The sequence below is a fragment of the Amblyomma mixtum genome, chromosome 1 (assembly GCF_055824585.1).
Source record: "Amblyomma mixtum isolate Tamu chromosome 1, ASM5582458v1, whole genome shotgun sequence".
Lineage (NCBI taxonomy): Eukaryota > Metazoa > Arthropoda > Arachnida > Ixodida > Ixodidae > Amblyomma > Amblyomma mixtum.
This window is the reverse complement of record NC_143012.1, coordinates 22,239,009-22,301,602: the sequence shown is the minus strand read 5'-3', so window position 1 is coordinate 22,301,602 and position 62,594 is coordinate 22,239,009. Positions and strand designations below refer to the sequence as shown.

At 45.8% G+C, this 62,594-nt stretch overlaps 1 protein-coding gene across 1 annotated transcript; it reads left to right on the top strand.

Moving 5' to 3' along the window:
- The first annotated feature begins 32,768 nt into the window (after positions 1–32,768).
- Positions 32,769–59,164, top strand: LOC149365700 (uncharacterized). Its single transcript, XM_089569077.1, has 6 exons — positions 32,769–32,879; positions 43,395–43,579; positions 49,219–49,290; positions 51,617–51,808; positions 56,587–56,780; positions 59,119–59,164. Exons 3-6 carry the CDS (start codon positions 49,288–49,290, stop codon positions 59,162–59,164), a joined length of 435 nt encoding a protein of 144 aa, XP_089425203.1. The 5' UTR covers positions 32,769–32,879; positions 43,395–43,579; positions 49,219–49,287.
- The last annotated feature ends 3,430 nt before the right edge of the window (positions 59,165–62,594 follow it).

The window sequence follows — 62,594 nt, the reverse complement described above, 5'->3', positions numbered from 1 at the left end:
GAGCGAGCCGCTATACAGCGTGTTAAATTTTTATTTTCACTTTGGTATAACTGCGAATCTACTAGTAGACGGCTGTGCATTGGCTCTTTGCTGCGCTGATATTTCGTTTTTTTTTTAATTCGCTTCAGTCCTGACTGTATATAGTATGCTTATTATGCTGTGCACACACGAAGTCTGCATATTATGCTACTGAATCAGAAAGAAATATTCCATATTCTTATTCGTCATTTTCTTGAATAGCCGAAAGAGAAAATATGGTTCCCAAACTGTCGAAGTTACAGCGGCACCGTATTGTCGGTTATACTTGAAATTTATTCAGCAGTGATTACGATAATTAATGGTAATATATTGCGGCACGTAAGATTAGAAGTACTGAACTGCAACCGCTAGCAGCAGCAGTGAATATATTTTCCCCTTTTTTTGTCTCTTTTGCCCGCAGAAGCAGTGCGATCTAGTGTTATCAGATTCCTTTCCAGGAGTATGTAAGCGCCCTTTTAAATCATTACTTAAATGCCTGAACGGAACAAAAATTGCGCACTGCTCTTCTCGAATGATTCTTATGGTTAGGGAAGTTAGAGAACTTTCAAAACATTCGCCGTTGGAGAAGCATCGACGGCGAGTGTGGAACGTTGTTTAACTCTCAAAGAAACAGAAGCTCTGCAACCCTGCGAAATACGGGTTTGTTTAACGAGAACTCAGACAGTAGCTTTGCTGCTTTCTCTAACCCATTAGAAAAGTTGGAACGCATTCTCCTATTTCAAAGCACTTCATCCGGCGAATAATGAGCAGCTTAAGATAAGCGATATTGCATGAACTAAAGAATCTTACAGCAACATGCGTTAGAGCCGCCTTTATTTTATACACAGAGTTTGATAGCAATACCGCCTCGGTATGTTCTGAAGCATTACCGCTGAGTAATGAAGCTGCTTTTATTAAAGATGGGCCGGCAGCTGAATGTTCATGAGGGCTTGCACCACAAAAAAAAAAAAAAATCTAATTCGGCCCACTTTGAATTCCCGCTGCGTCCGAAAGAAGGACTCAAAACCCGAGCTCAGGAAGAGCTTATTGCAGAACGCGATCGTGTCCGCATTCGTTTATAGTAGCTATGCTCGGACGTGGATTTTTATATGATATTGTCTGCCATACAACCGAGAAAACCTCACTTTTTGTTGCTCCTGACTGCGTACGGCACCAAGTTTAATGAAGGGGTTAGGTTAGTGCATTTTCATAGTAACGCTCTGGGCTGCGATGCAAGCCAGAACTGCAGAATGCGGGTTACTGACTTCTGTCATCCGAGTTTCTTTAAGACCGCTCGCAACTATCCCGCTAACGGGGTGTTTTCGCTTTTCGTCTCTTCGAACCGGAGTCGTTACCAAAGCTGCGCACTTCCTGCACGAGTCCTACCCGCCGCGATGGCTCTGTGGTTAGAGCGCTCGGTCACTGAGCCGGAGTTCCCGGGTTAGAACCCCACCGCGGCGGTCGCATCTCGGCAGAGGCGAAACGAAAAAGGCGCCCGTCTGCTGTGCGATTTCAGTGGACGTTAAAGATGCCTAATGTGGTCGAAATTATCCCAGAGCCCTCCACTTCTGCGCCTCTTTCTCTCTTTTCTTGTTTCACTGTCACCTTCTTTCTTTCCCTTACGGCGCGGTTCGGGTGTCCACAGAGATATGTGACAGTTAACTGCGTCATTTATTTCCTCAAGAACATTTTTCTTTTTCTCACCGTTTCTACCAGCCTAACATCGTTAAAAAAGACGTGCATTAAATCGCATCTCCTGGTCGCCTTTATTTCCAACTTTTTGTTCGCTGCAAAAATTATCACTAGTCCAGTGTGTGCTCCTTCGATCCGTTATTTGAAACCTGGACAGCCTAATCCGCTTACGTGCAAACAATGGATCTGCTCGACGATGGGGATGGCAGAAACAACCTTCTGTTTTGTTCTGAGAAGCCGCCGTGTTTTGATCTCTCCTCGAATGCACATCGGCATTGGCGTGGAAGTTTCCCCTTTCTTTGGAAGCTCCGCTAAGCTGCAAGATCTCTACGGTGCGAGTGAAGAACAGCGCACGATGCCAGAGTGCGGCTTTACTGAAAAGAAGGCTGAAAGCGTTACGTTGAGAACGTTGTAGACTCTGACGATTTTGAGGAAAGGAAACGTGCATAACTGGCTCCCTGGGTCAGTGGACACGTGACTCGCGCTTCGAGGGATGTGGACGCGTGGTGTCCACCTGCGAAAAACCAGGCTTTCACACAGTATTTTGTGCTTAACAATGCTAAACTACCAGCCAGTTTTTAAAGCGAAAGCTTTACTACTTGCACTTTCAGCCTTTGCCGTGGCGCGGCGGTGCCACCATTGAACTTTAGTTGACCTCTGTGTGACGTCATGTGTGACATCACGCCGAAAAGAAGGGCGACCGACTCGCGCCGTCGCAAGCCGCGGCGGTGCCACCACCGGCGCTCTCCGCTAGGAGCGCAACAGGTGCTTTGTGACGTCACGCCGAAGAGAACGGCGACCGACTCGCGCCGTCGCAAGCCGCGGCGGTGCGGGCGGTGCCACCCCCGGCGCCTAACCATTGCGCTCTCCGCTAGGAGCGCAATTGTGGCGTTACGCTGAAGAGATTAGGCTCGACTCACGTCGCTAGAAAGCAGTAGCTGTGCCAACCACCAGCGGCTTAACATTGCTTCGCGATCTCGCGCCGTCCGTGTGCGACGGCGGTGCACATGAACGGCGGCCTGACTGGACTGGATTGTACTGGACTGGATTGTACTGGACTGGATTGGATTGGATTAGATTAGATTAGATTAGATTAGATTAGATTAGATTAGATTAGATTAGATTAGGTTAGATTACATTGGATTGCATTGTATAACAGATGCATCGCCACAAGTCTAACCACAAGCACCACCACCAGCTACACTACCAGCTGAACCATGGCGTAGGTACGGATATTGCTTTCGCAATTACCGGGCTTAACGAAGCTAAGCCACAGCGAATTTTTTTCTCCCTTTTCCTACCCAATCATCGCGAAATCAGGACATTTCGCGAACCTCTTTTCCAAGGATAAGCAGTACTGGCTCTTTTTTTTATAATACTTTTTTGGTACCCACCGGTACCCAGCGGCACGGGGTACCCATCATTTTTTATAAATGTAGAGCTAGTGGTTGCAAAATTCTATCTTCTTAGCTTTAAGGCGTTAACGTCCATGGAGTGAACCCCACATTTATCACAGCCTGTGAGCGTTGCATGACCTGTTCCAGGAACTGTAAACTGCTTTCTCTGGATAGCATTTCATTATTTAACCATGTTCACGCATATTCACGTATGTATATTGCAAATTTACTAACTCAAGTTTCTTGAAACCGGACGTTTGTGTCACTCTAGTGTGACCCCAGCTGCATTCAACTACGTTTTACAGTTATAGACTAAAAAAGTACAGGCCGTTGTGATACTACGGTCTTCCTACGGACTAAATGACGTCATCACATAGCAAAGTCACCCGACAGATTGTGATTGGTCGCTTGGCATATTCTGACATGACACCTCACATTGGTTGGTTGGTTGCGACTGAAAGAAGGATGAAAAGGAAAGTGCACGGGCCTGCCAACTGGCTCAAGCCGAGCCACCACCGCTGCCACGTGCAGGTAGAGGAGAGTTGAGAGACAAGAGGAATGAGAAAAAGAGAGAGAAAAGACGCGCGTCGCAAGAGCCGCGTCCGCCGAAGCGGACGCTGGCTGAAAAAACAGATAAGCCAACTTGCATTAATTTCATGTATTTTGTATACATGAAAGTTTAATAGCTGACGCCGATACCTGCACCGCATTACGTGAACACCTCTGTAGCTTAGCGTATTTACCTTTTTCTGTGAATACTTTTTTTCCGGTCAGTCGCCCATTGCGGCGATGACATCGAATAGATTTTAGCTGCTTTGGAACATAAAAGATCCAATGTGATGCGGTTGCGCGCTAAAATCAGCACTCACGTTTAGTACTAAACTTCTGTAATAAATACTGCGACGAATTCATTACCCTACTTCCTAATTCCCTGAAATAATACGTACTTTTTTTGAGCTGTTCTTTAGAGAAGGTTTCTCTTCATTCAGCTTCAGGATACTAACACACCCCTGTGTAGTAGGGCAGCTACACAGGCGGGCACGATGCGGCGTGCCAAAATACGCTTTACCACGCATATCCGAAGCGCCGCTGCGACGAGAAGAGGCTCGTTCACGGTTCACGGAGCAAGCTGAAAGCTAGGGCTGAGGCAGCATCGTGGGTAGAGTGGGGATTAAGGGAACGGTCTGGGACAATCCAGGCAACCGGATAACAGTGATTAGTTCTCGAGTCGGGGGAAGAATTAATAGTCTCGGCATCGGACGGCTGCCGCATTATAGTAGAGTTGCGTCGCTTGTGCAATCAGTGCACGAGCCCCCCCCCCCCCCTCCCCCCCGCTGCCGTTGCCCTTTGGCCTTCAGTTAAAGCCGTCGTTGTCATGGAGACGGACGACGCCATGCAGTAAACTGCCGGTTGAACAGGATGCTCTTCTCCGTCCCGGTTGAGGTGCTGAGTTGTGGAGAAAGAAACGAGAAAACGAAACGGGTTTGGAGCAGGTGGAGTTCAAAGCTCTGCAAACAAAAAAACTCAGAAATGTAGGTGTGCTAGCGTTCAGTTTTCGTGAAGTGCGTTTCTAAATATAATTCCACGACAACTGCGCTAGTAGGCCTTCTGGGCAGAGTAGATAACTTCTATGCATAGTAGTCCTTATCTGCACAAGTATTGTTTTGTAAATAGTTATACAATTCAAGAACGAGGCGGTATATGGCCCCAAAAAGGAGGCCTTACAGCTTATCGTGTAAACCAATTGTAAGAAAGTCCTTCTTGATTCCCGTCCCCCTGCTTGCATGACCTACCCAGAAAATCTGATGTGTAACGGGAATGAGAGCGAATTAGCTTCATTAACTGTGGCGTCGTGAGAATATGCAGACGCCTTTGGCTTGAAGGCCTCCTTTGCAGGGCGTTTGCCGTTTCATTCCTGAGTTGTATCCAGCTATAGTTAATATAAGCCGGCTTCAAAGAGCGCCTTCCAAAATAACTTAGGCACGCCTATCATCTATCGCCTCTCATTTTTTCTGCTAGATAGCGAGATATCTTGACCAACGAACCTGATTCGAATTTTTATAAGTGCTGAAGTATGGACGCACGTAAGCTTAACTTACATTCAATGCTTTCATCACAACTAAGCCTATAGACTTATTCTCAGATCTTTTCTCAAAAATGGGCTTAGTAGTGAGAGCAGAATTGAAAGCAAAACAGGTTATTGAAGGAAAGAAGGAAGGGCAGCTTCGTATGCAGAAAGAACACTCGAACTCACCCTGCTTAAAACTGAGTTGTTTTATTGACCTTCGGACGTAATTTTCTTGGAGAGAGTCACCTTAAGAAATAAGTGAACTTCACAGAATGGCTTTTAAATATAATTAACGCTTGTCTATTGTCTTCTGAAAGATCTTTTTAATACTTTGCATGCCAACGCACGTCATAGCTATCTTGCGTGATCTGTAGTCCTCACGTGCTGAAATACCGATCTACCTCAGGTCAATACTAGGCTGCCAAAACTATTTCGGAACGTTCCGAAAGAATTTTCTGATGAACAAGAATCTAAGGTCATGCGCTGCATCTCGTTTCTATTTTCCAGAAATATTAACATCAGCAGATCGAGTTATCTTCAAGTTTTTTTCGTCTCCTCTCAAAGTTCCTTGAAACTAATTTAAGATGTCCTAGGTGCTCTTGATATTTGCGTAAAGTCTGTGCAGGCTGCACTGCTGTATCTTTTTCTCGTTTAATCACTTGTGCTATTTTCTATGGTACTTATCAGGAAACCCTGCCCAGTGCCCCATCGCATTATTTATTTATTTATTTATTTCAGTATACTGCAAGCCAGAGTTGGCCCAAGCAGGAGGGGCATACAACTAAAAAAAATTCTATAAGAGCATCAGCCACAACACCGCAAGTCAATAAACAGGACACACATCCAGAGTCATCAAACAAGATACTAGGAGCCATACAATAAGTTCTCTAGCTCCTTCTCAAAATTCCTAGACTTACAGAGACCCGAAGGAAGACCATTCCACTCCGCGACAGTATTCGGAAAAAAACTTCTTAAACCCACTAGTTCGTGCGAAAATTGGTGCTAATGACAGCTCATGTACATGTCGTGTTCTATATGCTTTTTAAAGAAAAAACAGCAAAAATAATAACGAGATTATCGACGTGTGGATCGAGAAGATGTAGGGAAGGCACTCGAAGAAAGCAGGGGTGAGCTGTAGGCTGACATCTCGCGCAGAATAGAAAGAAGAGCTAAGGATTCGTTTTAGTTAGCTCGGTATCATAAGCTCGTGTGATAAGCAAGCCAATCAATAACTAATATGACCCGCCGCGGTGGCTCAGTGGTTACGGCGCTCGGCTGCTGGCCCGAAAGACACGCGGGTTCGATCCCGGTCACGGCGGCCGAATTTCGATGAAGGCGAAATTCTAGAGGCCCGTGTACTGTGCGATGTCAGCGCACGTGAAAGAACCCCAGGTGGTCGAAATTATTCCGGAGCCCTTCACTAGGGCGTCCCTCATAGCCTGAGTCGCTTTGGGACGTTAAACCCCAATAAACCAATAACTAATATGAATTTCGCCATTTAAAACCTAGTGTTAACTTAAATGGTCTAAAGTTATCTAGTCTCGTAACACCTTTTCTTTGATCATTAAAAGTTTTCCTCCTCCCTCTCCTCCATCTGGTCCATATTAGCCGAAAAGCTTGTCTGGGCGCCTTGTCGTTGAAATTCCTTTTCTTCACAGTGCCTGCAAGTTTCGTAGCTTGATTTTCTTCATTCGAAGCGTGACTAAACTTGTTCGCGGTGGCCTAATGAGAGAGCGATCGTGCGATGTTCGTCAGACTCGTCGTCGTCTGGGGAATTATCATTTCGTTATTCTAGCTGCCGGAACGTGTGAGAGGTCGATACGGAATACTGCTCCCCGGTATACCAGCAGCCTAGGTCTCCTAAGGAAAGAACGTGTCCAACAGCGTAGCAAACCGATTTAAACTTCAAGGGTGAGCAATGTAGACAGGGTAAACATTCCATTTCGGTGCTTAGCGTGGTCATGCGTTTGTGTTTTCTACGTGCCCAAGGGCATGTGACTGGGATATAAAAATGGTGGATCGAACGATGCCCGTGGATGTTATCGCCTCCGTGGTTTTGAAACCTCCTCCTCCTTCACTACGTGCTACTAGGGAGGCATTGCGTTATAAACTTAAATTTCTCCCTTAACGTGAGCCGAACTATAAAAGTTGTATTTTATTGATACCAATGGAGAATCCTGTATACTCTTTGCAGACCTATGCGAAGGAGTAAAGAGGAAGGCACTTAGACATGTAATGCGGAAGCTTAAGAGGTGGAATGACAGTAGAGCAACGTACTGTGGTTGGTAGGTTGTTCAGTATACAGTAGCCCAGAATTTTCTCATGGAAGTGTTAATATGAGTATGCTAAAGGAGACAGTGGAACAAAACTGGAGTATTAGGTTCAATGGCTTGGCAGGAAAGCTCCGTTGTTCTACACGCTAACGACCCCAGTGTCAGTACATGTGTTTTTGTTTACAACCTGCTGCTTCATTTCGATTTTTTATGTCGACCTTTACACATAACAAGAAGCTGCTCGCTGCTATAAATCTGGCCCAAACACATTAGTTTGGCTTGCTTATAACGCTTTGGAGGAGCCTAAATTCGGCGCAGATTATAGCACCTGAACATAAAGTTTGTGTGCATGTGTGTGCGTGTGTTTGTGTGTGATAATAAGCAACCCTTTCTTGCTAAACTGATTACCAAACTGCGGCTAAAAACGGATCTCTGTGGCATCGATCATCGCTGTCCTGTTCTGTTCACTTTCATGCAGATTTTAGCGTATGCAGTTTAGAAGCCCTGCTGCTTTACACAGGAAGATATCAATCATATATTGTTCGGAATATGTGAAGGGGGTTTTAGCTCGTTATATTGCAGCCGCTTGCACTGATCGCCCGTGGTTTTATTTATCATGAAGGGTGTCCCGTTTCGCCGAGGTAAGGAGCACTGGAAAAACATTAAATATTAAAATAGACGTGCAAAATATTATTTGTTACTGGAAATGCACAACAAGAAATATAGCGGTTTCGTGAGATGCGATGTCGAAAATATTCGCTTTAGTAATTTTTACAAAAAAAAGTTTTTGGCTAGTAGAATAAGGCCATTTCTGCACGAAGGCATGAGTAAAGCAGAAGCTCAGTGTATACTAAGCAGGCGGCACCTGTGGAATAATAAATAAGCAGATTCAATGAGAAATTTAATCTGAGAACTTCTGAACCTCATTTATTGCCCTCACTTCACCCATTCGAGTTATCTATCGCGACGGTTTTTATGTCCTGCCCACATTGAGGCACTAATTTCACTTAATCTGGCAGTAAGGCATGCTTTTCCTTCAAACCTTGAGGCATAGTTCTGTTCTCTCTGGAGAGTGCAGAGATATTTCAGCATTCGGGACAAAATTTTCCATGTGAAAACAGAATAGAACTGATTACAACTCCTGCAGAACTTTTGAGGGAGTAATGAATTCAACAAAGCGAGTTTTCTATTCCCAGTCGGCGGAGCGATAAAAAAAATCTACGTACTGTAATTGTTTTGGTTTGTTTTATAATTAGAGTACGACGTTGCCAAAGCCATTACCGGCGTATCTGCGCTAACTTCATTCGCTCCCTCCGCCTCCCTCCCAATTAGTTCATAAGCAGTGCAAGAGAGCTAATTGAAAAATACACAGCAGTTGTCATCTGCAAGACTTCGCGCTATGCAAATGATGCATTTTAGGGGAGAGAGATTCCACAAAGTTTCGAGCCTACTCTTCATTGTCCGTAAGAAAAGAACAGTAGCGCAACCAAGACGAACACAAGAGAGGACCACACAGGACTAGCGCTAAACTTCATCTAACTTTATTCACTAACAGCGCAGCAAATATAAGGAAAACCAGGATACGTGCCGACAGATACCAGTTTCCACACCACACTATCTACAGAACCGTTCAAGATACGCCATCTCCTTACGCCTTAAGCCAGATACGCCATCTTTTCTTACAAACATGCACCATCTAGCCCAACAAAAAGTTCTTCTAAATCTTCATTGTCCCAGCCGCGAACGTAATGTCAGCTACCACCTTAAAAACATTTAATAAGCCTTCGTTATATGAGTGTGAAGAGATACCTGAGAAGTCGTGACGGCAGTCGAGCTGTAAGAATGACGGTGAGTTACAGTGTACAGGAAAAAATGGAAGCCACACAAAAAAGGACGTGTGTCATAGTACATGTCAGCGACAGTTTATGGTGCTGCATATTGGTAATCCGCATGTTTACGGCAGCTATCGCAGTTAGGTCAGTGCATTAAACTCATTAGACGGCTGCTGATCGCAGGCATTAGTAAAATATTCAGTTATCCGCAGTATTTTACAGCGCTGAAAAAAAAAAACGGTTCTTTGCTAACCTCTGTTCCCTGAACAGCAGTCTGTACCTATACAGCCACCTTGCCCGGCCTTTACTAGACTAATTTTGTGGGCAGATGGGGTAGGCATCTTCGCGTTGTTCCAGAGAGCATTAATTTACATCAGCCCTCGCGGTAGTATTTTCAAGCGGTGTCTCAGATTAACACACGACCGTGGGGAAGCCAGCAAGGCCTTTACAAGCGCTGGTCGCTGGCCCTAATTCTCAAGCCTAATAAACACTGGCCCGTCTAGAGCCGTGTTGTTTGAAGGTCACTTCGTCAATAAAGTGACCTGCGAAGAGTTTATAGGAACACAACTACTTCCTTAGGAAGAGGGGAGAAAGTTCTGTTGTTTTTCTTTTGTCTTTCTTTTGTCTTTCTTTTGTCTTTCAATGCAGCCGGGAATGAGTTATGTTTACAGCCAAACAGAAGGCGACGAAGCGGCCAGACGTGCGAGCGGGCGAGCTATTGCCAGGCCCGACAGCCATTAATACTTATGTCATCGCATCTGACAGGTCAAGGTTGGCGCCGCGCAGAAATGTAATGTATTTCAGACGCCAGCAAGAAAACCTTGTAAAGAGGGAGCTTTAGACTGGTGTACTCAAAAAGTAGCCATATTCTGGTCTACGCCAAAATTATGCAAATAATTGCAAATAATCTTCCTTATTGAAACAAACGAAGGTCATATAAAAAAGTTTTAAACTGTCACCTTAATGCTTCCATTTCTTGTATGGTTAATTTTTTCCCTCGCTGTATACCAAGTCTGGTTGCGTAGCTAGCTCACACAGCAGGTATGTAATTTTCAGTGACTATAGATAGCTAGCGGCGTCTTATGCTCTAGGAAGTTTGATACTGTAAAAACGTCACACTTATGGCACATTTATTCATCATCTTGGTATTGAGGAGTGCCGCTTGATCCCTCGCGAAATAAAAGTAACACTGTAGAGTGCTGGGAAAGAAATCGCATTACCTTACAATTTAGAAGCGGAGTTATCTCGCCTGGCGTGTTTCTGTCATTACATTATGATTTAAAAAATGACACTCGAGACTCTGTGCTAGAGTTCGTAGAGAAAAAGGGCGTGGTTAACCTCAGTTAAGTTGTCCGCTCATAGAAATGCCGATAGGAGCAGCTCAGAAACGCTGCAGGTGAAGTAATTTCTTAACTTAGCGAGTGCCCTTGCAAATATGGAACTCTTCTTGCGTGCTCGGCTGTTGACCCGAAAGACGCGGGTTCGATCCCGGCCGCGGCGGTTGAATTTCTTTGGAGGATAAATTCTAGAGGCCCGTGTACTGTGCGATGTAAGAGCACGTTAAAGAACCCCAGGTGGTCGAAATTTCCGGAGACCTCCACTACGGCGTCTCTCATAGCCTTAGTCGCTTTGGGACGTTAAACCCCATAAACCAAACCAAACCAAACCAAACCGGAACTCTTCTTGCCATAGAAGGAGAAACCGAGCGTGCGAGTGTCTGACCCGAACTCGTTCACAACTCGATCGTCTAGTTATCCGCGTCGTATCCTACGCGCAAATATGCTTGGTAACAGGAGCATTGTATTGTGATTGCACACGGCTTAATGAGCTCAGCTTTCTACATTTAAGCCAAGCGCCACCGCCATTTCATCAGCATTGCTCTGCGTTCACCGTAGGGGAAGACGTGTAGACACGGAGCTTCAAAAGCTCTTGGGAAAGGTGTTGTGGATGTTGATTTTAAACAATCCTTTACGTGAACAACACTCGAAAGAGAAACCTGTGCTGTGCTCATTGCATCTATGCTCTCCAGGTAGCTTCTTGTTTAGGAAAAAAGAAAGCTTCAAAAAAGACGCAATTACGCCACCTCGCTTGGAGTGTGGCTGGCTCCGATTACAGCAGATTCTCGACAAACTCCGAGCTCTCGGGTAAAGTCCAGTCGAAGAAGCCCTTGTGCAACCACCAAGGGCAAGAAAAAGACAAAAACGAATCTCGCAGTTCTTCGCACCTCTTCCTTTTTGTTGCTTCGAAGCTGGTGCAGCGCAAGAAAATAACAAAAGTTGTCCGTTGGCGTGCACAAGACAGAGGCAAAGAAAGGAGCTCATTACACAACGCAGCGTTGGAAGTCTGGCGGCAGTGTTTCAAGTAAAGGACAACTGCAGCCCGCAAACATCTGTTGTTGCTTGCGGCCTACTTCTTGGAAACAGTGGCTTCGACGTTTAGCAGCGTCGAGAAAAGTAGTCGCGCGCTGCCAGTGAGGATTTAAGCAAGGGGAGGAAACAAAAGAGCTTAGCGAGCCCGGCGGCTTGTTTTTCAAGGAACGATCGATGCATCGTATGTTTCAGAGACTGCAGAGTACCGCTGAACGCGGTATTTTTGTGTGTTTACGGTTTGTGCAGGTCAAAAGAAAGAAAGCGTCCAAAAGCAGAGGTCTAGAGATGCCACTTTTTGAAACTGCATCGACCAATTGCAATGAGCGAGCTTGCAGGCTTGGCGAAACAGGACAAACAGTGTGTGAAAAAAGCCTTCGTTTTGCATTCTTATTATTAACGTCCTTAGTGCTTGGAGACATCTTTACCGCATACACGCCCGGCGCAAAGACGCTGGCGCGGCTGCGGGCACAGAGACTGACGCGACGGCGGGCGCGCGCCGCTTCATCCCTGGCGTGACGTCACATATCACGTGATGCAGCGATGGTGGCGCCGCCGCCGCCGCGTCGCGCGCGACGGCGCGAACCGAAGCGTGGAGGCCTCCGCCGGGCGACGTCCGACGGCGCGATATGAGGCCCCATCTGCAGCCGGTGTGACGTCATCACGTGACGTCACATCATGTGATCTCACTTCAAGGTCAATGGTGGCCACCGGCGGGCGTCGCGCGAAGACCCGAAACCTACGTTAATATGCTTCGCATAAAAACAGGCTGAGGTAAACTACAGCCAGACATAAGTCTAAGTGAGAGCTACGACCCTACTGCATCCCTTTATCCTAGGTCTATATTATTTATCTAAAAAAGTGTGCTTATTTCGACGGAAAATATTAAGCAGGGGTTGTGTGCATGTCAGAGTGTGCCGAAAAAAAAAGGCAGTACGCACTACCTACAATGCAAGCTAACGTCTAACACAAAAATATCGAGAGCAAAAACTTGTAAATAACAAGTACACAAGTACGCTGACAAAGATGTAGCCTGTAATATATTTGCCGTCAGAGCGTTCCTTTCATGTGAGCTTCATAGAAAAAAGAACACATGTACTTTTCATTAATAATAACGCCATAATTTTTCATTCCTCTGAAACGTTTGCTATTCATATTGTATTTCATGGATGTTAGCTGTTTTTGTCTTATCCAAACGAGGGACAATACTGTTTGAGGTATTGATTGAGGAGCTTTATGTATGGACACTTCGGTCAATATCTAACTTACTGGGAGCAAGTAGGAAGAAATATTTCTGCCTTTCATGGTATCCCGTGATGTAAAGAACCTACTTTCGCTAAATTTACTAAGCAAGCTTCTGATCATTGCCACTCATAATCAGTGAATTTTTATTTGCTCCCAGTCCCGCTTTCATTAAAATGGCATGACTACAGATGGCAAATTTCTGTGAGCTCCCACTGTGCCTTAAACTTGGGTCACGCTCTAGTTGCCCCCCGGTCATAGCGGAGCTCTCGACTATGACCTACGATGACAAAGGGCTGCCCTATTTAACCGAAATGGAGTCACGTCAATTTTCTGGATAAACGAAATGATACCATGCCTGCTCCCATAAAAAGACTATGACGCTAAAACTAAACGCAGACAAATATCTCTTTCCTGCAAGCTGTGTTTTTCGCAAAGGTTTCGTATCAGAGAAAAAAAAATGAATGGTTTGCACTTCAGCGCTTACAGTTTAGTGGCCATAACGTAAACAAACATGTTTTTCTGTTTCTTTTTGCTTTTCTATCGTACCTTTTTGCCTCGAGATATTGCGAAGACCACTCGAAAAAAAATTCGCTGTGGCTTAACTTGGTTAAGCCCGCTAATTGCGAAAGCAATATCCGTACCTACGCCATGGTACAGCTGGTAGTGTAGCTGGTGGTGGTGCTTGTGGTTAGACTTGTGGTGATGCATCGGTTATACAATCCAATCCAATCCAATGTAATGTAATCGAATCTAATCTCATCGAATGTAATCTAATCAAATGTAATATAATCTAATGTAATCGAATGTAATCTAATTCAATCTAATCCAATATAATCCAATCTGATCTAATGTAATCTAATCTAATCCAATCTAATCCATTCTAATCTAAGGCCGCCGGTGGTGGCACCGCCACTACTCGCAGACGGCGCGAGATGGTCGCCCAGCTCTTCGGCGTGACGTCACACAGAGGTCATGCGAAAGGTCATTTCATGTGCACCGCCGTCGCACGGCAAAGGCTTGAAAGTGCAAGTAGTAAAGCTTTCGCTATAAAACTCACTCGTTTTTGTTACCCATCGAGCCGAGGAAAATATGGACTTGTTGAGAGAATCTACAATACCATCCGAGGATGGCAAGTTATTTAAACAACCAAAGCTAGTGCGAAGGTGTATAGTCTTTTTCAGAACAAAGCGATAGGCCGTGGCGAGCGCTCCGTTCGAGCGAATGCTCCTCGCCAATGGCTTGCGCCGAACCGATAGGAAAATTGATATCCGCGTGTCTTTTGTAAAATATCAATTTGATATGAATAATTTTATTTCTGGTCGCTTACTTTTCATGTATGTTTCTTTTCAAAGCATCGCGTCCCTATTCGATTTTTCCAGCTTACCCAGTGTAAAGATTTTACCTGGCAAAAGCGTGGTTTAGAACGCTGGCTGGAGTTTACCGAACCACAATTTCTTATTTTACCGCCAAGAGCAAGCGCAAAAGCACAGTGGCGTGTACCGTCACCCCAATGTATTTCTGTATGTCTTGCTTAAGAAGGGTAGCGGATCGGGCTAGTTGGTGCAGATTTGACATTTTCAGAAGCGCTAAAACAACAAGGACGCAGAGGGAACAGACAGCGCTCGTCCCTGTCTGTTCCCTCTGCGTCCTTGTTGTTTTAGCGCTTCTGAAAATGTCAAGTCTTGCTTGACAAATGGCTAGTTAACACTGTCCAGGTTAAACAGAAAATGTGTCTTTCGGATTTACTGGCAGCTTCAATGCGCAACTGCTAAGCGCTCATTCTTTGCTTGAGCTCGGTACGGTGCTAGTGTAACACATGAGGTGACCGCCTCTTGCTCATGTGACATCGCATGACCATGACGTCACCGTGAAGGAGAAGCCATCCGAACCCGTTTAACTTAAAGGTGCAGTGAAGAGAAATCTGAACTCGTCTTTTTGCCGCGGCAACTCAATTTGCACGTTCCGATCACCTAAGAAACTTAGATTTATTGCCCTGTGTAGTCGATTTCCCTAACTAAATCTAATTAACGTCCGGCTCCCTCCTTTTTTTTTTTTTTAATTCTCCCCCGTACGGTGGGCGGAGTCGACCAACGCGTGGAGTGCCTTTCACCCAGTCCCGTGGCGTCTTGCCACTCTGCCATCAGCGGAGTAATACGTAGTAATGCGTAAAAGCAAATAGTCCGCATTTGTTGCATTTGTTTGCGTCTAGTGTTGATACTGTCGAGGCCAACTTTACCGAAGTTTTGCATAAGTTCATTACTGTTACTACATTATTTTGGAGGGGGGGGGGGGGGGGGGGGTGCGCTCTTTCGCGCTTGGCTGTCGCTAAAAAATTTCTTGTTTATTTCTGGTGTGGTATGCTGGTACGGTACATGGGGTTTAACGTCCCGAAGCGAATGGGCTATGAGATATGCGGTGATGGCGGGCTCCGGAATAATTTCGACCACCTGGGGCTCTTTAACGCACACTGACATCGCACAGTACACGGTTGCCTTTTTCGTTCAGCCTCCATCGAAAAGCAGCCGCCGTGGCCGGTATCGAACCCACGTCCAAGGGCTCAGCAGTCGAGCGCCCTAACCACTGAGCTACCGCGAGGGCGGCTCGTTTATTGTCTTGTTTGCAGCGTAAACTTCATTCAGGCCCTCACCCCTACCTGGGCTGCCAAGAGGCAGTGCCGAATGAATGAATAAAGAAACCTGAAACGCCGTTTGAAAGGATGGAAAAATAGTAAGGTCAAATTCAAGGAAGTAAAAGAGAAAGAGAGAAATCAATTGCAAGAAAACAATTGAGAGACCCAAAGGGCCAGGACCCTGCGTAGCGCAGTCTGAGGCATTCGTAGTACCACAGAGGAAACACGTGCATGGCGCATAGGTTATTTATGTCACAGGCTATCAAAGCGGCGCAGTTCTTTCTGTCGTCGTCATTTCAGCCCTAGTAAACCGCTTACTTCGGTGGCCCGTTCCCTCCTTGTTTTTCTTTCGCGTACTTCTTTTTCTTTATTTCCTGAGCTCCATACGAGCACCATTTCATCTTTTGTCTTCTGCAACGTCGTAAGTTGTCCGTTTTCTTTCACTCCATGTCTTCGGCTGGTCTTCAAAGAGAGTTAAAGGACAAACAATGGTGCACTCTTCCGCACAAGTGCATCCACCCCCTTCTTTCCATATCAGATGGCGCCGTCGGGTTTTCGTAAAGAACACCGGCCTGCGGGCATTTAAATGTTTTCAGCCATCACTGATTGAGGAGCTCTTGTTCTTTATTCTCTTTTTAACGACGGAAGCAATGAGTGCGCTTCAGACAGAAGGAGTTCCAAGCGCAGGCTGCAGGAATGTAAACCCACTCTCGTCGATTCGAACGGTCCTCTTAGCTGATGAGCTCCTGGAGTATATTTGCGAGGCTGATAATATTTAAGAATTCCTTGAAAAAATGCTTGACAGTTTCTTCCGCTGTGCGTACTCCGGGAACTTGGCTGCCTAATTAGCGACGCCGAACATTCTTATAAGCGACCTTAACGAGGCATTTCATCTGCTGCAATTTTTCGTCTGAATGTCTGCTTGTATTTGCGCGTTTCATTTTTTCGGGTTTTTGGGATCGTGAAGCTTCTTCGCAATCGAAATTTGTTCAGTTTATTATAAGTGTGATGTTATTTTCTAACTGTTAATGAGGCCACTGCATTGCGCTTTACTTTATTAATACTACCACCACCTTTAAGGAGTAGCTAGCGCTGTACAGGTAATGCATGTAGAACACTCAAAATATGGGAGCGACGGTTCAGTGCTTCAGGTGTTGGTTTGGAATTTTGGGGTTTGACGGCCCGAATTAATTCAGGCTATGAGGGACGCCGTAGTGAAGGGCTCCAGAAATTTCGACCACCTTTAACCCCAGGTGGTCGAAATTTCCGGAGCCCTTCACCACGGCATTCCTCGTAGTGAAGGGCTCCGAAAATTTCGACACCCGTACTCTGCATGGGGAAAAAAGTGGGGCCGGCGAACAGTTCGTGATTTCGGAAGACACAGCTACGTTCACGCTTACGCTATTACAGTGAAAAGCAGCAACAATCACAGAACTAAAACTCGCCTGACAGGAGAAGGGGATAAGCGCATAATAAGCGGATTTTTGCCATGAAGATACGTGGCCCTAGTTCGTTACCTTCTGCATATATATGTGCATGCCGTCCGCGGAGAACACATTATATTCCTTTGCTCTTTTAACTGCCAACCTTTGTCTAGGGATGTGACTCTCCTCGGTAATTTGCGTGATTTTAAGTACTGACGACACCTTGTCGGTTCCTGCAGGTTTCTTTGCTGTCGAGCCCAGCTCTTAGTGAATGGCCGTCGTACCACAAAATAGCTCCCTATTTTTTCAGGGTTGCTGTGTTCGCACTGTGTAAAAATAGCGTACGCGAAAACAGACGCAAACAATGCTTTCGATGTCAGCGAAGATTTGTAACTTTACGCTCGTCATTTCGAAGAAAGCCATTAAAACCCGTCTCGTTACTCTCCCATGCTACCATTATAATTTGTTTAATTATAATGCGCCACAAACATTAGAACAGCGGTGCATTGCAGAGGGGGTGCAGGTTACAGTTATGTCCTTGATGGTGTCTTGGTATTTAATAGAGGAGTACCTAATGTAAGATTGCTATGGGAACTAGTGCTGGGGTCCTGGCATAGAATAAGGAAGACCTATTGTAACATTGCTATGGGAACAAATGAAATAACGTTTTAGGCCCTCTACACCACTGATGGTTTTTCACGTTTGTAAAATTCAGCAGAAAACAGTATTCCTACACCTTCAGCTTGGCGCATGTTAGCCGTAGGTGCTTATGAGCCTCTAAACCCAACACGACAACAACTTTTTTGTTCGCTTCTAACTTACTAATGATACGTCGTTCACAGTTGTTTTGCGAAGATGGGAACTTAAAAGAAAGCGCTGCAATTCGAACTTCCGCACTTTTCCCAGCACTGAAGAGGTACAACTCTACGCCTGTACACCTCGTCTTACTGGCGCGGATTCTAGTTCAGGCGTTATGGTAACAGCACTCGATGAATACATAAAGGTGCCCGGCAAGAGCATTGCAAACTAAGGAACTTACGGAGCCGCCTTAGTCACTTTCCTTCCAGTCTGCCGCATTTCACGTGTTTGTTAAGCATCCTCAGGACCCGGCACTCACCGACGATCAAGAATAAATATGCCGCCCGCGAAACTAGGACGTGAAGAGCAGAGGAGAAATTTGTTTGGGATGGCGGTGAGCGAGAAAGGATGGCTTCAGCCGGCAAAGCGTCTCCTCCTCCTTGTACTACATATCAGGGCGCAGCGTTTTTGATGCTGTGGAGTAATACGTGATGCCTTGAAGCAGAATGTATTCAATAGCGCGCTGATCACTATGAAACAAAATTGTCAGGGTTTTTAACTGTTAAACCGATTATAATGCGAAAGCATTGTATTTTTGGTACAATTCGGCCAAGTTGAATTTTAGGTGTTGCCAGATCCAACGTTTGGAAATGATCCGGGCCAAATTAGAGGTCCCCATCGCGTTGGGCGTGGTAAAATATGGTTGGGTATCGATTTTGGTGCAGATAGGCGAAGCTGAAATACGCTTGCCTTTATTTTGGAATGCACTCCGTTAGCCTTAAGGAGTATATAAGTGAATTGCGCAACAACTTAGACAGGACACAGAAAGAAACACATACAACAGTTCACGAGCGCTCGTGAACTGTTGTATGAGTTTCTTGCTGTGTCCTGTCTAAGTTGTTGCGCAATTCACTTATATGCTATGCAGAACCAACTAGCCCGAAAACACGCTAGCCTTAAGGACCAGCGGTTATCTTGCCTTCGCATTGCACGCCCTGCCCAAGCCCATTTCTTCCTCTTGATTTCGACTATTATGTCATTAACCCGCGTTTGTTCCCTCACCCGCTCCGCCCCCTTCCGATCTCTTAACGTTACACCTATATGTTTTTTTTCACAGCTCGCTGCGTTGTCCTTAAAGGTGCGCTGAAGAGGAATCTGAACTTGTCTTTTTGCCGCGGCAACTCGATCTACACGTTCCTAGCATTCTTAGAAACTGCGACTTATTGCCTTGTGTGGCCAACTTCCCTAATTAAATCGAATTAACGTCCGGCTCCCACCTTTTTTTTTTAATTCTCCCTCGTACGGTGGGCGGAGTCGACCAACGCGTGGAGTGCCCTTCAGCCAGCTCCGTGGAGGCTTTGCTTTCGCTTCATTTTGTTTTTTAGGTTTCCGTGAATAAATAGTTTCATTTGCAGATAATATAACCGCAAAATAAGCCCGCAGAAATAAAAATACGCGCGGACTGTTTGCTTCTGCGGACTACTACGTATTACTCCGCCGATGGCAGAGCGGCAAGCCGCCACGGGACTGGGTGGAAGGCACTCCACGCGTTGGTCGACTCCGCCCACCGTACGAGGGAGAATTAAAAAAAAAAAAGGCTGGAGCCGGACGTTAATTCGATTTAATTAGGGAAATTGGCCACACAGGGCAACAAATCGAAGTTTCTAAGAATGCTCGGAACGAGTACATTGAGTTTCCGCGGCAAAAAGACGAGTTCAGATTCCTCTTCAGTGCACCTTTAACTTAAGCTGAACTATCTTCGTTAGCCTCGCCGTTTCTGTCCCGTAGCCGAATGCCGGTTAGATGCAGCTGTAATATACAGCTGCCTCCAAACCCTCACGCATTGGCTGAGTTGTATCCTGCTCTCACGGCGTGATCCACGAGTCGACCGAGAGGGCGACAATTGCTAAGCCTTCACTTCTCTTTTAGAACACTTCAGTTTACATTTTACAGTGGAAGGGGCAGTGTCCGCCTTCCACTTTTTAACGCGGCAGCCATTAGCAACAGTGTATTATGTTCCAAAAAAAAAGAGAACAGCTACAATTGCAAGAAGTTAATGTAAAACAGTCTCGGTTTCCTGGAAGAGCCGTTTAATATGCTTGACTTGTTACAGTAAGCGACTGACATAGTTTGTGAATTGACACGAGTAGTTGTAACGCAGTATCGTGTCACAACAAGCAGAATTCACATCGGCGTAAAAGACCAACCTTCCCTTCATTTTAGTTCGTAACATAATATGCAGAGCTCAGTGTTGTACCCGAGTACATCGCTTATCCCATTAACTCCAGGAGAGAAAAAAAAATCAGGGAGTGATAGGTACGGAACAGCGAACCTCTTCAGCAGCTAGGCCGATCGAACATGCTCGGCTGTGGGACTCGGCAAACATGTCATCCCGAGGACAAACGAAGCATCAATGCAAAAACAGCATCCCAAAGCAATCAGCCGAAATTCAGAGGCCCCTACCGGCGACCTTGCGAGTGCAGCGGGGAGAAGCCGAGGCGAGTGAGGACAAACACTCCCACGTCAGAGGCACTCCATCATCGAGCGGCGAAAACAAGACGCGCCGGATGTGGAAATGATACGCTCCGAACGGAACGGGGGGAGCATCATAGTGGTGCGGCAGGACGACAAGAGCACATACGTTATCAGCTTCCTCTCGTTTTTTATTCTATTGATGTGAGAATAAACTGGGAATCGCATACACAGGCACAGGGATGCCTATAAGCAGATTCCCAGTCTGCGTATAGGCACAGGGGTGTCTATAAGCAGGACAGATTGCCCTCTGTGGTAGAGGACTTGCAGCCGTTTCAATCTGCCGTTTAGATTTCCTAAGGACTACATTTTTTCCGCTTGGAAATGAAACACCACAGAGACTGGCCAGCTCTTTACGCTAAACATTCCAGTCACAGTTTTTGAACCATAAACAATGATCTGGATAAGAAAAACTACTTGGCATGAAAACCTGTTTGGCTGAAATGCTAAGTCACATGATAAGCTGCTGTTGACACTTTTACGTTACCCAGACTCCGCTCTCACTTCTTAGAAGCTTTGGCTAATCTTTGACCAGCTCGAATTGACGTAGCTCGGGTCAGGTGTGGCAGCTCTAAGAAATTTTGAAAGCTTGTGTCCAGCGCTTTGAATAAAGCTTTCCTCTGTCTGTCATCGCAGCGAATTTGAAAATAAATTACTGTGAACTTTGTCAGGCCGTTATAAGTGCATCAGAATGAGCAGAAATAAATGAAAATATGTGGTGTGATGAGTACGAAATACAGCATCTATAGTTTACACGGCGAGCTGACACTTCCCAAATCTGCTACTGATATGCGGGTCGAAGAAATTGTGAGTTGTCAGCCTCGAGTTTAATTACTTTCTATTTAACTTACTGTTCTACTCCACTTCACCTAGCCTCATATATTGTTTGCTTTACTTGCTTTTTCTCTAGGCGTACTTTGGAAAAGTAAACCGTTCATATGCGCCCCTTTATGGCAGGAAAGGAAAGCATGCATTCTTGAGTGAAAATAAAAGCCAAGTAGATGTGCACTAATTTAAGTGACGACAAGTGGATCTGAATTTTTCTTCACGGTTGGGCCCAGCGCTATGGTCACAGCAGCTAAGCAGATGAAGCGTATGTGTGCTTACCATGTACCAAATTATTTACTATTATTACTAGTAGTTGCAGCAGCAGCAGTAGAAGTATGTTCAGTAATAGTAGTAGTTGCAGCAGCAGCAGTAGAAGTATTAATAGTAGTAGCAGTAGTAGAAGTAGGAAAGTAGTTGTAGAGTAGTAGTAGTAACAGTAGCAGCAATAGTAGTGGTATTAGTAGTATAATTAGTACCAGTAAAGCTGCCCATTCCAGAGCACAATAGCGGGCCAAGTGTGCGGATCTGAGCATCAATTCGGTGTGTTGGACTCGATAAAAACATTTCATTCTTGAAATTTATCACTGCGAGCACGCAGTTACTTCCTATGACATTACTTTCATTAATGAACTCTTAATAGCCATTACGGGCTAAATATTACAGAGCGAATGCGATTCATATTGTGCTCAAGTTTTCCACCTCATCGGTTTCATCCACATGACAGACGCATAACTTGAATGGCCCTGGAAGGCGTTTTTGCAGAGAAAGTGTGTCTTTCCTAATCTGAGTGTGCGCTTCAAATCGAAGCGCTACATTACACCTTTACGGAGTACCATTCTTTTCATTGCCTTCAACGATTGAAGTTCAGCGAAAGCTCAAGTCCGCGAATACCTATCAGGCACCATATTCCTAACATACGCTGAGCGCGCTCAACAAAACAGGATAACATTAGCGCGAGCTGATTCTTTAAGATTGACGAAGCTGATGAAAGCTAATCAGCACACCTTCGAGGTTTTCAGTAACTTGCAAATAACGGCCACGGATGCCACTGTTCATGCTGAGTTTCGCGAGTTTAGTAAAGTTCACGACTCCTTCGGTAAATATTTGTTACCAAGGGCCCCGGCCTTCGCGCTTGAAATCTCGAAAAATATGCCGGAGTTCCAAAGTGCCTCGCCTAGAGCGGTGCACAGAAGCGTGAGTTTAACCTTTAGAGCCGGAATAGGTCTTTGCATATGCGAAAGGTCCTACTTTGTTTATGTATTTGTATTTTTATCCAGGCAAATTCCTAAGATCCCCGTTGCATAACTGATGAGAGGAAGATAAAGCCAAGGTAACGCCATGTTGGAATTTAAGAGCGTTTTTTGCGTTTTCCTCAGTTCCAAGGACAAGCAGGGTTATGCAGGGAAGCGAGCGAGAGCTGGTGCATAAAAGTTGGCCCATCTCACCTCCAAAATTTTACGCGAAAGTTTGAGAGCTTACGCGAAACCATCCTGGAAGCTTGCGCTTTGCTTTTGATTCCCGGGTGCAGATGCGATGTGACGTTATGCAGACAGGTGCTAGTGATATTTTTCAGAAGGTGCGCACTGAAAATTGTACGGCGAACTACAAAAGCTGGAGTTCAATGCAGCCTTCGCAATCAGTATAATTATATGCTTTCGAAATTTACTTCAAAAATAAAAAGCCGATCTGGCTCATTGCCTGAAAAAATGGATTCAAATGTGGCGATACCCAGGTCTCAGAGTGCACCAACCGATTAGTGAGGTGACTAAGACGTAAAAAATAAATAGCCTGGACCAAATCACACGTGCGGCATACAAATAGCTCATAACGAACAACCAAAGCACAATGCGAAGGCTGCGTTTCCAGTCCGTCCCGAGAAGCCCGAAGAAGATTGAAAAAAAAAAAACAACGTCCCCGTATTTCGGCAAGGGTCCCAAGGAACGCTAGAGCTAGGCTGCGCAATCAACTAGCACGAACTTCATATCCCCATATACCCCCCCCCCCCCCCCTCCCTTCTCGAAACAATAAGCGAGTGGCGGCACCTTCTGAAGAGCGCCAAATACAGCCGGAGAGTTGTTAGCAAACAGTCGAATGCGCTTCGGGCAGTGTTCTCAGGTCGAGCTGATATCAGCGATTGTTTGCCTTTCTTCTTCTTTTCTTCATCTTGCCTTCCTTCTTTATTGCTTCGCCCAACGGGTCTTTCTAAGAGTGCTTTCTCAACAACTTTCGTCTGCACCGAAAATTCCGCACCAGGTTTCGTTTGAGCCCTTCATTCTGAGTTTCTGGTAGGTGGGAATTGGCCCCATCCAATTCAGTGTGGGAGTAAATTTATACAAAAAAAAACAGAACAAAATTTTCCAAAGCAAATCCCTTCTACTGAAAACTGGGACGCAATTTTTTTATAGTTACTTCAACGGACATCCAATTTCGGAGTCGACTTTCGTTATTCAGCGCTTCCAAAACACCGAAGACAGCAGGATGAATTTTCAACGCGACGCGCGAAAATATAGAAAACAGCACGGAATTCTACATCTTCTGCTCAGCTGGTTATTGAGAGGAGCGCCGTCCACTCCCGGTTATATATTTATTTTTATTCATTTTATGCATTCTGCTTCCTCACATGAAGCTAAGCCAAGAGGAGATGAAAATTCACGAGCAGTAGGTAACAATCGGCAGCACACGAATCACTATGGAAGCATAAGGAAACACACATTAAAGTAGTTATTGCAGACAGGCGGGTTAGTTGGTTACAATGAGCATTCCAGCACAGAACAAGCATCTCAGCTACAAGTAGCGAAATCCGAAAATGCTATCAAAGGTAAAGCACGAGAAGGACCTGGAAAGAGGTTCCAAATTTATATTCAGCGCTGGGAGCAAAACGGTAATTAAACGAGTAATTATGAGAACTGAAAGGTGAAATGTTTAGTTCGAAATATCTCCTTAAAGGTAATGATTTACAAAATTTTAAATAGGTGCCAAGTGACTCAAATCGTGGATATTTGATTTCAGTGCAAGAACTTTGATATCGGATTTCGCTATAAATCTTGATTTACTATTCTGTCTTAAGAATGTAAGCCAGGGACAGCGTCTGACTGCAAAGCAAAGTTTGTTCACAAAACAAGGAGTATCTAGTGCGTCAGAAGATTCTGAATATTGTTCTAAGAAATCACCCCAAACATAACCTTGTCGCTCTTAACACAAAGCAGCTTCATATACTGTTACTGTGTGTTGAAGGCGCCAACTACTCCTCCAGCTGCAGTTGGAAGAGAGCTAAGTACTTGCTACTGCCTACAAGAGTAGTTACAGAACAAAGAGGTGCTTAGACAGGAATTCAAAAAGGTGGGCGGTAGAAGCAGCCGCCGCTTTATCTCAGAAGCACGGCAGACTTAGCGAGATCTGTTTGTGCCAAGGTCATCTAGGTGATTGCTTTTTCGTATGCAAAGTTCTAATTTGACTGTACTGAGTTGGCATTTCTCACTTGGGACCAATGAAACACAAGAAGGGCAGAGTGACTATCTGGCAGGTCGGTATTAAATATTTCTTGAAATGCTGTCACTAGGGACAAGTACTCTTGTCAGCCTCGTCTTAACGAGAACCTAAAAACAATTTCGTGTTATATAGGAGTAGCTAGAACAAGGCGAAATAATTTGGAGGCTCGAACTATGCTGCACTAAGATTTACGCACCAGTTCGTCACCCTTCAAAGTTCTCTCCGGAATTGAAAGCTCAACGGTCAGAAGCGATTAGATACACCTCAGGACTCTCCGGCAGAGATATTGAGCTATGCCGCCCCGGCATACGAAAAAGAGGAGTACGCAAATGCTTCATTATGCACGAGCAGCGGAGATTCCAGGGCCCAGTTGCTTGTCGCCTTTGCGCCATTTTCTGATTGAGCTCTTTATTCGCTTGATCTAATTCTGTACTGCGCTGCTTACTCTAATGAGGCTGGTCGTGAGATAAGAAAGTAGCCCGGATACACTTGTGTCATGCAATGTAAAGTTTCTTTTGCGGCCGTCAATTGTAAGACGACCCCGAAGCTCTGCAACTTACGGTTCCTTATATGTAATTGCCAAAGGATCGAACTTCCTAAATGCCCGCGATTTTAGTTTGTAAATATGAAGCGGGCAAAACACTAATTACACATGAATGGCCTTGATTTGTAGTTAGGGCTCAGTAATTATCCCTAAGATTCGAGAACAAAATTATCTGGGTACGTACTTTGAGTCTCCCCAATAAATTATGAAAATGCTCTCAGGGAGTTGTAATTGGCATTTCCTAAAGTTAACTGTTATCAATAATGAAAAATGTAACATGTTAGCCACTACGTACACTTACATTGCTTTGCTGGATTATTAATAAACACTTGGTCGTGATGGAGGAGTCATTTTTAATGTTCTAAACAAGCATTTTTGTTTTTATCACCATCTCATCCATCGTCACCCATCATCGTCGTTACTTTCAAAATCGTCATCGATTTTCACCATTGTCATCGCTTTTGGCTCATCTGAAAGAAATTCATTCTGCAGCAGATAGGTTCAGTGGTCGTGAATACCGGTACAGCCCGCATTTTTTTTATTCTTGAGGGTGTTGGGGGACGCTTTTTCGAAGTTTAGATTCAATCATCATCGTCATCATCAGCCTGACCAAGATTCAATGCGGCTTTGTTATTCAGGCAAGAAAGCTTACTTGAAAACTTTGTACGCTTTGCTTTGTGCAATGCCTATGACGAGGTAAGCTTGTTATGGATGTGCTTACAGAAGGGATTAATCTGAAGGCTAACTTGATACGCAATTAAAATATGGAGCAATGCGCCAAAAGAGTGGAGTCTATGGAGGCCGATGAGACTCTGAAGGTTATATAAAATAAAAACAATATATAGTTAATTCTTTTGATGAAATCATGATTAGTTGCGTTCGTTCTCTCATTTCTGTTCTTGTTCATGTATAAACAATTCTCTAGCCCTCTTCCCTCTTCTTACACTTTTAAGGAAACGGTAACTGAAATTAAATTATGTCGACATAAATATGCCAACACAGCACCTTTAAAAAAAATGCTAACCAAGAAAGAAGCAAATATGGAATTACAAAAGCACATCTCCGTCATATCCAAGAGGTTGGAAAGGAAACATAAATGTACGAATGCACAATAATGCTAGCACCACTGAGGTAATGATAGAGGAACGCAGCCACATATCACGACGCATCTACTTATATTGAACAACGCGAGTGTCCTCAAACCACCAGGCTCTGTGGTAATTACTTCGTCCGCTACCTCAACTGGCACACAGCGGAACCTTCGATTTGAAACGGCGTAACAACTGTAGGAGAGGTATTGTTCACTGCACGTTGCATGCTGCCATGCCAGTTTCCCTTTTGGTTGCTAAGCAGCGGTAGCTTGACGTGGGAAACTAACGAAGGTATCTGCGACGCGGTGACAACTCTTCGAAAGACGGCTTTCAAGCTATATATGGAGTCGTTGTCGTCATGAGAGTTTGAAAAATGTGCGGTAATCAAGTGACGTGTCCATCATCTCAGGAGTGGACACGCGACCACCGATAAGAGTATGGACCCGTTGAAGCACACTGCAATATGGCTATATGGCACTCCATCTGCGCGAAGGCAAACAAGGGAGCGTGGTCTAGGGCGAGGCTTCTAATGCGCAAAAAACATAGATGGTCACTCGTGGTAAAGCATCATAATCTAAGAAGAAATTAAAAGGGGGGGGGGGGGGGATTGAAAACGCATTTTGAAGGTGTACATTGGTCGAGGATTGGTTTAAACAGGGGCAATTGCAACTGTATAGCTTTCCTCTGTACTCGTATGACTCCACTTCGGTGGGGGCTGATGAGTAGTTTCTGTCTTACTGCCTCGTGCCGCCTGAAATTGTCTGACATTGGAGATAACGTGTTTGTCCCGACACTGATTGCATAGCCAGACACGAAGACAATCCATGTATCGGCATCTCGGGCAACGCGCGCTCTCAGTAAACAAGAAGCTGTATCCAATGTTTCCATTCTCTGCGAGACAAAACTGACAATAACGTTGCCGCAATGTTTAATTTATTGTGTAAATGACTGTGCAAAAACATGTAGTTTGAAATGTCTTCTCCGCTGACTGCAAATTGCCGCTTTGTCATGGGAACAACAACTTCGTTGCATCAACTTTAAATCGAGTTGCTCATTCACAGGCATTTTCGGGTGTTTAAGCTTAGTTCTGATGTTGACAATCTCAGAAAGGAAAGGTCGCATATTGTGCGGGCCATCACAACCAATAAGCAATTCTCCGTAGATAGACTGGGAGCGGTCATTCGCAACGCTTGCACAGGGCAACAACATTTACTCTGGAAACACACGTGCAATCAAGATGGTAATGAAGCGTGCATCGGACCTCAAAGGAACACTAATAAAGCCGAAGACACCGGGTTTGCGTGCTCGGAGCAAGCAAAGGAGGGACGGTGCAGAGCGGATGTGCCAGTGCCGGAAGCGCCACGATTACCGTCTTCCGCTCGCGTCCTTCTTGAGGGGCCTCATGCTTCTCAAGACCCTCGGACTCAATCATACGTAGCTCTGTTTTCTGCCGCTTCAAGAGCATATTTTCGTTGTCGTTCTGGAGTAAACAGACCTGACAACGCAACGACGGATTTGACATCACTGAAAACATGCGTTCTAAGAACACGACGTAAGCGGAACGGGAATTGAGACATGTCCCCGGATCACGGTGTAAGAAGTAGCTTCTTCTTACACCGTGCCCCGGATTTACACAATTGCTTCAGCGAGAGATGAAGGGCGCCATACTAGCGCTCCACCACTTTATTTTCTCTCTTTCTCAGTTTACAACATTTGTGCTATAATTTGTTGCACATCAGTGGATAGATAACAAATCTAGGTTGTTTGTTCGTCATAAAAGCAGAATTTACTTGGAACTGCAGTTTCGGTTTTAAGTACGAATAATATTTTTTTTCGCCTAAACACTCAATACCACTTTCACTTACTGCACACTGAACCAATGGAAAGTTAGTTTAACCGTTTCCGGATGCTTCGTATCTCTTTGATTCTATTCTGGTAAGCGGTCGAGAAGAGATAACTGGTCAGCTATACCTACTCAATGCAAACACATAATAACAATATGCGCTCAAATTGTACTCAAGTTTTTCATCGACAGTGCAGACAAATACCTGGCAAGCACATAAGCACACCTGCTTTGCATCTATAGTAACACAAACCTGACTACTTCTGAATCCCATGTGCATTGTTTTTCTTCTTTATTTCGCTGGTGAGTCGTTCGAGGAGCACGCATTGCGGAATAATGAATGGTTCCGTTCTGTTATCCTTAAATGTCGTTTTCCCCAAATGCATCTATTTTCCGAAGTTGACAGGGGGCTGCGAAAGGCTACATGCGAGGCGAATAACGACGTGCATGCATTCTGTTCCGGCCGTTCCTCCGCATTGCGTGATGGACTAGTGCCCTTCGCACGTGGCGAATTCCTTTCCCCATCGCCGCCGTGTATTTGATTGAGCACGGGACGAACTCTTCTCCGGGGCAATCTCATTGCCTGCTTTGGGTCTTAGGAAAGCAGCGATGGCCTTGGTGTCCCGGTAATGCCGAAAAGATTTGCGCGGTTCCTCCTTCCAAGGGGTGAGGGGGAAACTACATCCGTGACCTGTGACCTTTCTTACTTTGTAACAGCGTGGACGCAAAACTCCGGACTTTACCAATTCTTTATTCTTTATTCAGGAGTTAGCCCGCATTTGCCCGAAGGCGTTATAGCAGGGGGGTTACAGACTGGCAAAAAATACATCTTCATTTGCAGAGTACACTTGCATTTCGGAAAGCCGGTTCCACTGTTGCACTGTTTTAACAAAAAATTAATTTGCAAACAAGTTCGTCCTGGTACGGTACTCTCTAATTTTACGCGAATGGTCATGTCGTTGAGAAACGTAAAAGGGCTGTTTTAAGTAACTTTCAAAATCAATCCCCGTTTTCCCGTGAACTATTAAGTACAGCAATTTTAGCCTCAATTTTCTTCTACGGGAAGCGAGTGGTTCTCATTGCAATTCTTTTTTCATTGCTGTACAACTATCCCTTCGCCCGTACCTGCCCAAGACGAACCTTGGTGTTCTGCTATGAATTTTCTCGAGTTTTTCAATTAACACCTGATGTGCAGGGTCCCATAGAACACACGCATATTCCATGATAGGTCGAACACAAGAGAGAAAAGCAGTTTTCTTGAGTTTTAGCTGCTTATGTGATTAACGCGCAACTTAATATCTTCTGTTTAAAAGTGTGATCCTTCGATCACTTTATTTAATGATTTCGACGTTTTCGGCATATCCCAGGAGTGAACGGAAACCTTTGTCTCGAACATGTATCAATTCGGGTGGGAGGAAGTAAACGGCCTGATGCGGCACCCACTAAATTAATTTGAATGCGACTTGCATTTCAGCGCGTAGTGCAAAGATTATTTCTGAAATGCTGCTTGAATCTGCGTTTGAGGGGTGGATCGAAGCCTCCGAGATTCGCAGTTTTTGGAAATTAAAAACTATTGAAAACATTAATTGTCTAGTTGTTTCTTAGGGTCCATATCGTTAGCAAATACAGATATCAGAAATATTAAGACTATACTTGCATGAAAGTCGTCAACGCGCATTAACGAAGCACGCAAAATTTGTCAAGGAGCCATTTTTAATTTCGATCATAACTTAAAAAAAAAGTTCGCAAATGTCCGTGTGGTCCTGTATGTGCCCCGTCTTGGTGTCTCGTCTTCATCGCGCAGTTTTAAAATGACGTAACTTAGCCGGCGTAACAAATTATTTCTACCGTTGAAATAATGCTTTATTTTGTAGACAGAAAACTCTCAAACGCCTGTATCCTACAGGGTCAAAGCATGTATTTAATGTATTATCTGTAAAAATAGCTAATTGAGAGGGCAAAGGCCTGAAATGGAGCAGTTGTTTTTTGGCCGGAAACGAAAAGAAACTTTACGACATGCCAGCATGGTGGTGCGCACGTCCACGTCTCTGGGACAAGGCGCTGAGTGCTGAGCTTTCCTGCCATGCATTGAACCTTTATTTAAATACTTTTCTGCTTTCTACTGGCTTCCTGAGTGGGGCACATAATATTCAGAAGCCGCTGATTGACTTATTTTACCTCTGTTCTTTTGCTGAAACGTTACGGAATGTAAGGCATGTTTAACATGCCATGATCATAAAGTAGGAGATTACTTACACGCATAGCAGGCCTCTAAACATGTTTGATGCCATAGCAGGTTTCCGGATTCGTTAGAACGCAGAGGGAAGCGACAGGATAAGAGACATGAAGCCAGGCGGGTCGAAGAATAGAAAGATGAACACAAAGACAAAATGTTCGCTCCGAAGGCACCGCATCATTTCAGAAGCACTTCAGTGTTGGCTGAGTGCCGCACTCCACCCTAAATTCAAATTTTGATCTTGATGTAGAGAAAGCGCCAGAAGTTCAAGGAAACAGCTCACATCCACCGCGAGCCCCAAGTTGAACTTTAGACCTTTCGAGCGGGTAAATGATGTTTAGCTATGCGATAGATGTCAATATAATATCGTTCTTTATATACCGAAAGCACTGCATGGAACTGGCGGGGAATATTTGAAGAAAGCGAGAAATTGAAAAGGAAAGCATCAGTGACGTCTGGAGTAAAGTAAAGAAGCAGCATGGGACGGAAGAGTCTTTCTGAAGCACCTAGTTCTAGAAGCGCTCAGCTGAGAACCAAAAACGCTCACCGGGATGAGGAAAATTGAATCCACTCTAGCACTGCAAACTTTTAGCTCAGTTTTAGTAAGCGAAAATATTCGCCAGCTTATCCTGAAAGCATTATAATGGCCTCCACTTCATCGCATGCAAAGATCACAGAGGCAACTCTCCCTAGCTGCCGAATTCCTGTCTCGTACTTGGGGCATTTAGAAAACAACTTTCCTTCATGTTCGGCATTGAAGAAGCGTAGCTTGTTGGGCCAGTTGGTGCATGGTATGTAGAAAACCAGCGAAAAGGACGCATTCACAAGGAGGAGAAGTACACAGGACAACGCTTTCCAGCGTTGTCCTGTGTACTTGCATCCTTTCTGCATCCTTTCTGGGCATCTTTCTACATGTTCAGCCTCCATCAGACCAGGCTACCTTCTGCGTCAGCACCATTGCTTACCTCTCCTGCAAAGCCCGGTTTCCAGCGTTGTCCTGTGTACTTCTCCTTGTGAATGCGTCCTTTTCGCTGGTTTCCTACATATCATGTTCGGATTTACTGTGCGTTTAGTGTGCTCTGTTGTTCTTCACTTAAAAAAGCGAAAAATGTCATTTGCCTCTTAGAAAAAAAACTAAACTACGCTGCTTTATGTAGATTGCTGACGGTGCAATGCAAGAGCAACCAAAAGTACAAAGGTCGCTACAAGCTATGCATGCATAACAGTGTGCCTCTGTTCTAGCTGTACACTCTAAACACGAAAACTCCTATATTGGAGTAGAAAGGAAGTAAATTTTCGTCTAGCGTATTCTCTTTTATAAACAGGAGTTCGCTAGAGGGCAGTTTACTCTATTTTTAGTTTTTTGGTTAGAGTGTATGCCTGAATCGGGACATACTGGAACTTGAGAACTTATTACTGCCCCGCAGCGTTCAACACGGAGAACTGTGCTAGTATACTAAGAGAACCACATAATATAGCGCATACTTCTATTTATTTCTGTGCATGCCAAAAGTAAAACGCTATTACACGAACGCAGGCACTGTTGCTTGTTCCATTTCTGAGTACATCGGGTCTTCCATTCTAAAACGAATGGACCGTGAGAAAGCTTCCACTCAAAGAGACATGGTATAAATATTACAAAGCCCGAACTTGTAAAGCAGTAATTGTGACATTAAAAGGAAAGTAGAGATTTCAAAGCAGATATGATTTGTTACTCCTTCAATCTTTCGAACACTTTCAGGCAAACCCGATCCCTCTGGAAACCGAATGAAAGATAAAGAAAGCAGACCGGGGTGTCTTACCGATAGCTCTTTGCAGCAATCTGAAAACAGCGACCCCAGGATCTCTTTAGCTTCCTGCGGCAGATCAGCGAATGCTTGTTTGCAATACTTTCGATTTTTCGCCATTAGAAGGCGAAATAATACGCATTGCTTGCCATCTATTCTTCTGAAACGCACCCCTGGTAATCTCTCGCTTTCACCTGCTTGAGAACACGGAAGGCTCAGCATCAGGTTTGAGCCTCTGTCGTTTCAGTGGTATGCTAAGGGTCGGAAACAGTGCGAGACTACTGTCGTAGCCGCTGTGGATGAAGCAGTCCGAGCAAAGAAAGTGCCCACGTTGATCGAGATGGCCGTGGCGCATGTACTCATACCCTGTGGAGATTAGTATCCCTTCGGAAGGGTACGACAGCTTGTCAAAGGCACGTCACGAAGCTAAATGCCACAGATGATGCGGGGCAGGACCCCCGTCAAGCCGCTGTCACGGCTTTTTGTCCTGTCTCCTCCTCTGATAAAGGAAATAATGCAATACACAGAAACCGCGAGCGATGCTATCCGCACTTCCTCTACAGCAAAGACGTGACGTAACCGGCACTGGACTAATCGGGTGCTGTTTAAACATGTGACGTCACGGCTTCCAAGAGTCTGCTGTTTCAAACCCCCGTAACGAATTTGTGCAGGTGACGACTGTGCTCGAGCGCCGCATTGGTGACTGGAGGCGCTGGACGTGTTCTCATCGCAGCTGGAAGTGAATCTTTGGACGGCAGAGCTCACCGTCATAGGAGACCGGCACACGGTGAGCACGTCATTCATTACAGCTCGCGTGAGATTGATCCAGCGTCAACCAAATGACCTGTAGTAGCAGCACGCCTGCGGAAAGCGAAATTTTCGCGAATACCTAAACTATGTGCTCCCCCCAAACTGTCGCAGTGTTGTTGTAGCTAGGATGTTTATAGCTTCAGCTCTCGCCGTTCCATCGCGTTCCTACGTGGCACTTGCGCTAATGCTGGACGTATTACGTCAGCCTCTATGGAGGAGTGGGCCCTGGTGAACACTCTCAAGGGTCGGTTACACTACACGTATGTACCAACGTGTAAAGCAGAATCTTAGACAGCCGTCGCCGTAGCTCAGTTGGTAGAGCTCCGGACGCGAAATTCGGAGGTCGTGGGTTGGTTAGAATCCCACCGGTTGGATGTGGTTGTTGTTTCTTCTGTTTTTATCTATATCGCATTGATCAAAAACTACGCATTAAAAAAAGACATCCGCTATGCTCCTTATTTTCGGTGGCTGTTGGCTTCCGTCATGTATGCCATAACGAGCATCCGTTCTTTCTGCTCACGAGGCAGCCATGTGTGCTGTGTGAACTAACCAATGATGCTCGTCAGCGTAAGCTCCAAGCTCAGTTTCCGATGGCTGCTGAACTGTGGTTTTGGTGAAGGTTGAGCATTATGAAAGCTTGCGGAGCCACGATGCGAGGAGATGTGAGAAAGAGCACTGAAATAGATGCCTAGCTTGCTCTTTGGAGGGTTACAGTGCAGGAGAAATTAGTTTTCCAAGACAGGATGAAGCTCATAATTCACATTGTACGCAGAAAGCTTATAAGAAAGCCAGCCTCGCAGAGTTTGTTGGTGTCTCTACGGTGGGTAAACTGGAGAGACATTCCAATGTCTCTCCTTTTCCGCGAGGTCTTTGCCCTGCAGTGGGTGTAGTCAGGCTGATGATGGCGGTGGAGCGTGGCTCCTGGTTTCGAGTTGTCCCCGCCTGCATATATTTTTTGCGGTCGGGTTTTCTACGTTCTTCGGCAGCTGCGCACCGCTGCCTGCGCGCTTAACTAGAACAAATTATTTGCTTTCGGGACCATAGAAGATGGTATGCACGAACTTCGTCGGCGAGCGGAGAGAAAAGTTTCCGCTAGCAAAACCGAAAATGTTTGAAGTTTGAATTTTACTCATTGCTTTGTTATACAGGTAACAAACATCAAATAAAGCAGGAGCTAAAGGCTTAGCCTGACAGGGGCTCCTGCCCTATCAAGCAGTAACGGCAGACAGGATGCAATTCCGCACCAAACTTGCAATCATATACCAGACATCTTGTACAGACAGCAAATGCTGAAACTGAACAGAAAAGAAAACTGTAAAACGCTAACCAGCATATAAAATACATCTAACAGACATAGCACACGGTCAAACAAAGTTAAATTATTTTATTCTAACAAAACAACATAAGGCAACGAAGCATATCAAGCTAGCTAAACAAAGCAACATAAGGAGAAATTATAAAGTGTTTATTATTTCACTCTCCAGCAACAATCTTCTTAGTGACTTCTTGTTGAGTGTGTGCACGAGGGACCAATCATTTCAGCGGGCAGTATTGCAACCTTAGATCTAGCTTCAACTAATCGCAGGGCGAGTTTATGATCACACTGTGCAACACCCGGCCGGCTACACTCGGATAAGGCACGAAAATTTCGTACATGGCAAGACTATACTTCGCAGGGTACTGTTGACGCTAGCCAGTTCCAGCACAGTGATGGTCCCGCTTGCAAACTAGAAAGTGGCGCTAGTTCTGCGTTGTTCAGTTCACGCGCGGCTACAGCAACACGAGGAGAAGCAGGCAGGCTCAATTTGAACGCCAGTGAACCGCTCAGCGCCTCTGTGGGAAAGGTCGCTTCTTATTTTGTTCGGAATAGTATTCGTTGCTTATTTCTTTTGCAATGTTTTAGCGTTGGTATTACGTCGGACGCCCCAAATACACCTGAAGTGAGGTTGCAAGAACGAGGAAAGAAACAGAGCTGTGACCATTGGAAACCAAAGAGAAGGCAATGAGAACGGAAATAAATTGCTAGGTTCCGTCCAAAAAAATAAACCGCCCGCTCGAGGGATTAGCTTTTGGCGAGTGGTGGCCTACCATCGAGGAATTCAAGCGGTCGCAATGCAAAGGTAACGACGAAGTTGTTTCTGCCTTGCAAAACTAACCGTGACATTTAACCTCAAAAAGACAGAACTTACGCTCGGCAGTACAAGGCCCTGAATGTTAAGGCCTGGTATGCTGTTTTTGGAAACCGGCAACTGCTGTATTTTGTGGGCGTTTTTATGTGTGTATTTTAGTTCTTATTGCAGCGAATATTTCATTCTTAGCAGGGTCGCACTTATAGATATCGCATTTTCTAGCGGCCTTCTGCGTGAGGCGGTTTTGTATTGCGGCATTCTGTGATTCCGTGCACAAACCCGATCTGTTCATCATCAGTGAATTCTCTCAAGCTTTCTTTCTCAGCTGTTCTTATTGTTCCGTCCGCGTTCACTCGCTGATGCGCAAGCTTGGCACAGGGTCTCCCAGTGGATATGAAGCTATGGCCGCGAGACGATGGTTTCCATAAGAGTGCTCTTTCGCGATAGCGGTATAGCCATGGGTAGCATGGATGGATTCCATTGGCACCCCCTTTAAAAAGAAGCAGTGGCCAGCGCCACCTTCGCTGATAACTTTAAGTGTCCCTCTTATTTAATTTATACATTTTTTTAGCTTTTAGTCGTAGGAAGTCCCTGCTTTGAGTCCACGACTGTCATTTCAGTGCAGCAACTTGTTAGGTAGATCATATCGCATGCATAGGTAAAAACTAGATGCATGCGATAAGAGACAAAGAGGGCAATGTCACTAGCAATATGGATAAGATAGTTAAAGTAGCCGAAGAATTTTACGCAAATCTATACAGTAGCGATTGCAATCAGAACGTTACTGAGAGAGGCAGTGGAACACAGCAATGGGACATCCCGCCAGTAACGAAGGAGGAAGTAAAAAAGCCTTGGGAGCAATGCAGAGGGGGAAAGCAGGTGGTGAGGATCAGATAACAGCAGATTTGTTGAAGGATGGAGGAGAGTTTGTGCTACAAAAACTAGCCACCCTGTATACGCAATGCCTTGTGACCTCGAGCGTCCCTAGAGCTTGGAAAAACGTTAACATTATCTTAATTCATAAGAAAGGAGACGCCAAGGACTTGAAGAATTACAGACCGATCAGCTTACTGTCTGTTGCCTACAAGGTATTTACTAACGTAATCGCTAATAGGGTCAGGACAACCTTAGACTTCTATCAACCAAATGACCAGGCAGACTTTCGTAAAGGATACTCGACAATGGACCATATTCACGCAATCAATCAGGTGACAGAGAAATGCGCAGAATATAACCAGCCCCTATATATAGCCTTCATTGATTACCAGAAAGCATTCGACTCAGTAGTCCTGCAGGCATTGCGGAATCAGGGTGTAGAGGAGTGTTATGTGAAAATATTGGAAGATATTTATAACGATTGTACAGCTACTATAGTTCTACATAAAGTCAGCAATAAAATTCCAATAAGGAAAGGTGTCAGGCAGGGAGACATAATCTCGCCTATGCTATTCACTGCATGTTTACAGGAGGTATTCCGGGGCCTAAAATGGGAACAGTTGGGGATAAGAGTTAATGGAGAATACCTAAGTAATTTGCGATTCGCTGATGACATTGCCTTGCTAAGTCACTCGAGACATGAACTGCAAAGCATGATCAATGAATTAGACAGGCAGAGCAGAACGGTGGGGCTAAAAATTAAGATGCAGAAAACCAAAGTCATGTTCAACAGCCTAGCAAGGAAACAGCAGTTCGCAGTTGGTAGCCAGGTGCTGGAAGTAGTAAGAGAATATGTCTATTTAGGGCAGGTAGTGACAGCTGATCCAGACCATGGGAGGGAAATAACCAGAAGAATAAGAATGGGGTGGAGCGCATATGGCAGGTTATCTCAGATCATGAATGGCAGTTTACCAATATCCCTCAAGAGAAAAGTATACAACAGGTGTTTCTTACCGGTACTCACCTATGGGGTAGAAACGTGGAGACTAACAAAGAGGGTTCAGCTCAAGTTAAGGACAACGCAGCGAGCTATGGAAAGAAAAATGATAGGTGTAACGTTAAGAGATCGGGAGCGGGCGGAGTGGGTGAGAGAACAAACGCGCGTTAATGATATCCTAGTTGAAATCAAGAGGAAGAAGTGGGCTTGGGCAGGGCATGTAATGCGAAGGCAAGATAACCGGCGGTCCTTAAAGGGGCCCAGAAACACAATCTTAGTTAACTGTTTTGCCTGTTGATTGCATACAGTGAGTTATAATGGTGCTATTAGCGTCGGTAATACCGCGTATATTCCGTTTTTTAATATTTTAATGTCCTCCCAAAAACAACTTCATGGCTCTCATGGTGTCGCCACACAGTGGCGGGTTTTTAGCAGCGGATATGACATCACTTGGCGCGAGCTTGGTGATCGGACAAACAGTAAATATACTGCAAATTGTGTGAATAAATAGAGACACATTTTGTCACCTGTCTGCGTTTTATATTAGATCAACAAAAACAACTTGTTTGTCTTAGATAAGAGCCGTGCAAAGCAAGTAAAATAAAAATACACCACCAGGGGCGCTCTTGCATGGAAACGACGCTGCCAGTCTCAGCAAGAACGAGTTACAGAGAGCAGGCAACCATGGAGTACAAACTTCCGTGACGTGCTCTGGCTGGCTGTTTTGATTGGTTGCGCCAGGTGCCGTCATTGGGAGAGCGAAATAGGAGTGGGAAGCCCCGCCAAAATCGAGTTGAGGGCAGCGTTTTGTTTGCTTGTATTTTGAAATTTCTTCACTGAATAACTCCCGTTCCTGTGCATCGATTCCTGTAATTCTTTTTAGGTCAGCATCTGTGTGACATAAAGAACCCACCTGAAGTATAGCCGGTATCCCCCCAAGCAGTGTTTCGCAGGCCCTTTAAGGGTAACGGAGTGGATTCCAAGAGAAAGCAAACGTATCAGGGGCGGCAGAAAATTACGTGGGCGGATGAGCTTAAGAAATGTGCGGGAATATGGTGGCCGCGGCTGGCGAAGGACAGGGTTAATTGGAGAGACATGGGAGAGGCCTTTGCCCTGCAGTGGGCGTAGTCAGGCTGATGATGATGATGAATTTTAGGTCACAAGTTCGTTTAGTCTTCACCGCATCTTTGCGTATAGATGACATGTATGAGTCTATTGTTAGTACTAGTAATATTACTATAATGTTTCCCAAATGACCTTCAAATTATATGCGTCAAACAGCCGCCCAATGCGAACACACACGTGTACATGTGGACCTATGCTAAGCATAAGCACTGATGTCGAACAGGTGCAGAGCAACCTTTGAAAATGGTAGAACTCTGCCCATGAGTGAACAGACGTACGTTCAAACGTGAAAGGACAGCGGGAGGCGGATACGAGAAACTCAAAATGCAACTGCTCAATGAATTCCACGAGAAGGCAAGCAGGCATGCATAGCGGGGGTGATGAGACTGAGAAGTATGCGGGGATACGGTGGCCGCAACTGGCAAAGGACAGGGCAAATTGGAGAGACCTTTGCCCTGCAGTGGACGTAGTCAGGCTGATGATAATGATAATGAACAAAACAACATGGCTCTGGACGCCTGTATTGTGTTGGTCAAAGGCATCAGTAATTCAGACACCTGCGCCTAGTTAATGGTCTCCGCGTTTCAAATTTTTGGGTGTGCATAGTAGTATTACTGAAAGTCTGTAAGTATTGCAAAAATATTGACCGGTTCCCTTCAAACGCAGCGACTAATTAACAACTTCAATTTTCGAGCAAACCGCCATTGGTAGCCGCCGAAAACGCAGCGCTGGCTTCACAAGATGCCTTTCAATCAAGGTCTCCGAAAGCTGACCAGGCACAGCGGATTTTCTGGTGGAATTAGCGTTCTCTTTGTAAACAGCTGGCGCACGTGAAACGCAGCGCCCATGCTAGGATGCGAAATATCTCGGGCCACTGCCGGATGTACGCACAGGATTCTTGCGTTTGGTGTATCATTGGCTCATGTTGTGTATATATTTTGGCGCCTTGCGCCAACACTTGCGTTTAAATTGAATATTGCTTGCCCGTGGGCTTCTTTCGCTCATTTCGGAGTGTCAAAGCCTTGCCTTTATTTTACACGAAGCTGTAGCTTAGACGCTGTGCAGTATGGCTGGTTAGTTTGATTTTGTAGGTTCAGTACCGGCAGTAGAGGCTTCGTTTTCATATTTTTCTTGGAGGCTACGATGAAAGAACGCTATGAGATCAGATTTAGATGCTTGTTTCAGCAAAGCTTTGAAGCTCGGATTCGGAGCTTTGAAGCTCCGAATCCAAATTTGTTAACAATCATTCATGCAGCCGAAATGAAGTCCGAAAGTCTAGCCTTAACCCGGCCATACTCTGTACATCGCTATGGTACAAATGGGAATTGTTTAGTTCAGAATTTCAAAACCCAAGTTATCAACTTCAGCATCCAGTTATAAAGAGACTCTCAGTCGCTACAGATGCAAGACTACGAACAGGTTCAACATGTCTGTCATAGATATGCAAGGGCTGTTCAGAGAATGCTTGTAGCAAAAGCTCTTTATAACATCAAAAGGACCTAAAGCGAAGAGAAAGTACTGCTGAATTTGAAAGTTTGGGATTGATTTTGAAAAGGTGCTTTGCTTTACTTTATGGGGCTCAGTACGTGCACGCGATGTTCTGTATTTCCGTAATTTTTTTTTTCGTTATAATTAGGTAGGACTTGTTAAACTATAAATCTGCCAATGTAGATGTTCGTGCAATTTAGGGACCAGTGACGACGAAATGCTATTATGAGAAGTTTTCTTCGTGCTCTGGTCTTTATACGCTCAGGACAAATCGATTATAAAAAGAATTAGTGAGTGGATAACCACTTCTTGGTGCTGTAGCATGTGAAAAGATTTTAGCTCCAACAAAAGCATGAAGCGTTATATAAGTAAGAGATGAAACTGTGCTTCGGAGTATAGTAAACTGAGCTTGATGTCTTTTAAATGGGTAAAAGTTTTATACATATCAATACTTTGGATGTCTTGATTCGCCTGGTCGTAAGGCCCGGTCCAGCCATCCTCTGCGGAGAATGATTGTGAAGGAGTAGAATGAAGCGAGAGCATTCGAATGCGGTACACCTTTCAGGGAAAACTAATCGGGTCACCTGGGGGCGCTGTAATCTTCATTCGGACACCTCGCGACCAGCACAAATGAGCCGTCGGAAACAGGGACAGTGTTTTGTGCGCATCATATGGTGAACGAAAAAGACAGGGATGGTCGTGGTTTTTCTCAGTGCTGCAAGGACTGTACGAGGAAAACTATTTCTCTCTCAGGCCTAGTCATCATCCAACAGCTCCCTCCCGTTCCATGCGCGCACAGATGATAAACCAGCCATGGTACTCTGCTGGCTATTCGACTGACAAAGTAGCGCCCCCCCCCCCCCCCCCCCCCCCTTCCTCACTCAGGGATGCTCGGAGAAAAAGGCCAGGGCGATGTGTTTGAGACGCAAGTTTGAACGGTTCACGGCGATCAGTTGGCGTTGTTCAAAATGAAAAAAAGGGAATAATGCGCAGGAAAAGCTTTTTTCTAACATCATTTACCAAAAGGAAAGAAGCGATAGTGAAAAAAAAAAGAAGTGACAGCGCAAAGCTTACTCGGGTACGTAAGCTCGAAGGATGCCTGTGCACTCGCCAGTAGTGCAAGTTAATTAGCCGGTTCCTAAAATGGGTGCATCATGTGGCTCCTCCTGGATATGGAGACTTCATATAACTCGATTCGAGTTCATTTGGCATGAACGGAGTGTAAGAAGCCACCGAGAGCACACGAGCGGGCCTGCACATGTTGGGTAGGAAGTATCATAACTCGCTATTTCGCGTATATAACATATAATGAGAGCAAGCTCAATGTGTATATCCAGGCAGCGATAACCACTGAAAAAGGACAATCGTTATCTCTGATTAAAAGACTGCTTTTCGCTTGCACAATAATTAAATATTGCCCGCTGTCATAAAAGAGTGTTCGTAATTTTAAAATCAGGGATTCAATGAAATAACGATCAGTCCGTCGGTCCGTTCGTCGCTTTTCCTTTCATTCGTCCGTCTGTCAGCCCGCCCGTGATTTCAACGCATGTGGCCTCTCCAGTTGTTGCTATGAAAGGAGTGATTTTTGGTTGCGGAGAAACGATTGTAGGAGGTGGTAGTGGTGGAAACTGTATTTACAACTGGGGAGTTTGGGACACACAGGTCCGTGGGCCCCAGCACGGCCCCACTGCACTCAAACGTTCATGTCCCGGAGGCTCATGACGCTGGCAGCCCGGGTCCTCAGAATGCAGTAGAGTCTCCCAAGCCTCCCAAGTGGTAAGGTGCTCCAGGCCCCGCGGGGGAGGATCCGCCGGGCTGGGGAAAAGGATATGGTCTAGAGTGGCTTTGGGGTAGTGGCAGAGGGTACAGGAGGGGTTTGTGAAGACTTGGTGATAGCGCGAGCGTATATAAGGGGAGGTTGAAGGGCGTGTTTGAAGCTGCCTCCAAAGTGTCTGATGATAATGGTCAAGGCAGGGATGGGGTGGAGGGTAGAGCCGACGCTCGGCTTTGCAGGCCTGCGTCATTTCACTGAATGAGTGCATGCGCTCCTGAGAGAACCCCAGGTCGGAGGCGAAATGGGACTCTGTTGGACGGAAATTGCAGTTCAGCTCCGTATTTTTTTTTTTATTTTGGTATACGCCAACCCCAACTTGGGTTTTTACAGGGGTGGGCGCAATTGAAAAAAAAAAAAAAACTACTTCCAGATAAAACAATTATAGAACTGTAATACAGTAAAACGGATGGATCTAGTTAAAGCAAAGACAAGAACAAGATCAAACATTCGAGGGCACCAGTTATAATATTCAAAGCATACATCACCAACATTGTAATAAAATTTAGTCAGTTTTGTGGCAATAAACACAGCTCGGCAAGCTCGAAATATTTGAGTACTGTCGGCTCCAATACAACTGAAGCGTCAAGTGCATTCCATTCACTCACTGCTCGCGGAAAAAAGGAAAAATAAAGGGTGTTATTGCAACAAAGAAATTCCTAAAATGTGAGAGGGTGTTTGTGGCGAGTGATTCTGGAGTGGCTTATATTGACGAAGTCTGCAGAGTTAGGCTTAAATGAATTGTGCAGGAGTAAGTATAGGAATTTCAAGCGGTGCAGTTTGGATCGGATAGATAAAAGCTGAAGCCCTGCGCGATGCAAAAGTTCAGTAGGTGAGTCTCTGCGTCTGTACTGGTTATAAATGAATCGCGCGGCTTTTAGCTGCACACTTTGGAAAGTGCGGCTACGCTAGTACCAGTATAAGGAAACCATGTAATGTTAGCGTATTCTAATATCGGGCGTATAAGTGTAATGGATGCCAGAAGCTTTATTGCGGGAGGCGAGTTATTCAAGGCACGTTTGAGGAAAAACAGCTTGTTCATTGCTTTATACTGAACGTGCGTTGTCCAGTTCAGGTCGGATGAGATAATGATGCCCAGATACCGATATTCCGTAACAGTTCGTATAGCACAGTGCTATCAGAACCGTAAGTGAACTTGAGCGGAATTTTTTTCTTTGTGACGGACATAGAAACAGTCTTTTCTGTGTTGATGACCATGCTCCAATTGTGACACCACTGAAAAACTTTCTTCGAAGCGTTATTTAGTTTTTATCTGATCGGACTGATGTTTAATTTCATGATAAAGAACACAATCATCTGCAAAGAGTCTCATTTGTACTTCATTTTGGTTAGTTATATCATTAATAAACAGCAAAAATAAAAGAGGCGCCAGTACGGATCCTTGGGGGACACCAGATACCACGGGAATAATGCCGGAGGTATGTCCGTTAAATTGGACAAATTGGCAACGTTCGGATACATAACTTCTGATCCATTGTGTGACGGACCATCACCAATTAAATGCTTAAGCTTAAATGTCAGTTTTTGGTGTGAGACCCGGTTGAACGCTTTGGAAAAGTCAAGGAAAATAATGTCAAACTGCGACGGATTGTTAATACCTTGCGCAAGATCATGAACGAATTCAACAAGTTGTGTTACAATGAATAGACCGTTTCGGAACCCGTGTTGGCAAGGGTGGATTAGCTGTTTAGCCTCTACGTATTGTCAGAAATTTTAGGATAATGTGTTCCTGAATTTTCCCACATGTACATGTCAGAGAGATGGTTTGATAATTATTCGGGGAATATTTATCACCTGATCTGTGCACAGTGATTACTTTGGCGATTTCCCATTTAGAGGGAATACGGCATTCACGAACAGATTTTTCGGAAAGGAGACAAAGATATTTACTACAAGGCTCGGCATAACGTTTCAAAAAGCCATTGGGAATGTCATCTGGGCCACTACTTTTCTTTTCATCAATATTTAGAAACTGGGATCACCTTTAACAAGGTGACAATTGGACTAGGTCTTGTCTATTTTCAGCTGAGGCCGGCGGTCCCGGCTGCTCCTGCGGCCACCGCTGCCGGTTCCTGCGCCCGGTCGGCGGTTTATCGACCGTTTCTGCAGCTTGGGATTGTCCACCCATCGCCCTGTTGCAGTTGGCCGCGGCGCCTGCCCTCACCGGGAAAACACTCGGTTTGTCTGGCCTGCGGTGCTGGGACACTCAGGTAGGCCGTTTCATCGCCCTCCCGCGCGCGGTCGCGGTCCTCGCCGGCTCCCTTTTCTGGGGCGCTGGCCTTTTTTGGCCGCATTTTTAGTGACGCTCGGTCTCTGGGCCTCTCGCTTAGGCTTAGCCCTAGCAAGACGGTGTTTGCAGTGCTCCACCGGATTTTATTTTAGAAACAGGACACTCCATGTGTCAATGGATCTATACGAACAGGCCTGGGGTGCGGCCTGATCTCGGTGAATAGAACCGACAAAGCACTTCCTCACCAGAGCAGGATTTGGCCACAACCTTATATGAACAACCCAATTAACCCTCGGCCCTCAGTCCCCAGTGGCTGCGGAGCAGCTGGCCGGGGTGTCGGTCAGAACTGTAACGCAGCGGACGGTGCTAAGAATCATTGGCTCCAGACAGGCGGCCATTGGAAACTGAACCTAGCAACGTTTAACGTAAGAACCTTATCCAGTGAGGCTAGTTTAGCAGTGCTGTTGGAGGAATTAGGTGGTATTAATTGGGATGTCATAGGGCTTAGTGAGGTTAGGAGGACAGATGAGGCGTATACAGTACTAAAGGGCGGGCACGTACTGTGCTATCGCGGATTAGCAGATAGACGAGAACTAGGCGTGGGATTCCTCATCAATCAGGATATAGCTGGCAACATAGAGGAGTTTTATAGCATTAACTAGAGGGTGGCAGCTATCGTAATTAGGCTTAATAAGAGGTATAAGCTGAAGGTGGTTCAGGCCCACGCGCCCGCATCGAGCCATGATGACCAGATCGTTGAAACTTTCTACGAAGACGTGGAATTGGCGACGGCCAAAGTAAAATCACAGTTCACTATACTGATGTGTGACTGCAATGCGAAGGTAGGCAAGAAGCAAGCTGGAGACCAGGCGTTAGGTGACTATGGCATAGGTTCTAGGAATAGCACGGGAGAGTTATTAGTAGAGTTCGCAGATAGAGATTATTTACGTATCATGAATACCTTCTTCCGCAAACGAGCCAACACGAAGTGGACGTGGAAGAGCCCCAGTGGTGAGACTAAAAATGAAATAGACTTCATACTGTGCGCTCAGCCTGGCATCGTAGAGGATGTGGAGGTCCTCGGAAAGGTCCGTTGTAGCGACCACAGAATGGTAAGGTCTCGTGTTAGCTTAGATTTGATGAGGGAACGCAGGAAATTAGTGAAGCGGAAGTCTATTAAGAGATTGAAAAGTGTTATGAATGCAAACTGCAAAGAGAAAAATTTCGAGGAACACTTAAGCCCCGCCTTAAGGATATGACGCTCTAGCTTAATGGGTTGATTTCCATATATGCAGGTCATTCTCACCTTCACACTCATAGATCTCTGGGAGCCATTTTCTTGAATTCTCTCTTGTATTCAGAGACTTTCCCGCCTGTTCAAAGAATTGAGTTGCTGGCGGATGACGCAATCTGTGCTCAAGAAGCCCATCTGCAACAGCGTGCGCCATTGTTCAGCACGACGTCCGAGGCGTTGGCCAGCGGAGCTGCCTAATTTGAAAAATTGGTTTTAGAGCTGAGACAGTGACCTTCAATGCCTCACAAGGTCAAACCGAACTTGTCTGCTTAGTGGTATGGCCCAAGCTATGGTAGTATGACCACGTGATCAGATGACTCACCATTGAGTACTGGCTTTGACCTTGAAATTTGATTTGAGGCAGTGGAGACCATGGTGCACAGAGTTTTCGCTCATATAACTAAGTTCAAGCCCCGTTGAACCCCAAAACTTTTTTTTTTTATGGAGGGCAATGACTTAGTAATTGTCTCACATCTCGGTGGGCACCCGAACGGCTCCGTAAGGGAAGGTGGGAGTGAAAAAAGAAACAGGTGGCGTAATGGAGGGCTCCGGGATAGTTGCGACCACTTGGCAATCTTTAACGTGCGCTGGCATCGCACAGCACACGGTTGATAGGTTTTTGAGGGAAACAAATGACGAAGTAACTGTCTCACATACCTCTGTGGACACCCGAACCGCGCCGCAAGGAAAGGAGTGAAAGAAGAGAGTTTCATGCCTAAGCCCATATAAACTTACCAGCACACGGGCGCCTCTTGCCTTTCGCTGTCATCAAAACGCGGCCGGGTATGAACCCGGGAACGCTATCTCAGTAGGCGGGCGCCCTAGCCACAGAGCTACCGCGGCGGGTGTGCTCCAGCCCCCTTATTTCGCATGCCGTGGTTTGTCTGCGCCCCGGGTCGGAGCTGAACATTATAGCCTCCCAGTGGTCAGAGTAGGTAATGAAGTGACTTGCTGGTAGGGACTGCGGGCAGTTCCAGATCATATGATTGAGATCGGCTTTGCTATCACAATTCTTGCATTTGAGTATAGTCCTTCCGAATAGAAGCTAAGCATTTGGGGATTTGGATAGGTGTTAGTTAAAAGTTTGCACGAGGCTTTGGACTGTCATATGGAGAGCGTTTTATCTACTGGGAGGACGTTATAACAGGTGAGAGCACACCCCACACGAAGGTGAGGACGTTTCTGGGTGGTGGAATCTCTTCTGGAGCGACACCTCGTTCTTCGTTCTCTTTTTCTCCCTCGCTCCTTTCTCTTACGGTGCCGCTCGGGTGACCACCGCGATATGTGAGACAGTTACTGCGTCTTTTCCTCCGGCAGGCGAACCTTACAAACCAGTAAACGCGCTTGTCGCTAACGGAGTCGGTTCGCCGCCTTCTTGCTCGACTCCATATCCAACACTCCATTGCCATGGAAGACAGGTTTCGCATCCCAGAACTGTGAAGACGTGCCCTCCACGTGCGGCCTCTTCCAGCCAACATGTCACACGAAGACCATAATGGTCGGCGCCTGGCACGAGCGCAAGCCCTAGCCCGACATTATGGCAACAAAACAGGTGTATACTACGTGGACGCATCCGGCCCTCACCACGGGGAATTGTACACGGCCGCGGTAGTTCAGAACAGCAATACAGTTAACGGCCTCACCTTCAGAGCCCGCAGTGCAATACAAGCAGAAGAGGTCGCGATTGCTCTCGCGGCCTCACATTCGAATTCAAAATACATAATCACCGACTCGCGAGGGGCCTGTCGGAACGTCGAACAAGGCTGCACTCTCTTCCTAGCCTATCGAATATACCAAAATTGCATACGGGATACTGACCCCGCCCACCGTTACCTTATATGGGCCTCTGCTCATCAGGGGTTGGCAGGAAACGAGGCAGCAGACGCAGCCGCCCGCGCGCTCTCTCACCGGGCTGTTTTCTCCTCCCCACCCGATCAGGAACCCGATTTTAATTCGGTCTGTACGTTCAAAGATATCACAACCTACTATCAAGATAGCCATTGCTTTTACCCTAGCCCATGTAAAGGCCTCAAGAAGGCGGATGAGCGGCTCCTTCTCACCAATACATTGCTGTGCCCGGCAGCACTAAAACGTTTTGATCCCTCCTTTAGCGGCAGCTGTCCGCACTACAGTGTGGTGTCTTCGGACACCTATCACACGGTGTGGGCCTGCCCCTCCAACCCGGCCATTCCCCCCATCCCCAACCCAACTAGGAAGGCGACCCTGCTCGGCTGCCACGACTTACGGACCCAACAAGGCTTATTCGGGCGCGCCCGGGCGGCGGCTACCGCCACTGGGGTCCCAAACTAGGGACCTCCACCTAGGGCTTGTAAGGATTGGTCCCTTACGGGCTGATCTAAACATACCTCCTTTCCCTTCTGAAAAAATGTTTTCACCTCCACGTCCGTCTTTTCCTCTTCTCAGGAACCAGTTCAGTTTTTTCTCTGAACTATAGCCAGCTTCCTTCGTATTGATGCGAAAGCATTACAACCATTACGAGAAAAGTCGGCGGCGTATGTCCGTGTGTATGGTGGTGGTGGTAAAATTTATTCTGACAGAGGTGTTTGGGGATAAACAGGCCCCCGCACAACTCCACTACACTGAAACTTTCATGTTCCTACGGTCCATGATGGTGTTCTGCCGGATGGGCTCCTCAGAGCGTAGCAAGGTCTCCCAGACCTCTCAGCTGGTGACGTGCTCCAGGCCCCGCGGGAGAGGATGGCGGTGGGGTGGTTGCAGAGGGTGCAAGAGGTTTTGATACGGTTTGGGGGTAGCGGGACCTAGTATAAGGAGATGGGAGGGTTCGCGTCTGGAGGCTGCACGATAGGATTTGATGGTAATTATCAAGTTAGGGGTGTGGAGGATGCCGCTTCCTCGCCCGAGCCTGCGGCGTCCACCCAGACGGCATACTCCACGGAGGTGTGATATTTGTGGGGTCGTTAGCCAGGATGTGGCGTCTTGTGTTAGTTTGTGTTAACTGGATATACTGGATCTGTCTATGGGCCTGCAAAAGCTCCCCGCCACTATTATGAAGACCCTGCTGGAGTAGTTTCTCTATGGAAGTATTTAGTGGTAGGTGGAGAAGTCTGAGGTACAGGAGCGTATATTGGAATCGGCGGAGGATAAAGGCGTGAATGAGACGACATAGGTCATGCTCCCTCATGCCCTTATGATGGGCCGAAACTCTGCGGGTGAGGTGCGAGATCGCACCTGTCACCTGGTTAAGTTTTTTTTTGTCTAAAGCTGGTTCTATTGTTGTTTTGAACATGGAGGGACCAGATAGTGTATTCGTAAGCTCCCTTTTACAAAGAGGAGTGCACTACAGTGCATCTTACTCCAATTTTACTTTACTCCTTTTTATTTAGAAAGTACTGCCTGAATCGGGACATACTGGAACATCAGCACTTGCAAATGCCGTATTACCACTCCCAAGCCTTCAACAGCGGGAACTGTACTAGTATAGTAATCAAGGGAACGAGAAAATGCAATGCATAGTTTATTGATTTCTGCACATGCCAACACTGTTGCTTGGTTCAAAGGGTCTGGCAGCAGAGGCTTAACGGCTTGCAATCGAAAAAGCATAGACCGTGAGAAAGCTTCTGCGCAAAAAACATGACGTAAATACTACAGTGCCCAAATTTGTGAAGCGGTATCCTGACGTTAAAATGAACATAGAGATTACAGCATGCAAAGCAGATATGATGTGCTATGCCTGCTGTGCATTGAACACTTTAGCGCGAGCCCTATCTATCGCTCTCATGAAATTGAATGAAAGCAGGTCGGAATGTCTCCTTGCAGCACGCTGGGAAATGAACGCTTGTTAGCAAAGCTTTCTAGGAGGTGAAATAATACGCACTGCTGGTCGTCTACTCCACTACTCCAGCAGGGTATTCACAGTAGTGGAGGCCCATATACAGACCCAGTACAACCAATTAACACAGACTACAACGCACGCCGAAACAAAGCCCATCTCTCCTTAGCCAGTGATTGCGACCACTGGCAGGTCGACATTCTGTTGGCTGGGCAGAAGCTGTTAAGAATGGCGGTGGCCAATACCTCTGTCAAGCGCACGTACGCACCCTTTAACGCCCCGCCGCGATAGCTCAGTGGTTACGGCGCTCAGCTGCTGACCCGAAAGACGCGGGCTCGACCCCGGCTGCGGTGGCTGAACTCGATGAAGGCGAAATTCTAGAGGCCCGTGCACGATAAGGAACCCCAGGTGGTAGAAATTATCCGGAGCCGGTCATTACGGCGTCCCTCATAGCCTGGGTCGCTTTGGGACGTTAAACGACAATAAACCAACCCTAACGCCCTTATTCTTTCAGATCGCGGCCCCGCACGAGAGAGGCACTCCTCCCACCCTCCCTCTCTCTCTGAGCAGCCCGACAGGCCGTATGGTAAGCAAACCTCTCATTGTAACCAGAAGCGCGAGGCAGCGGCAGAATTCGGTGGAAATGTTCAGAGTAACGGTACGGGGTGCGCGGGGGCGTCCTTGGACGGCCGAAAAAGGTGCGGCGACCTATGCCTCAGTTTGTGCAGTGTGTTCGTGAAGCGAAGTTAAACTATGTTCGCTGATCGAAAGAAAATAGCGTACAGGTGCTATAAGCAAGTTCTCTATTCAAGTTTTAGCCATTGGGTAGAGAAATATCTGCGAGATGTGTCAAGGAACTCGGAAAGACAGCACATGCAGAAAAATGCCTGCTTTCAAAATATCGGGATCCTCTCCTATGGAAATTGGTGAAGTTCCGCCTTACCACGCTACACGTCTCTCTGGGAATGCGCGATATGCCCTCACTAGTTCTTTACTGGTGTGATGCCATTTGCGTACGCTAGCACGCACACCCATCCCGAACATTAAGACGCGCTAGGTATGCAGGGACTGCGGAATTGACATTGAGTTGGGGGTAGGATGTCGAGTTTGAAGCGCTTATGTAGTCCTTGCTATATCTGCTAATGAATGTGCAACTTTATAAAGATGCGCACAGAAGTGAACGATTGCTATAAAAAAAAATTGCGCGTAGTCTGCTCCATTTCAGCTAATATGCACTGTGCCAATCGCATAGCGTCAGAAACAGTCCTAGGTGTAATTGCCAGAGTTCATGGCTCAGCAATGCACCCCTTTCAGGGTTCCACCTGCCGTTTATAGACGCTGCCCGGTTTCATGAAGGCGCGGGATCCTGTAACAGTGCAGTAGGTAATTGTAGGTAGTTATATATTACGTTTGGTTGGCGGGGTACTACCGGACATAGTGCGCGCGAACTATAGGCGAACGCGAACTTTTTCATCCGACGTGTGAGTAAAATAATCTTAAAATATAATGCGAGTGCGGGCGATGTGCCCATTTGATCTCTTTTGAGAGGGCGAACTAAACAGAACACCAGGCAGTCTAAACTGCTTAACGTGCAGCAGCGTGGCCATGCATTTTGCCTGTCATATGTTACGGCAGTTCACGCGTTACTGCAGCTACTGTAAACATTTTTTTTTATGAAGGTGCTTTTATATTGCTATGTCAATCGGCATGCTGCTGCAGGTACCGTAGAAGACCGGAGCAAACACACACTGACAAGACATCCGAAAGACACCATGTACGTTTTTTTTTTTACTGGACGTTTTGTTTCATGAAGCAGAACGTCCAGTAAAAAAAAAAAAAGCGTGTGATGTGGTGTCTCTCGGACGTCTCGTCGGTGTGTGGTTGCTGCGGACTTCTGCGGTGCCTGCAGCAGCGTGCGCACTCCTCCCGGGAAGTCGGAACGATGAGCAAGAAAAAAAGAAACCTCCTCCCCCGGGAACACCTCCGCAGGAGCAACGGGCATCCGCCCTCTGGATACCCGGGGGACAGCGAGAAGAAGAGCTGTGCGAAAAAGCACAGATCCTCCCCTTGTCCTCCACACACGGCGGCCGAGCTGTGACGCTGGTGGGATCACCAGGCACCGTTTTGTTCTACAGCGATCCGCTGTGCCGGCGCTGGGAATCGAACCAACGTCGGTGGGGATATTCGCCCAAGCATTGCCAACTGGCGCGCTAACCACTCGGCTACCGTGCGGCTCTGGTTTTTGATGGCGTCTGTGAGTGCTGATAGAAGGGAAGCGAAGCAGGCCGAAACTGAGCATGCGCGGGGAATGCGGTTATCTCGCGATCGGGCGTGGCAGCAGGAACGTGCGCCGCGTCCACCGCGGAGCGGCCGCATTGGCGCGTAAGTGCGATAGCGCAAGGGGCACCAGCCCCGTCATGGTATTTCGTCCGTGCATATGAAAGAGAGTCCGGAATGCGAAAGCCGCAGCTTGAAACACGATCTGTGCAATGTTGGGCGGTGAAAAAAAGTGGCCGCGCGGCGAGGCAAGATGGCCGCGAACCTTTTGAACGGGAAGGGCTTTGTTGTAGGTGTAGAAGCGCAAGCCAAAAATTTGTGGGATGCTTTAGCGCACGTATACAGTAGCACGCAAACGCGTTGGAGGGTTGTTACATAGGCTTTGGGATTCCCGGCACCCCGTATCGCAGAGATTGACAGGTCGGGAAGGGACCTGTCGATAATGGCGCGCGCAAAGCCGCGTTGTGTCTGTGAGCGAAACGTATGTGACCTTATTCGTGCACGGCAGATATTTTGTGGTATGTGCGTGCCCTACCGCACAGAGATGCCGCCGTACTAGCAATGGCAGTGTCCCGTGCATTAAATGACGTATGCGTCATCGGAGTTGTAACGACCATATTTCTCCACCAACGCAGGCAGTGGCACGGATCGTATCAGCGGAGAATTCAGTTCCAGGCCGAGGACAAGGCGGTGCGTGGTGGGGCAACTACCCAGCCTGTAGTGATCTTCCAAACCTGCACGAAGGGAGAGCACGATATAAGGTACTTCAAGGAACACAAGGCTGCAACGGCAGCGCCACCGCGCGAGACCACTTCAAATTTGCAGGAGTGCGTACTATTTCACGTGATAGAGTGTGATGGTTTGCATTTATTCATTATACACTGTTCACATTCCAACTCAGACACTAGAGTGTAACTGGGTTTCATGTATCCTGTATACACTCTTCATTTTCCATTTCAGACACTAGACAGTGTGGTGGGTTTCATGTATCCTGTATACACTCTTCATTTTCCATTTCAGACACTAGACAGTGTGGTGGGTTTCATGTATCCTGTATACACTCTTCATTTTCCATTTCAGACACTAGACAGTGTGGTGGGTTTCATGTATCCTGTATACACTCTTCATTTTCCATTTCAGACACTAGACAGTGTGGTGGGTTTCATGTATCCCGTATACACTCTTCATTTTCCATTTCAGACACTAGACAGTGTAATGGGTTTCATTTATTCAGCATACACTGTTCACTTTCCATTTCAGACACTAGACTGTGTAGTGGGTTTCATGTATTCAGCATACACTGTTCATTGTCCAGTTCAGACACTAGGCACTGTGGTGGGCTTCATGTATTCAGAATACACACACTCTTCATTGTCCAGTTCAGACACCAGACAGTGTGGTGGGTTTCATGTATTCAGTACACACTCTTCACTTTCCATTTCAGACGCTAGACAGTGTAACTGGTCCCTTCCAATCAGTATACACTGTTGACCTTCCATTTCAGGAAGAATACAATGTAGTGGGTTTCATGTATTCAGTACACACTCTTCACTTTCCATTTCAGACGCTAGACAGTGTAACTGGTCCCTTCCAATCAGTATACACTGTTGACCTTCCATTTCAGGAAGAATACAATGTAGTGGGTTTCATGTATTCAGTACACTCTGTTTACTTTCCATTTGATGAAAGATACAATGTAGTGGGTTTCATGCATTTAGTATACACTGTTCATTGTCCTGTTCAGACACTAGACAGTGTGGTGGGTTTCATGTATTCAGTGTGCACTCTTCATTGTCCAGTTCAGACACTAGACAGTGAGGTGGGTTTCATGTATTCAGTGTACACTCTTCATTGTCCAGTTCAGACACTAGACAGTGAGGTGGGTTTCATGTATTCAGTATACAGTGTTCATTGTCCAGTTCAGACACTAGACAGTGTAACTAGTTTCTTTCAATCAGTATGCACTGTTAACATTTTCATTTCAGGAACGATACAATGAGGTGGGTTTCATGTATTCAGCATACACTGTTCATTGTCCAGTTCAGACACTAGACAGTATAGTGGGTTTCAGGTATTCAGTATACACTCTTCATTTTCCTTTTTAGAGACTAGGCGGTGTAGTGGGTGTCATGTATTCAGCATACACTGTTCATTGTCCATTTCAGACACTAGACAGTGTGGTGGGTTTCATGCATTTAGTATACACTGTTCATTGTCCAGTTCAGACACTAGGCAGTGTGGTGGGTTTCATGCATTTAGTATACACTGTTCATTGTCCAGTTCAGACACTAGGCAGTGTGGTGGGTTTCATGTATTCAGTATACACTCTTCATTTTCCATTTCAGACACTAGGCAGTGTAACTGTTCACTTTCAATCAGTATACACTGTTGACTTTCCATTTCAGACACTAGACAGTGTAGTGGGTTTCATGTATTTAGCATACACTGTTCATTGTCCAATTCATACACTAAACAGTGTAATTGGCCTCTTTCATCCACATTTTGTTTCTGTATTTCAATTTGACCATCCCTTGCCTCTCTGGAGCAGTTCGACCCCTTCTTGTTTCGTTGTCGCTCTTGAGTTTGACCACTTCTTTCTTTGTGTTTTTGGATCAGTAGAACACGACTCATAATGCAACTTGAGCATTCTTTGACTATTCAGATCAGTTTGATGACTTCTTCTTGTTTCGCTTAAATCACATGATTCTTGACTCAATTTGTACCATTCGTTGTAACACACGATTCTTAAATTTGACCACTTCTTAGTTGGTTGATTGGTTTATTGGGGTATAACGTGCCGAAGCAACTCAGGCTATGAGGGACGCTGTAGTGAAAGGCTCCTTAAATTTCGCCCACGTGGGGTCCTGTTTTTTGTTGCTCCTGGATCAGTAACACATCATTCTTGATTCCCTGTCTTTCTCGAATCAGTAAGAAGCGTATTGTGACTCAATTGGACCACTTCTTGTTTCTGTGTTTTTCTTACATCAGTAACACATTCTTGATTCATTTTGATCGTTTCTTGGATCGGTAGCACATGCTTTTTGTCGCCGTGTTCCAGTTTGACCATTCCATGCCCCTTTGGATCAGTTTGACCACTTGTTTCTCTGTCGCTCTTGGATCCTTGACGCGTGACCATTTTTTGTCTCTCTCTAGATCAGTACGACACGATCCATGATGTAATTTCAACACTTCTTGTCTCTTTTGGATCAGTACCACACATTTCGTGATTCAATCTATTTCTTGGATCGGTAACACATGATTCTGGATTCCATTTGAGCATTCGTTACCTCTTTCGATCAGTTTCACCACTTCTTGTTTCTCTGTCTCTATTAGATCAGTACCACACGATGTGCGATTCAGTTTGACTACCTTTCGTTTCTTTGGATCAGTAGAGCACGATTCATAATGCAGTTTGACCGTTCCTTGTCTCTCTTTTTTTCTCTTGGATCAAAAACACATGATTATTGATTCAGTTCTTCTTGTCTCTCTGTCTCTATTAGATCAGTAACAAATGATTTGTGATTCAGATTGTACTATTCGTTCTCTTGAGATCAGTTTCACCACTTCTTGTTTCTATGTAACTCTCTTGGATCAGTAGCACACGATTCACACGATTTTCTTAGAGCAGTGACACGCGATTTGTGATTCAGTTTGACTATTTCTTGCCTCTTCGTCTGAGTACGACAGAATTCTTGATTCAATTTGACCATTCCTTGTCTCTTCGGATCAGTTCGACCACTTCTTGTTTCTCTGTCACTAGTATCAGTGACACACGATACTTGATTGAATTTGACTATTTATTCTCTTTAGATCAGGACACCATGATTCCTAATTCATTTCTTCTCTATATAAGTCAGTATAACCCGATGTAATTTCCCCACTTGTTTCTCTGTCTCTCTTGGATCAGTGACGCATGTTGCAATACTCAGTTTCTCTACTTCTTGTCTCCCTTGGATCAGAAACACATGACTCTTGATTTAGTTTGACCACTTCTTTCTTTGGGTCAGTACAACACGATTCATAATGCAACTTCAGCATTCCTTGACTCTTCGGATCACTTTGACGACTTCCTGTGTGTGTTTCTCTTGGATCTGTAACACATTGCTCTTGATTCAGTTTCACCACTTGTCTCTGAGATCAGTAACACACGAGTTGGTTTTATTTTGACTCTTTCTTGCCTCTATTTTTTACTGTCTCGATCCTTAGCCAAAGGCTACATATGGATCCATGCAATAAAAGCAACGCACTGGCCTTAGAAGTGATTATTCGATAATAAATATGAACAGCAAACCCAACATCGACAATAAAGAAGATAATAAGACAAGCACTAAGCGATTTACATTGTGTTTGACCATGTCTTGTTTCTTTGTCTCACTAGAACACGATTCGTAATGCACTTTGATCGTTCCTTGTCGCTGTTTCTCTTGGAACACATGATTCATTATTCAGTTTGGCATTTTTCTCTTTTGATCAGTATAACGCGATTCATGATGTAATTTCGCCATAGCTTGTTTCTGCCAATCATTCATTCAGAAAACCATGATTTAATTTGGCCATTTCTGTCTACACAGCCAGAAGGAACGGGACGAAAGCAGGGTAACAAACAAGCGCTGGTCCATGTCCGCATTCACTTATTTCAATTTCAGTCGGATGTAAACTAATTGAATACGAATTGAATTTAATTAGGACGCGTCCATAATACAGCTGAATTAAATCGAATTGAAAGTCAATTTGAACATATTTATAATACAGCTGAATCAATTTCGAATTGAATGCCGAACCTTGAATTGATTTCAATTGAAAATCAATTTGAACATATTTATAATACAGCTGCATCAATTCCGAATTGAATGGTGAGCCTTGAATTGATTTCAATTGAACTCGATTTGAACGAATTGAATTCAATTGATTCAACTGTGTAATGAATTGAACTTAATTCAAATCAATTCAAGGTTCGATATTCAATTCAGAATTGATTCAGCTGTATTATGGATATGCGAATTGTTTTCAAATAATTCGAATTGATTTCAATTTAAGTTTCGGCAAATCAATTCACAATTGATCCAGCTGTATTATGGCTATGTACGAATTGATTTCAAATAATTCGAATTCAGTGTAATTCGGAATTGATTTAGCTGTACTATAGATATGTTCGAATCGAATTCAATTCAGGATTCAGCATGCAATTCAACAATGATTTGGCGGTATTGGCATGCATTCACAATGCAATCATTCACCCCTTACCGCATGGTGTATCGGCGGGGGGGGGGGGGGGGGGGCGACTTCGTGTCGCTTCTCTACTTCCGCTGGAAATAAAGTTTCACCACCACCACCGCAGAAACGAAACTAAAACATCTACTCTGCATTTAGCGGCAATCTACATGTCTAGCAACTACACCGGCGGTGGCGTTCTCGTGTAATCACTGCGTCATTATTTTTGCCAATCAACAGTATTCATGTACATCATTTAAAAGCTGAATAACAGGAGTGTGTTGTAGACAGAATGACGTGCTCGCCTTGCTGGATACTACTGTTTGAGCATGTTATAAATGAGACACACACGAGTAATGTTTTTAATCAATGCGCACTGTTGCATTCTCTGCAGGCCCTCGCTGCGGCATTCACCATTGCAAGGGGAGGAAAGTACAGCCCGTGGCAGAAGACGACGACGGGCAGTACCACGGACTGTGACGATCAGTTGCCCATCGACAGAACCATCAACACCAACAGATTTGTGACAGAAAGTGAAACAGCCTTCTGTTCTACAACCGAGGAAATAAATGCTCAGAATCTGTTCTTGTATGCTTCGAACCCCTTATTTCATAGCAACCCTATCGATTACTCTCAACATTTCGGAGTTGATGCACGCCGCACTTCCACGCTCCAGGAGTTCCTGTCTTTAATAACACGTAATTGCTTACCCTCGTTGTCATGCTAGGCTGTTTCTGCAACGTAAACAGCCGCAGTGACTTCCAGTAACTTCCTACTCCACCTTTTATAGAATCCAAATGCGACCGTCTTTACCGCCATCGCGGGATTACCACTGCACGCCGTTCTGCAGAGGGCTGAAAAGAGCAGCCGTGCACTTCCCTATCGTCTGGATTTTGGTTTGCGAAAAGCACCCGTCGGTGCCTAAATTATTCTAGAGACCTTCACTACACCTCTTCCTTTCTTTCACTCCCTTACCACGCTGTTCGAGAGTCAACCGAGATATGCGAGATCGTTAGTAATGCAATCAATATACCAGGTGTCCCAGATAAATGTAACCAAGCTTTTAAAAAACACGAGGTGTCCTAGCAGTCTGAAACCAAATGAGGGTTGTTTAGAGTCGCGTGACCTAGTCTGCAGTATTTTTTTCGTTCAAGGTTGACTAATTAGTAAAGCTTCATTTTTTAGTTATTGACTTGAGGAACAAAGTGTCAATGGAGAAGTTGTAGATCGCTTTAAAAAACAGCTTAGTGAGACATTTGCAGCACAGTAATATTTACGCAAATTAGTTTTTTTACCGGCCCTTAACCATAACCCGCACAATAAGAAAACGCTTCCACATGGCAACTATGCCACTTGAACGTCCCAAGACGCGCCTTAGAGAGTAAAATCCATTTTTTCTTAAGTCCTCTCTCTCCTCGATGAGACTTTGGGTGCACATTGAGACAGAGAAGTGAGCGAGCAGCTAGTCACGGGACAACTTTCTTTTAAGCCAATAAATGACGCTACGTAAATCGTAACCTGACGGAATCAGCACTACTAGCGGTTTTTCGAGGTGATCTAAAACTTTTCCATCGACACTTTCTTCCTGAAGTTAATAATTAAAATTAATTCACTTTGAAGAGCGAAAAAATACTCAAGACTAGGCCATGCGACTATGAACAACCCTGAGTTGGTTTGACTGGACTAGGGCACTTCGCCTTTTTTAAAAGTTTGGTTACATTTAGCTGGGACACCCGGTATAGTGTTTGTGATTGAAAGACCACATATACTAGCGAAAGTCAACGATCAAAGCGCAAAGATAAATACTGCATTTTTTTTGCGGCTTTCGCATTGTCACCGCCTTCATGTACACAGACGAAATACCATGACGGGGCTGGTGCGCCACGGTCGTCGCTTCGGGCGTTCCAGCGTGCACGCCCGATTCCGAGATAACCACGTTCCTCACATTCTCGCCACGCATGCTTCGCTTCCCTTCTATCAGCACTGGCGGACGCCGTCAAAAACCAGAGCCGCACGGTAGCCGAGTGGTTAGCGCGCCAGTTGGCAATGCATGGGCGAATATCCCCACCGACGTTGGTTCGATTCCCAGCGCCGGCACAGCGGATCGCTGTAGAAAAAACGGTGCCTGGTAATCCCACCAGCGTCACAGCTCGGCCGCCGTGTGTGGAGGACAAGGGGAGGATCTGTGCTTTTAGCACAGCACCTCTTCTCGCTGTCCCCCGGGTATCCAGAGGGCGGATGCCCGTTGCTCCTGCGGAGGTGTTCTCCGGGGGAGGGAGTTTCTTTTTTTCTTTCTCATCGTTCCGACTTCGCGGTAGGCGTGCGCACGCTGCTGCAGGCACCGCAGAAGTCCGCAGCAACCACACACCGACGAGACGTCCGAGAGACACCACATGCGCTCTTTTTTTTTTACTGGACGTTTTGTTTCATGAAACAAAACGTCCAGTAAAAAAAAAAAGCGTCCATGGTGTCTTTCGGATGTCTTGTCAGTGTTTGGTTGCTCCGGACTTCTACGGTACCTGCAGCAGCATGCGATTGACATAGCAATATAAAAGCACCTTCATGAAAAGAAAACTTGTTTAGAGTGGCTCCAGTAGCGCGTTAACTGCACAATTTTGAACTACGTAGCGCAGCACTTCTTCTGCCCTCGCGTATCAAAGCGCGGATGCCCGTTGCTGCGGTCTGCTATTCTTCCTGGGATTGCTGTGGATTTTTTTCATTTTTTTTTGTCATATGAAATACGTATTAACCATGGGCACGCTGCTGCTGTGCCATAGAAAACCGCAGCAAGCACACGCCAAACGGACACCCGAAAGACTACTAAATAGCAGGAATCATTTTGCAGGCCGTCAATATTTTAGTGCATAATTTCACGGAAGGCTTTCGTGTTCATTTGTATTCAAACAATATATTCCTGTTCCGTTAGGCGGTGCACACTGTTGCCGTCATTTGGCGACGCTGACGAGAGCTGAGCATCCATGTCTGACTGGAGAAAAAAAACTGCCGACCATTACATTACTTCCTAATGCGAAATTTGAGAGCAGCTCAGATGTTTCAGCTTTTCGATAGATTGCGGCAAAGTATTCGAGTAAAACATGTATGTACATTTACAGACTTGTTATTCTTCACACATTCCTTCTTCAAGCAATAGACCATCGGATACAACTTAAAGGGCAACTCCGGCGATTTTTCAGCCATTTTAAGTTAATGGCTGTTTTGTGTTCCTGAGAACATCCTGTAATGTGTACAATACAAGGTTTTCAAAAGCAACCCTAAAATAATTTTGAAAGAGCAAAAACGAAAAACTCGAAACCGAAACCTCAAAAACGAAACCGGGAAGGTGCCTTCATGCGGTATTGACTGCGACGTCACTGGCGTGTTCGCCGCGCTGTGATGTCCCCGAAGATATCGCAACTACCCTGAGCCGCGCTGTCGACATGAACAGCTTTTCCGAGACCAACGTGCCTCTAGAAGACAACCCATTCGACGATTTTGGACTGGACGAGTCGCCTTTCAGGTATGATCCAGCGTCTCGCGAGCGAGCCGAGTCACACCACAAGCCGCGTCACCTGCAGCATGGAGATGGTCTGAACTCGGAGAAGTAATTACTTGAGTCATTTATCGTGCATGCATTTGTGACACAGTCGTCAGACCAAAATGTGGTGCTCCCGCTGACAGCTGTTCGTGTGGCGAGTGCCGGCCGACCCAGCCTGACGAAGGAATCTGCGGCCGGAACGTTGCCGCGGTGCACAACGTCCTTACAGTGGCATACATCACCAACATTCCTCTCTTTGCGAAGCTTTATCTCGACAGCGAGCTTTTGGAAGTTATTTCACGCCAGCTACAGTTCTACAATCCAACATGCCGCGCTTCGTTCAGCTGGCTGCTGCGATGGGCGGTTGCACTCGAATAACGTTGGCACAGAATATGCCTTCAAGCACCGGTTGAACGAAGCCTTAGCGAGTCCAAAGCTCACTATGAAGTAGACGCTGTCTTCATAGAAATCTGGCGCGAAATGTTCCGAGCACAAGCGGGGATGCTTCCTCGGAGACCAGTTGACATGGCGGACAGCTCTCACCCACTTGTCGCGAATGTTCTCATCGCTAGGAAACCTGTGGTAGATCACGCCCGTTGTCACAGAGGAAGAATTTGTGCCCCCCACAGCACAACACAAGTAGCCGTGACCCATCACTCTGGCGTACACATCACATCGGGAACGTTGAGATAGCGCGAAATTGCACAGGTGGTCGAAGTAATTCCGGAGACCTCCACTCCACTACGGCACCTCTTTTTTCCTTTCTTTCACTCCTCCCTTATGTCGCTGTTCGGGTGTCCGTTACTGCGTCATTTACTTTCCTCAAAACGAATTGTCAGTTTTCCGCTGCACTGCGAACGCCAGCACGCCAGTGACGTCACAGTACAGGGGGGCCTGCAGAAGTTGCTCGACCAATGGGTGCCGCTCGTGTCGAGTAGCACTTGTCTTCAAAATTCGCTTACGGAAAAACTACGCCGCTTTCAGGTGCGAAATTCCACATGAGACATCAGACTACAGTAAAGAATACAAACTTAAAATTTCATCTCGATCCATGAACATCGAAAAATCGCCGGAGTTGCCCTTTAGTCTGCAGTGAAGCTCCGCCCACGTTCAGCCTCTGCGCACAGAATTCTTCCACGACGAAAAAATGATCCACTGCTTAAACGTTTCTCATTACCTAAACAAGAAGGTTATTACAAGAAAAAGAGTATGAGCTCTAGAATTTTTATACGTGGATTGTTTGATTTAGTGAAACATTAAAAGGCTGATTTCGTTTACTGTTGCGATTGCCCAGCAGAGTAATACAGGACACCGCGGACCGCGACCCAGTGTTAGCAGCTGCTTTTTTAGTTGTGTCCCACTATAACAGTTTTTGATTGCCATGAAGGAAGCATTTGGATCAGAGAAATAGATGGATATATGCTCGACATGATGCACCCATGCCTGGTTCTCAAAGACGAGGTCTGTGCAGTAATTCGCGAAATTGTCAAAGCAGTGGCAGGCGTTAGGAGCGATAGGAACGGGATTTGCTCCTGCATAAGTAGTAAAAAATTCCTGTTTGTCTTCATATCTGCATTAAAGTCCTCACCCACCTTACCACCCTGGCAGGTGGCAGTTAATGGTTGATCTCGAGAGTTCGCCCACCGTTGTCAGCGCTAACGCATGCGACCCCCATCTCTCATCACCCCACGTACACCCCCCGTAAAAAGTATAATTGTGAGGCCTGCAGCCAGCCTCGTTATGCATCCTCAGCGACCATAATCTCTCGAAAGATGAGTGGCTATGCTTCCTTAATTTTCCCAAGCTTTGGACTGTTAGACATGCTAGGGGACCCTGCTAAACAGCTTAGAAGCAAACCCCTTGGGCTGTGTACTTTTGACGGGGGCTTTGCGATTCAGGCGTCCATTGACCCAGGGAGCCAGCTATGCGCCCTTCGTTACCTTAAAATGATCGGAAGGTAAAACGTTGTCAACGCCTGCAGGCCACATCTCTCATCACCCCACGTGCCTACAAGCTCGATTCAGGCGTCCACTGATCCGGGGAGCCAGTTATGCGCAGCGTTTCTGGCGCAACGCTGTCAATGCCAACGCATGCAGTGCGCATCTGTCACTACCGCCACCCACCGCGGTGGCTCAGTGTTTAAGGCGCTCGTCTACTGAGCTGGAGTACCCGGGCACTAACCCGGCCGCGCGCGTATCGATGGAGGAGGCACGCAAAAGGCGCCAGTGTGTTGTGCGATGTTAGCGCACGTTAGAGATCCCCAGGTGGTCGAAATTATTCCGGAGGCCTCCACTACGGCACCTCTTTCTCTGCTTCTTTCACTCCCACTTTCCTCCCTTCCCTACGGCACGGTTCAGGTGTCCACCGAGATATGTGAAATAGATACTGCGCCATTTTCTTTCATCAAAAACCAATTTACCAATTTTAAGGCCACGTAGATTACAGCGCGATTGAGGTGTCCACTGTTCCAAGAGGGCAGTTATGCGCCTTCCCTCTGCTTTCCAAGCTCCGGCTCCACATCGTTGGTTTCGCAGCATGACGCCAGAGGTTATTCTAAATGTCGCGCGTGGCTACCGGCCGCCGCTGCGCGACGACTCGACTTGGTAGCCCATCTCTCACCCTAGTATGACGTCACTAGGCATGGCATGACGTCAGAGGTCATTCTAAAGGTCAAACGTGGCTACCGGCCGTTCATGAGCGTACTATTGCTTTTGCAATAAAACGTTCGGAGTGCTCGTTGTGTCTTCAATTATCTCTGCAGCATCACGCTATTCAAGAGTATAACGAATGAGACCTCACTGCTGCTACATTCCTAGCGGGTCCTTCAGCTTGCTGAAACCGGGCAGCCGGTGAGAATTCTTCGCGTT

Coding starts and splice junctions, on each gene's coding strand:
- LOC149365700 (XM_089569077.1), top strand. Junction 51,809..56,586: donor ACCACTTCAAATTTGCAGGA/GTGCGTACTATT, acceptor CATTCTCTGCAG/GCCCTCGCTGCGGCATTCAC. Junction 56,781..59,118: donor AATGCTCAGAATCTGTTCTT/GTATGCTTCGAA, acceptor CTGTTCCGTTAG/GCGGTGCACACTGTTGCCGT.